This window comes from Myotis nattereri (genome assembly GCF_964212035.1).
Source record: "Myotis nattereri genome assembly, chromosome: 6".
Lineage (NCBI taxonomy): Eukaryota > Metazoa > Chordata > Mammalia > Chiroptera > Vespertilionidae > Myotis > Myotis nattereri.
Genome location: NC_138081.1, coordinates 75,384,038 through 75,448,763, shown reverse-complemented (window position 1 = coordinate 75,448,763; position 64,726 = coordinate 75,384,038). Strand labels below are relative to the sequence as shown.

The 64,726-nt window shown below is 40.8% G+C and overlaps 1 protein-coding gene across 1 annotated transcript; it reads right to left on the bottom strand.

Annotated features, from left to right (window-relative positions):
* Window positions 1–40,517: 40,517 nt before the first annotated feature.
* IL22RA2 (interleukin 22 receptor subunit alpha 2) lies at window positions 40,518–59,521 on the bottom strand. The gene is made up of 5 exons (XM_081094573.1): window positions 59,228–59,521; window positions 55,225–55,360; window positions 52,718–52,896; window positions 44,876–45,045; window positions 40,518–42,671 (listed from the first exon to the last, which is right to left on the bottom strand). The coding sequence occupies exons 1-5, from the start codon at window positions 59,286–59,288 to the stop codon at window positions 42,522–42,524; spliced, it is 696 nt and encodes a 231-aa protein (XP_080950699.1). The 5' UTR covers window positions 59,289–59,521; the 3' UTR covers window positions 40,518–42,521.
* Window positions 59,522–64,726: the final 5,205 nt, after the last annotated feature.

Below are 64,726 nucleotides of genomic sequence, written 5' to 3'. Positions count from 1 at the left end.
CAGCATGCCTGAGGTTTTCCTACGCTGAGTGTGACTTGAGCAACTGCTAGGTGTTCAGTTGGTGTTTTCCATTCATTCAATTGAAGAATGCAGTTGTGACTTCTCTTTTGTCTTTACCTGTGACCCAGAACTCACCTCAGGGACTTTCCTTTGTCCCTTTAAATTCTTACCCACCCTGTGAACTTCCTAGTATAAATCCTGCTATACCCTTCAGGGGATTCTTGAAATGACTCAGCACATTTAAATGGATGTTTTCTTCTACTCATAAAGATTATAATCCTTCAGCATGATTTACCATGCTGAGATCTTAATTTTTGGAGCCCAATATATAGATTTTAGGGCTTTCTGATCAGAAAGGCCATTCTTCAATACCTCCCACCCCCAATCACAACACTAATACCACAAACAAAAAATACAGACTTTTCCTATTCCAGTTTAACTCTAAATGGTTTCCAGGAATAATATTAATAATGCAAAATTATCCTCTTTTCTTCCTCCTCCTCCTTCTCCTCCTCCTCCATCATCATCATCGTCATCATCATCATCATCTGAAGTTACTGATTTCCTACTTTGAGCCAGTTATTTCACATTTACTGCCTTCTCAGATCCTTAAAACAGTTCTGTGAATTACATGTTACCCCGAGTTACAGAATGAGGAAACATGCTTTGACAGGTCATTCACTTAATAAGTAACAGAACTGGAACTGAATCCTGGTTAATCTAATTCCAAAGTCTGTGTTTTTAATGGCTTCCTTATATGCTTTTTGCACTAAGAGAATAAAGCAGATACTTTTGAGGGGTGAACTGTGAAATAGCACACATGTTGAGATGTATATACTGTATTTATTAATCTAAGAAAATGCAGCATTGGTATGATTTCCATATCGTAAACTCCGTTGTGAATGGTAACAGATACTCATTTCCGGGCACTCAGATATTGCAAGGACAGGTTCAGAATGTGCTAAGGTGACTGCTGCAAAAGTAAACCTGAAAGTTAGGGGGCAGGTGGCAGTTAGAGGGAAAGAGTTGGCAAGGTACAGTTCTCTGAAAAGAATTGGGCGTCGGGACAAATTTGAGAAATTTTGAGAGATAATAAGCATCCAGTACTGAGACTTCTTCAATCCTTTTAGTCTACTCTGCCCTCCCCTGTGGATATTTGAGGCCACAAGCAATTTTTTATATTATGTTGTCTGCTTAAATCCAAATAATATCTAACATTTAAAATCCTATGGAATGCTATCTCATCATATGTTTCTCAACTTTTTTCCATTTTTTGAGAAGTGGGTCATGCATTTTAAAAGATTTTGTAATTGTGAAGTATAATACACAGAGGGAAAAATGCACAAAGATAGATGTTATAGCTCAATGAGTTATCCCAAAGTGAAAGAAAGCATTGATAAGCATCACTCAAGTTAAGAATGAACAGTGCTAACCCTCCAGAGGCCCCTTTCCGACCTCTTCATTTCTTTGCCAAATCAGTGTGCATTCTCTTGTATCTGGTTTCTCTCACTCAACATTATGCTATGAGAGTCATCTATGGTGTTGCTTATAGTTGTGTGTAGTGTACTGCTGTGAAGTATGACTATGCCACAATTTATTTATTCATTCCCTCTTGGATGACTTTAGATTGTTTCTGGTTTGGAGCTAATAACAATAGTGCTGTTTTGAAATGCTCATTGTGTCTCTTGCATAAGTGCACAAGTTTCTGCCAGATACATACCAGAAGTCTTATTGCTGGATCATAGGAGAGACATAATTTTACCTTAATAATGCCAAACCTGTTTGCCAAAGTAGTAGTAACAACATACCTGCTCATCAGCTATAATGAGTGTTTGTCTTCCACATTCTTGCCAACACTTGGTATTTTCAAGCTTCATGATTTTAACCATTTTAGAGGGTATGTAGTGGTATCTCATTGTAATTTTCATTTTTCTGATGATTAATGACATTTAGAACTTTTTTGTAATTTTATTATTCATTTGTGTTGTGATCTGATCAAGTTTCTTGCCTATTTTTTTCTGTTAGATTGTCTTTTTATTTTTAATTTGTTTGAAGGAATTTGTTACACATGCTGCATATGAGGCTTTTGGCAGTTATATATGTTGCAGATACTTTTCCTCTTGTTATGGCTTGCTTTTCTACTCACTAGAGCAATAAACAAAGTTCTTAAGTGTAATTACTCTAACTTAACAATTACTTCTTTTATGATCATTATATCTATTGTCCCATTTAAAAAAAAATCTTATCTCAACCTCAAGTTATGAAGATATTCTTCTAAGTTATCTCCTAAAAGTTTTACTGTTTTATTTTTCACATTTCAAATTAGGATGTGCCTAGAATTTATTTTTATATATAATATAAAGTAGGGGTTTAAAACTTAAACCTCATTGACCTGCACTTCTTCCTGAAAAACCTTCCTTTCTCTGAAGCTCTTTAGTTCCATCTTCTTCATAAACTAAAGGTCACACATGAATGGGTCTGTTTATAGACTATACTATGTTCCATTGGCCTGTCTATTATTATTCCAATACCACCCCATCTTAATTACTTTATCTTTTTGCTAGTAGAGCAAGTGCCCTTATTTTGCTCTTATGTGAGTATCTTCTATGTTTTGTGCTTATACACTTTCTAGTTCCCACAAAACAACAGGCTTGGTTTTATTTTTAGTATTTTTGTTTTTATTAAAGCATAGTATACATAAAATAAAATGCATAAAACACACCCATCTTAAGCTTTTCATATATACACAGCCATGTTACCAACTTCAGAATATAGAATACTAGAGGCCCAGTACATGAAATTTGTGCATGGGGGGGGGGGGTGTCCCCTCAGCCCAGCCTGCACCCTCTCCAATCCAGGACCCCTTGAGGGATGTCCGAATGCCGGTTTAGGCCCGATCCCAGGGATCGGGCCTAAACCGGCATTCGGACATCCCTCTGACCATCTGGCTCCTAACTGCTCACCTGCCTGCCAACCTAATCACCCCTAACCACCTCTGCCTGCCAGCCTGGTCGCCCCCAACTGCCCCTCCCTACTTGCCTGGTCACCCCCAGCCTGGTCACCCTCAACTGCTACCCACTGCTGGCCTGGTCACCCGCAACTGCTCCCCCTGCCAGCCTGGTCGCCCCACGCAGCCTGCTGTTCAGTTGTTTGGTTGTCCCTCACTAACCCCCCTGCCAGCCTGTCGCCCCATGCAGGCTGCTGTTTGGTCATTACTGTTACTGTGACATTGTCCCAGACAATTTGCATATTCCTTTATTATTAGTACTAGAGGCCCGGTGCACAAAAATTTGTGCACTCGGGGGGAGGGGGGGTCCCTCAGTCCGGCCTGTGCCCTCTCACAGTCTGGGACCCCTCAGGAGATAATGATCTGCTGGCTTAGGCCTGCTCCCGGGTGGCAGAGGGCAGGCCCAATCCCTAGGTGCAGCCCCTGGTCGGGCTCAGAGCAGGGCCGATTGGGGAGTTGGGGCACCGCCCCCTGTCATGCACAGAGCAGGGTGGATTGGGAGGTTGTGATGCCACCCTCAGTCACGCTCAGGGTAGGGCTGATTGGGGGGTTGGGGCACCGCCCCCTGTCACACTCAAGGCAGGGTCGATGGGGAGGTTGCGGCGCCACCCCCTGTCACGCACAGAGCAGGGCCCATCAGGGGGTTGGGGAGCTCCCCCTGTCACGCACAGAGCAGGGCTGATCAGGGGGTTGGGGGGCTCCCCCCTGTCACTCACAGAGTAGGGCCGATAGGGGAATTGGGGCACCGCCCCCTGTCACACACAGAGCAGGGCAGATCAGGGGGTTGGGGTGCCGCACCCTGTCACACTCAGGGCAGGGCCGATGGGGAGGTTATGGCTCTACCCCGTCACACACAGAGCAGGGCCCGTGGGGAGGGGGGGTTGGGGCGCCGCACCCTGTCACACACAGAGCAGGGCCAATCAGGGGGTTGGAGCGCCGCACCCTTTCACACACAGAGCCGCAGGGCGATCAGGGGGTTGGGAATCCCCCCCCCCCCATCAGGCACGGAGCAGGGCTGATCAGGGGGTTGGGGCGCCTTCCCCTGTCACGAACAGAGCAGGGTGGATAGGGAGGTTGTGGCCCCACCCCCATCACACACAGAGCCACAGGGCGATCAGGGGGTTTGGGCGCTGCCCCCTGTCACACTGATCCTGGTGCCGGGAGGTATATTACCCTTTTACTATATAGGATAGAGGCCTGGTGCACGTGTGGGGGCCGGCTGGTTTGCCCTGAAGGGTGTCCTGGATCAGGGTGGGGGTCCCCACTGGGGTGCCTGGCCAGTCTGGGTGAGGGGCTGAGGGCTGTTTTCAGGCTGGTGGATGACTGAAGCTCCCAACCGCTCCTTTTTTTCTTTTTCTTTTTATTCTGGGCCAGCTTTAGCTCTGAGGCTCCAGCTCTTAGGCCTCCACTGCTGAAAGCAGGTATCTGGTTTGTTTCGGTTCTATAATGGAAACAATGTATAACTCCAGCTCTGAGATCCCGGCTCGCTGAAAGCAGGTTTCTGGGGTTTTGTTTAGCTTCTATATTTGTTACAATGTTTCAAACTGCAGGCTCAGAGTCTGGCAAGGCAGGCGGGGAACGTTGGAGTCCTCCGTCACTGAAGCAAGCAAGCCTCATGTTAGTTTCAAGCTGCCTGGCTGCCAGCCGCCATCTTGGCTGACAGTTAATTTGCATATCGCCCTGATTAGCCAATGGGAAGTGTAGCGGTCGTACGCTAATTACCATGTTTCTCTTTTATTAAATAGGATAGATTTCCAGAAGATTCCCTCACTCTCCTTCTCAGACCTCTCTAATATAGGGATCACTATTTCGACTTCCATTACCACTTGATTCATTTTGACTCTTCTTTACCCTCCAATTAATGGAACCATACAGTATGTATTCTTTTGTATCTGCCTTTTTTTGTTTAACAGAATGTCATTGAGGTTCCTTCATGTTGTTACATGTATCAGTAGTTTTTATCATTTTTTTTTTTATTGCTGGGAGTGTTCTGTGATATGTTTTCAGTACCGACATTTGTTCATTTTTATGCTGAAAGCAAACATGAGGTTTCTAGGATAGAGATCAGAGTTATACCTTTTTCATCTCATGGCACACATAAACTAATTACTAAAATCCTGTGGCACACCAAAAATTTTTTTTGCCAATCTGACAAAAAATAGGTATAATATGATTAGTCACACCAGACAACTATTGTGTTGGATGTTATTTTTTTTTTTTTTTTGTATTTCACAAATGAAGGGAAAGGAGGTGATTGACGCTGACTAAGTAGGTATTGCATGTTTTAAAAATTCTCGCAGCACACCAGTGCAGCATACCAGTTGAGAACTGCTGACATGCAGCAGTAACTATATGAGTCCTCCAGGCTCCATTCTTTTCTCTCAGTGATGTGATGAGAGCCGCATGGATGCTGTGCATGCACCACAGCCAAGGAAGCCCCTAATCAGGAATGTGGAAGTTTTTACAGGCCGCTCACTGCTTAGCTGCCACTCTCACTTTCTGAGAAAGGGAGGGAAACTGTCTCCCTAATGTCAACAAGTACTTTGGAAAATCAATGAATTCTCATCGTAGGAAGGCAAAGGGGAAAGTCCCTGCCCTGGATTGCAAACATCTGGCTTTGGGGAAGGTTAGTTTTATTATCCTTTGAGTGGGAACATATGACTCCAAGTCTAACTCCCTTGCAAATGTGAGGAGCAAGGGAGTCTGGGGAAGACTTGTTATAAAGTTACAGTAAGAAAATGTGATAGACTAAAAGATTAATGAAACAATAGATAGAGTCCGACATTTATGGACGTTGAGTAAATGACAGAGGGGGTATTTTAGATTAGTGGGCAAATAAGGGGATTTTCAGTGAACTATGGAAAATTGGGTATTTACCTTATTTCACACCACATACAAAAATAAGGTGCATTTAAGAGTTGTTATGGGTTAAACGATATCCCCTCTCTCTCAAGTTCATATGCTGAGGTCCTAACTCCCAGTTGCTCAGAAAGTGACCTTATTTGGAAATAGAGTTGTTGCAGATGTAATTAGTTAAGTTAGGATGAGGTTATACTGGAGTAGAGTGGGTCTATAATCCATATAACTCGTGTCCTTAAAAAAAGGAAAAATTTGGGTGCAAATATGCACATGGGGAGAATGCCATGTGAACAGAAAGGCAGAGATTGGGGTCATGTATCTACAAGCCCAGGAACACAAAGATTGCCAATAAGCACCAGAAGCTAGGGAGAGGCATGGAACAGAGTTCCCCTCACAGCCCTCAGAGGGAACCAGCCCTGCCAACACCCTGATTTCAGATCTCCGGTGTCCAGAACTGTGAGACAATAAATCCCTGTCAGTTAAGCCACTTTGTTATGGCAGCCCTAACACACCAATCAGGAACTAAATGTGAAGGCCAAACTGGAACAATTTTAGAAGACTATAGGTATAGAATATTCTCTCTATATTCTGGATACTAGGCAAATTTTTAAGAAAAAATTTTTAAAAAATATTTTTTTATTTATTTCAGAGAGGAAGGGAGAGGGAGAGAGAGATAGAAACATCAATGATGAGAGAGAATCATTGATCAGCTGCCTTCTGCATGCCCCACACTGGGGATTGAGCCAGCAACCCGGGAATGTGCCCTTGACCAGAATCGAACCTGGGACCCTTCAGTCTGCAGGCTGGCGCTCTATCCACTGAGCCAAACCACTAGGGCAGGGGTCCTCAAACTCTTCAAACAGGGGGCCAGTTCACTGTCCCTCAGACCGTTGGAGGGCCGGACTATAGTTTTTAAAAAAACTATGAACAAATTCCTATGCACACTGCACATATCTTATTTTGAAGTAAAAAAAAACAAACAAAAAATGGGAACAAATACAATATTTGTATTTGCATGTGGCCCGTGGGCCGTAGTTTGAGGACCCCTGCACTAGGGCAAGAGCATTTTTAAGTAAGGGATTTGTGATGTTGTTTTGATCATTTCTTTCTGTTGTGAGACTGAGAAATACTATGGAAAATGGAAACAGTACTCTTAATAAAAACAATGACTTCTGGAAGGGTTTATAAATAGCCACAGAATTTACTTCAATCAGTACTATAAAGAATAGTGGTAATAAAGAAGATGAAAATCCTTGCAAATGTTGAATGACCTTGGCATGCATGATCACCAAAATAGTTCTCAATGCAACAACTGTTGCTGTAATAATTCAGTTGGTGGTTGCACCTGCCACACATGATAATTAGCCAGAGTATGTGAAAAGAAACTAAAGAGTCCTGTTTTCTGGTAAGAAAGACAACACTACAACATTAATAATTTACTTTGGTCCAAATCTGGAGGTAGTTTGGCTTTACTTTGTTGTAGCATAGTTCCCTCTGCTGGGTAATCTAAGGAATTTAGATCTGAAGAGTATGCTACTATCCACATTCTTGATTCTTTGCTTTTACATTGAAATAAATTATTTGTAAATAGTGGCATTTTGTAATTATATGACACTATTTTTACTGTGGGTCTGAATTTCTAAAGCTTGACCGTAATTAATGTATGTACTCTCCTGTCTAAAATATGAAAGTTGAGCTTAGGCTCATAACTTCTTTTCATCTTTAGAAATAGAATTAAATTGCTTTTATATATAACTAGAGGTCCAATGCATGAGATTTGTGCAAGAGTAGGCCTTCGCAGCCCAGGCTATGTCCGGAAGGTCATCTGCATGGTCCTTCCGCTGTTCGGCCATTGGGTTGATTTGCATATTATGCTTTTATTATTATAGATAGATTATTTTTATGTAACTACATACAATCTTATTTTTAATTTCCTCTGGAATCTTGATTTCACACAATAGTTATCTTTATCACTTGCTTTTCTCTGTGTTTGGAATGTTCATCCCCTGATATATACGTGATCTGACCCCTCAATTCAGGTTTTAGTTCAAATGTCCTCAGAGAGACCTTTTAAGATCACCATTCAAAATAGCACCAATCCCTTTGTCAAATTCTATGCCCTTACCTGTTTCACTTTTCTTTTTAGCATTTACCATGACTTGGCATTAAGGGATGTCTATAGGTGTGTGTGCATACATGTTTGTATACATTACTGTTTGTCTTCTCCAATAAGAATGGAACCTCCAAGAGGGTCAGAATACCTCCTTTGCTCACTGCTGGCACCTAGTAGGTACACAATAAACCTGTATTGGATGAATGACAAACTTTATTTTTTTATTTTTTGAAATAAGAACTTGATTATTTATTTATTTATTTTTAAATTCTTTATTGTTGAAAGTATTACATATGTCTCCTTTTCCCCTCATTGACCTCTCCCAGCCCACTTCTGCCTCCCAGCACAGGCCCTCACCCCCCTATTGTCTGTGTCCACTGGTTATGCTTATATGCATGCGTACAAGTCTTTTGGTTGCTCTCTTACCAACCCCCACCCCCGCCTTCCCTCTGAACTTTATTTTTAAAACTACAATGTAATTTTGCATTTTCTCAGATGTTGAACATTAGCGTTTATTAACATTTATGATGCAACTTAAAACAGTGCAACTCTAGAGAGAGGTGATTGTCCTGAAAGTAAAAACCCAGGAGAGAATATGGACGGATATTGGTAGAGCCTGGTTAGTCTGAGTTCAGAATCTTCCTGGAGTTTCAAAGGGTTCCCGGGCTTCGAAGGACAGAAGCAGAAAGTCAGGATCCAGAGCGGTGTGAGCTCCGTTCATTCTACTCCTGTGTGCCTGGCCCCTCAGAAGTGTGCCCAGCCAGCCACTGGAGGTCACTGTGCTCATGCTTCTGAGTCTGGGTGTCCTACAGGCCTCTCCACACATGAGTCTGCAGCGTCCCAGTTTACAACCCCGACACAGGGTGCAGGCCTCCTCAGTAGGGGATCACTTACTTTTCCTCCATAAAATTGATTATCAGATCTGAGCAGCACAGAAAGGTGTAGAGGAGATGAGTGATCTGTTTCAGTCTCCGCCCTAGAACAGTGCTCAGAAGGAACACGGAGCCGGTTACCTTTCAGTCAAGAGTGACTGACTCTTCTGCCGGCCCAGACCTGTAAGCAAGGACTGGAAATCATTGGGGTTTCACAGGTAGTTTAGATTACATTCAAAGATAACACCAAAATCCTTCCCCTGGGGGGGAAAAAAAAAAGAAACCAAGAAATGAAAAACAAGGTTTAATGACCAAAACATAAAAGTTGCTGTCATTTTGAAAGAACTTCTTAACCACACAAGATTACAGTTTGACTCAGAATTATATCTTTAGCCAGTCCCTGTAAGATTTTCAACCTAAGGCATTACCTGTTCATCTCCCATACTTAAAATATAAATGTCAATGTAATGAAGCAAGCAAGTTGCCACAGCCTCCTTCCCCATTGCTTCTTCCCTGCCCCCTTGGGGCATGTGCTCACATTTACCATTCATATCAAGGTATGAATGATCCATAGGAACTCTCTATACTCCCAGTAGGAGTACTTCCTTTAAAATTCAATGATTCAGCAATTATTTACTGAGTACCGCCTTCTAATTACTGAACTCTGCGTTAGGAGCTGGGGACACAGCAGTGCCACACCACATAACGTCCCCTTTACTGTGGAGCTCGTATTCTAGTGTTTAAATAGAAATTAAGATTTTAAACTAAAGGGAAATCTCCCACATGGTTTTGGTAGCACGGTGAGTAAATAAGCCTCTAGTGAGTGCCACCGCACCCCCATGCCAGCTCCTGCAGCCGCCTTGAAGAGGCTGTTTGTTGCATGCCCATGTTGGCTTTCTCCAGTCGGTTCGCAGCTAGCCAAAGAGAATTTTTTTTAAGGCAAATTTATCTTGTAGCTTTCTTGCTACAAGAACTGTGTCTCATTACTCTTATGATAAGAACCGTGGTCTCCACCATGGCTGTGATTTGGCCCCTGCCTGTTTCTCCAGCCTCACCTGGCACCATCCTTCACCTTGTTTCTTCTTCACTCCCTAGAGATCTATTGGCCATTTCTCAGTTCCTGTCCTTGCCAGGCACTTTTCCTCATCAGAGCTTCTGCAGATGCTGCTTCCTTTGGCTGGAAGCTTCTGTAACCATCCCTTCGTCCCCTTCACATACACACTCACCCTTCATTGTCTGCTTGAACTACAGTCACTTCTGCAGTGAAGCCAGTCCCCTAGATTGATCAGGTTTCCCCTACTCCATAGCACTGATAGCAGTGATGTCCACTGTACCTCTCAGATGCCTGAGCCTGTGCATTGCCTTCATGTTATCCTACCGCACTTCACCATTGTTAAATGTTTTGACACTTGTCCCCTAGAAAATGCCAGCATATCACTTCTCCACTTAGCACCCTTTGTGGTGTCCTTATTGCAAACTGGTCAGTCTATCTCCAGAATCCCAGCTTAGAGTCTGCTTGCTAGGACCAAAGCCAATTCTCAATCAATTGTGTACAATAGGTGGATATCAGTTGATTGTTATAAATTTTTCCATTTGTCTCCCCTCCTTTCTCTTACCTAGTCATCTCTGGAAGTATCCTTTGAAAGATTAGGGAAGCAACGAATTATAATTTAACATCTCTTCCTTTTGGCAGTGCACTTTACCTTGTTTCCCATATATGTTTTATTTTATTTTCAAATTTATTTTATTTTTCACCATTTATCCCCTCTGTGCCCCCTTCCACCACCCCCTGCAATCACCACACTATTGTCCAAGTCCATGAGTTCTCTTTTTTCTTTTTTTGCTTAATCCCTCCACCCACCCCCAACTCTCCAACCCCCATATTTGTTTTAGCTCAGGAAATCTGAACCTGAAAAAGCATCACTGCTGGTTGTCTATATTTTTCTATATCAATTTTAATCCTTAGGAGGAAGAAATTGATTTGAGGATGCATCTCACAGGTCAGTTCCAAAAGGTCAGGTGGTACAAATGAGCTGAGCTGTTGATTCAGTTGAGGTAATTTTGATGAGCACATACTTGCATGTGGGTCTGTAATGTGGTTCATCTCAATAAAATCGCAAGCTTTATGGGTTTGAAAGCATTAACTCACATCTTAGGAACATCCCACATCGATTATTATAATTCTTGTTGTGCTGCCTGAACATCTGCTTACCTATAGGAATTACAATCAGATGGAATGGCCCTGCTCAAATCCAGGCTCAGAAAAGAAATATGAGAATATCTGAGTCCTTTTCTGTTTCATTGAATCAGCACTTTCTTTTTACACCTTGCCTAGCATACTAATAATAAAAAGGATGTTTGTGACTTTTCTTGCTTCAAATTGATCTTGTTGTTCTATGAGAATATATCCGTGATCTCATGCAGCATGTCTGTAAGTTAATGATATTTAAATATTTGCTGCCTTGTATCCTATCAAGTTGTCTACTGAGTTTCAGTTTGCAGACTTAGCTAAGTCACAGGAAAAAATATACAGTAGTTATACTGGGTCACCTAGTCATCTTTAAAGGCAGAAAGGGAAAGTGTGAGGCAGAATGACCAGATTCCCCTTTATTTTCCTCCTTCCCTGATAATCTAATTTTTTAATGCACCCTGGTAACTGAATGATAACTGACAGGACATGCCCATCAGGCCTCTCCCCTCTAGTTCTCCAACAGCCCACCCTAGTTACCTATCAGCATTGTTTAAAGGGGAGAGGCCTTGTGGTGCTGGGGCAAGGCATGTCAAAGTATGGAATGAGTTGGCACAAGCCTCAGGGCCCAGGGTTGGGTGTATGAGATTCTGGTACTCTAAAGTTTGGCTTTGAGGTGTATCTTTGGAATGTATTATTAGTTGTTTTTTTTTTCTCTCTCATAGTTTATTTATAGAAGTTTTCCCCCAAAAGTATTCTGTAAACGTGGGGTGTTACATGAGGGGAAAAACTCAAAACTATCCATGGTCAAATAGGTTTCTTTACTGACAATCTTCTCAGAAATTTTAAAATCCAAGGCACATGTGCATTACCACGAGTGGAATCGGACAGTGTGTATTCAAATTTACTTGATGACGAACCTCTTTTTTAATAGAACATCTTACAAGAATAGTATTGCTTGGAACAAAGTTTGGGAAACATAGGCTTAGATTAATTTGTAAATTAATTTATTTTCTTGGGGCTACCAGGGAATGGCAAGGAAGATGTTTCATATATAGAGAGTAGCAGAGAATAAAATGAGTCTGTTAGTAAAGTGTTGCTGTAGATAATTCAGAAAATGGCTAATTTATATGGACAAAATCACTGAGCATTGACAGTTGCTATTATTTAATTTCACAGTGGAATGGTAAAGATGGGCACTAGTATAGTTTTTATATATACTGTGAAATTTGGTAATATAAATCTAGTGCTACGTATTTTAGAATCAATTATGTAAGGTTAGAAGCATCTTAATTTCATTTCTTTTAATCCATCAGAGTTGATTTTTTTAGAAATTCTAGACTCATTTCACTTAAATATCACTATTTTGTGGCATTTCCATCCTTCTTTTACTGGAAGTGAATTTCCTGGTTATGACATGGCTTCATGGGAGATGAATAAATGTGAACTCTAACTGAATGCTGCATGATTTCATAACTCTGTAAAAATATACCGACCAGTTTGAATTGGTCTATGAAGATCCCTTTCTATTTATTTCAATATAAGCTTCCCTAATTATTTTAGCTCCTATGTTCAGTGGGACTTTATGGTGTCTCTCTGGATTCTAGCACATGCTATAATTCAGTGCCAAATTCCATTTCCCAGTTTTTATTGAGAGCTAAAAAGCACAGTTTTTCTCTCTGACATCTGGGGGGAAAGTTTGCTTTCTCTGAAACTGGATTCTTCAATCTATCTTTATCATCTGTTCACTCATTGTCCATATAGTAGGAAACTTCACTTAATACAAAGAAGTAGAAACATATTTCAAGTACATAGTACTATTCCTATTTGAAGTTAAAAAGGGGAGTCCCAGCTCACTCTAAAGAGTGAAGGTGGGGGGTTTCTGAGACAGTACAATTGAAATGAATGGGTTTTGATTTAGACATCAAAATTTAAAACTCTAAAACCTTGGTCATAAAGCGTTTCTTGGTTATAAAGCATCTGCAAATAATGACACATTGTCTGAACATTAAATAATAATGAGAGAGAAGGTGAGCTTAATATCACCTCTGTCCTCGGATGTTCTCATATCAACCCAGCTCATGGGACACACCTCCTTATTGTCAGATGGGATTTCACAGTCAGTTCAAAAGTGAGATTTCTCCCATTTATTTATTTATTTATTTAAAAAATAACTATCAGTGGAATATAATGATAATATTTTGACTTTGAGAATGTAAAGAAAATCAGATATTGATTTAACAAATATGGATGGTTGGATATCTTATACATGGTGTTCTCTTCATTTTTCTCTTATCACTGACCCAGGGAAACATCTCTAAACGTCCTCTTGGTGTCGGGATAGGCAGGTGGCTGACTGAGTAGATGGTTTAGAACTGTGATTTGGGAGAGCTGTGATTCACAGAAGGTGGGGGCTTAGCTATTGGATATTAATGCCAGTGGTCTTAATCCAGCATCTAGAAGGGTTCAGGAATCTGGAGAAGGCGCTGTGCACAGATTAATCAAGAGTCCAGAGATGAAACATAATTTTGAAAGGCATTTGAGGGGCCAGAGGAGCTTGGCTAAAGAAACCAAGTTCTCCCTTGTCTCAGGACCCCTTGCTTTTTATTCACATAAAATTGTCCTAAGGCAAGGTAGATATACACATCAAAGGGTAGGGTTAGGTATATAGAATCCATTGTCAGGTTGGGGAAACTGCCTACGGCTGTTCAGGTGTTTGGCCAGTAGGAGGCAATAACATGTAGACTGAGATGCCCTTAGCTGTGTGGCAGTAAGCAATTATTTTAATGCATCCTGAGATTTGGGGAAATGCCCTTAGCCATTTCCAGATGATTCATCCCTGCTGACATGCTGGAACTGGCTTCCGGCAGATATGATTATTCATTCATTCATTCATTCAGTATAAACTGAGCACCCACTACATACAATGTCAGCACCCTAACTAGTGCTAAGTCAGGCTGAGGTTGCAACTGTTATTCAATGCCAGGAGGCCTGGATGTTGTCTCAAGGGTGGCTTAGAACAACAGAGCTTTTATAATAATGATCTAACTGTTTTGGTTTTCCTTTGTTGTTGGGACTTCCATTTAAAGAGATGGTACTTTCTGCTCTGGGTACACATTCTATTAAACTGGGATTATAGTTGCCGTATTTCATGGGCAATTTAGGATAATCCTATTTCCTATGGTTGTTGAAACATTGTACTTTAAGAAGAGCTCTCAGGAATTAATTCATTTAACCCATATAATGCTATAAAGTAGAAGGCTGTGACCTGCCTTCTTTCAAAAATTACTGATGCAGTATAGAGCAGGAATATCTGACCATGTGACCATTCTCATTTCTTTCCCCTGTGTGCTTTCTCAACGCTTCAAGAAGGGATCAGCAAACTCTAACTTGTGGACCAAATCTAGTCTCTGGGTACAATCAAGCTATTTTTGACTAGCCCAAGAGCTGAGGATAATATTTGTATTTTTAAAGGATTGAAAAAACAAAGATTATGTGCCAGAAGCAGTATGTGGCCTGCAGAGCCTAAAACATGTCCTATCTTGCTGCCTCCGTCCATTTGAGCTGCCATAACAAAACGCCACAGACTTGGTGTCTTAGAAACAACAGAAATTTATTTCTCATAGGTTTGGAGGCTGAAAGTCCAAGATCAGAGGTTAACACAGTCAAGTGAGGGCTCTTCCCAGTGGCAGATGTATCCAGGTGTCCTTACATGGTGGAAGGGGTGAGCTAGATTTCACAGTTTCTTTTGTAAGGTCACTAACCACATTCATGAGGGCAGCACCACCTTCATGACTGATCATCTCCCAAAGGCCCCACTTCCTAATACCATCACCATGGGCATTAGATTTTCAGCATATAAATTTGTTTGGGGGGACATACGTATTTAGGCCACAAAGTACTGGCCCATTACAAAAATGTTTGGCAACCCTTGACTTAGTGGCTTATGTCCAGTCTTCATGCTGTCAAAAAACTAACAGTATAACTCACTCTGAAAAACATTTGAAAAAATTATTAGGAATTCAAAAACTTGTCAGATAAAACAAAATTTAAAACAAAACAAAACAAAAAGAACTTGTCAGAATTCCTATAACATATTTTTAAAATCAAAGCAGTTTAGGCTTACTCAAGAATCTGTAGAATACCAGCTTAAATATGGGTTATACATGACCCTGGACTAGTAATATGTCAGAACCAGTTTGTAAGAGTTGATTGTGCATCTATCTTCCCAGATCCAGGTTGAGTGATGTCAATCTGGTAGCTTGAAACTGGCCATAATGGAAATAGTTACACCACAGAAATTGGGAAGATCTACAAATTGGGCCTTTTCTCCCAGAAAGCTGGTTTTGAGATATTTACCAGTACACCATTGAATGTATGTCATTTCATGTCTAAAGTCATGTATTACCCAAACTGATGTACTTATTCTAGTAATAAAGATAATTAAAGTTTATAATTTCATAGAAGATAATTTTTGACATTGTATTGATAGTTTTTCTTAGAACCCAAAGCCAAGGGCATATATGGATACATATTATCTGTATAAGGGGAATAATGAAATTAACTACATTATTGGGTTGTTGTGAGAATTCAATGTTAATACTTGTAAATTGTCAGTAAATTTTCAAAGGTAAAACATTTAAAGCAGTGTCAGGACATGCTAGTTATTCTATCATTGTTAGTCTTTGTATACTCATAACCAGATTCTCGTTCTATGGAGCAGAGCACATTCAAACCTAGGTCCCATCTGGAGATAACTGGGGCCTGAAGTCAGAATAATGGACTGTCTACCCTTTCTTGCTCCGCCCTTTACCACTTTGCATCTCAGGCAAGTCAACCTCAGTGTGCCTGACCATCCCCCATTGTAGAAGAAGCTTAATGTCACCCACCTTGCCAGTTAGTGGGAGGATGAGACAAGATAATAAATGGGAAGACACTTTGCTAATGGTAGCACACCACACAAACATAAGATCTTATTATCTTACAACAAGATGATCTTGAAATATATGTGGTAAGGCTCGGGCTGACATTCTGTTGAAAAGAAGAAATGAGTCACATTTCCCTTTGCTCCTCATCCTATTCTGTCAAATGTGGTGAATCATGGCCAAAAATGTAAATGAGACTCTCATAAAGACTCATAGGGAAGTGTTTATTCCACTTGGAGGAGCGTTGATGACCCTCTATATTCAGCAAAACTAAACTATGGACTGGAAACCAAGATACTGTAGAAAACAAACATAAATCTGTTTAATATAATTCATCTATTTTTCTATTATGTAAAGTATTTTACTGTCCTTTTAAAATGCAAGTTGTCCTATGAACTTCCACAATTGTTTTATATTTATACCATTTTATTACTATTGCAAAAGTTCACAAAGAAATTTGTTGTAAGGTACGATCCTAAACATAATTCATAAGTTAATTAAAATGATTTTAAAAAACAATGAAATAACTGCAAATTAAACTTATAATGTAACATTGAATTGGGAGAAAGCAATGCTTGCCCTTGTTAATATTTGCTACTAGCTCTCTAGAGCCTTGCTACCCAAACTTTAATGTATGTATGAATCACCTCTGGGTCCTATTGAAATGCAGATTCCACTGCAGTTAGTGTGGTTGGAGCCCAATGTAGTGCACATGTCACAAGCACCCAGGTAATAGGCACGCTGCTATTCTGCAGACCATATTCTGAGCAGCGGCAGAGGCTGTGCGGTATTCAGCAAGAGGGAAAAAATTCTTTGAGCCTCTGCTGATTGCAGATTCTATTTAGGCTGCCAGTTGGTGAGGTCCTCAAAAGATAATGCCCTCTTTTTGGATAAGTTCTAAATTAGTTGGAAAAGGAAACCATCCATTAGAATGGCTACAATAGAAAAAATGGCAATGTTAGCTATTCCTGAGGAGGATATGGGACAACCAGAACTCTCTCACACTCTTGGTTGAAATGTGTAAAGTTACATCACTATGGAAAATAGTTTGGCAGTTCCTTTAAAAGTTAAACATATACTTACCATAAACTCAGACATTCTACTACTCCTAAGAGAAATGAAAACATATGTGCATACAAAGACAAATGGTCATGGCAGATTTATTTGTCATAGCTCCAAACTAGAAACAATCCAGTATCTATTAAAAGATATTTAGGAGACTAATGTATTTAGAAGAAATATTAGTTTATATATTTGGACACACAGTGTATAAAGATGTAATTTTGTGGCATCAACAATCAGAAGAGGTGGGGCTAGAACTGTAAAGGAACAGTTTTTATATGTTATTGAAGTTAAACTGGTATAAATTTAAATTAGAATGTTATAATAACTTTAAATGTTAAATGTAATTTCCATGGTAACTACAAACAAAATAGTTATAGAATACACACAAGAAGAAATGAGAAAGAAAAGTGTTTCACTGCCAAAAATAAACTAAAGACGAAATAAGACAGTTATATAAAAAATGAGGGACAAAAAAATTATAGGGTGTATAGTACACAAATAGGGAAGTGACAGAAGTAAGTTCCTCCTATCAGTAGCTACTTCAATGCAAATTAAAATCTCCAATAAACAGATTAAAATCTTCATACAGAGATTGGCAGAATGAATAAAAACACACCGTCCAACACTATGCTATCTATAAGAGACTCACTTTAAATCCAGACACAAATAAATTGAAAGTGAAAGGATGGGAAAAGATGTTCCATACAAATAGTCACAAAAGAGAGCAGGGTAGTGCCACAACCTTTTGCAGCAAGGATTCAGAATCTGGAGAAGAGGCCACGCACAAATGGATATACTAGACAAGAAATATAAATTTGGAAGGCATTGGGGGAACCAGGAGGAGGCCCTTCTCTAGTGGAATGGCTCTCTGAATCTCCGGACCCATAGCTTTTTATTTACTAGAATACACATTTGCCCTTTAGCAAAGCAAACAGACATCAATGGTAAGGTTTTGTAAACAATAAAGGATTATCAGGTTAGGGGATTTCCTTCAACCATTCAGCCAGCAGCAGGGCAATACAATGCAGATTCTCAGCCCTTGCTGAATATCAAAGTCCATCAGCCTTCTGACAGACTGCTCACATTTATATGTTAATTACTTCTTGGTCTTTGCCTCCAGCAGGGTAGCTAGGCTAATATCAGACTTTACATCAGTACAAAGAGACAAAGAAGAACATTATTTTGTCATCTAACCTAGATGAAATGAAGAAATTCCAAAAACAAACAAACAAACAAAACAAAACAAACAAACAAAAAACACCACACAAACCTATCAGGACTGAATCACAAAGAAAAAGAAAATCTGAATAGTAAGGAGATTGAATCAGTAATCAAAATTCTCAGATGAATTCCACCAAACATTTAAAGAATGAGTATCAGTCCTTCTCAAACATTTAAAAAAAAAATTGAAGAGGAGGGAATGCTTATTAATTCATTCTATGAGTCCAGCATTGCTCTGATGCCAAAGACAGACACTTTAAGAAAGAAAACCACAGACTTATATCCCTTACAAACATTGATTCAAAAATCCTTAACAAAATACTAACAAGTTGAATTTAGCAGCATAGTAAAAGGATTAAACACTGCCCAGTCAGTGCGGCTCAGTGGTTGAGCATCAACCCTTGATCCAGGAGGTCACTGTTGGATTTCCTGTCAGGGCACATACCGGGTTGTGGTTCCATCCCTAGAAGGGGGCATGCAGGAAGCAGCTGATCAATGATTCTCTCTCATCATTGATTTTCTATCTCTCCCTCTCCCTTCCTCTCAAAAATCAATAAAAATATTTTTTTTTTTAAAAAAAAGGATTGAACACCATGAACAAATGCATTTTATTTCTATAGTGCAAGGATATTTCTATCCATGTAATACAGGCATACCTTGGAGATATTGTGGGTTCAGTTCCAGACCACTGCACCATAGTGAGTATCAAAATAATAAAGTGAATTGTAATCTTTTTATTGGTGTAAGGTCTTGCCTTTAATTTGTAGAAAATGCAATATATGTAAAGTGTAATGAAGTAAAGTGCAATAAAACGAGGTATGCCTGTTCACCACATTAACAGAATAAAGAAAAAAGCCCACATGATCATCTCAATGGGTGCAGAAAAGATTTGACAAAATTCAAAACAGCCTTTAATGATAAAATCACTCAAACTAGGAATAGAAGGAAATTACCTCACCATAATAAAAGCCATTTAGGAAAAAACCCATAGCAAATATACTCAATAGTGAAAGCTTTTCCTCTAAGATCAGGAACAAAACAAGGATGCTCACTCTTGCCACTTTTATTAATCATAGAAACTAGGCAATAACAATAAAAAGCATCCAGTTGGAAAGGAAGAGTTAAAATAATCTGTTCACAGGACTGTGAGAGAGGATCTGTTTCATGACTTTCTCCTAGCTTCTTGTGGTTTTCTGTCAATCTTTGGTGTTCCTTGATAGCAATATAACGCCAGTCTTTACATGATATGCAATGTGTGTGTGTGTGTGTGTGTGTGTGTGTGTGTTCACAACGTGTTCTTTCTATAGGGACACACTCATAATGGATGAGTGGCCCGCCTTCCTGCAGTATAACCCCCATCTTAACAAATTACATCAGCAATGACCCTATTTTCAAATAAGATCACATTCTGATATATTGGTTGTTAAGACTTCAACATATGAATATTTTGGAGACACAATTCAACCCATAATGACTTTTTTAAAATATATTTTATTGATTTTTTACAGAGAGAAAGGGAGAGAGATAGTTAGAAACATCGATGAGAGAGAAACATCGATCAGCTGCCTCCTGCACATCTCTTACTGGGGATGTGCGCACAACCCAGGTACATGCCCTTGACCGGAATCGAACCCGGGACCTTTCAGTCCGCAGGCCGACGCTCTATCCACTAAGCCAAACCGGTTTCGGCAACCCATAATGACTTTTAATTAACTGCTCAGTGCCTTAGTTTCACCTGTGAAACAGGGATATGAATAATACCTACATACCTACATTGTGGGGTTGGTATAAAGATTCAACCAATAGAACATGTAAAGCATTTGAGATGTCCCATCCCCAACACTCAGTGAGCAATTGGCAACTTTCAGCCATCACTGTTGTCCTCTCCTACATGTGCAGATTCAGCCCCTGGAAGATGTTCTGTTCTGGATTTACAGACCCACACCCCTCCCATCCAGACACCACCCAAAGCTCTTACCAAACACCTAAAAGTAATACGAAGCAGAATATGCTGAGTACTAACGTTCTGAGTGGGTGTGGTTTCTGTATGCCAGGCAGTTATGAAACCTTCATGGAGATGTTAGCAGACCTTGAAGATGGGGAAGAAGATGTGAATTATTTTTTCAAAATCCCTTTTTAAGTTCTTTGAACTTCAATTATCTCATTTATAACATGGGGATAACAATTACTGCAATGATTAAATGAGACAATTTAGGTTAAACATCTGTCAGAACACCCAAATGTAATAGGTGCTCAATGAATGTAAACAAACGAAATACAGAAGTTGTGCTGTGGGTGAAGGCTTGGGCAACTCAAAAGATGTGGACTGTGGCTTTCAAGCTGAGCAAAGCTGGGCTTATTAGCTCAGCACTTCCACATTCAACTACAGTGACCGCCAGCTTCCCGAAGATGACACAGGGGCACAGGGAACATCTTGTTCAGGGACCTCTCCGGCAGTTGCTCTTTGACCCTCAAAGGAAGCTGGTGTTAAGTGAAGATGGCACCTTGGAATACAGCCACGGGAGGTCAGGAGTGCGCTGTGTGTCTACAAAGAGGCAAAAACTGAGCCCCCTTCGCTACCTTCAGTCCATAAATTCCTTATTCTAAGCCAGGAGTGCTGTATTCCTTCCATACACTCAGATAAATTGACAGGTTAGCTTGAAGAAAGTACGTCTGCAGCTTACAAAATAGAATAGGCACCACTGTGTCTGAAGAGACGCTATTTTTACTCAACATGTTTTGGTTAACTCCCTTGTGTTACCATATTTAGACCTCATATTGAGATCACAACTTTTCAAGGAAAATACGCTCAAACGTATCTATCATTAGAATGATAGTAAGCTTAATTTCATATTTCTTAGCTCTTCAGGATGGCACTTCAGTTCAGAGGAGTTAGCTGGATCCTGGGTGGCTTCTTTCTTCTAGTTTGAGAGGTTGCACCCAAGCTCAGTTTCCCATGGGACCAGTGACTTCCTCTCTCATTCCCTAACCCCCACCAGACCTCAAATGAGATTAAATGGAAATCCCTGCCCTGACTGGTTTGGCTCAGTGGATAGAGCATCGGCCTGCAGACTGAAGGGTCCCAGGTTCGATTCCGGTCAAGGGCATGTACCTTGATTGTGGGCACATCCCTAGCAGGGGGTGTGCAGGAGGCAGCTGATCAATGTTTCTCTCTCATTGATGTTTCTAACTCTCTATCCCTCTCCCTTCCACTCTGTAAAAACTCAATAAAATATATTTTTTTTAAAAAAATGGAACTCCCTCTGAAATCCTGGTAAGAGAGCAGCAGAAACATTGCATATGCTTGTACACATGTGTACATGTGCATGTGATCGTGTCTGCATGTGCAGGTAGATGTGTTTCAGTATTAATCACAGATTCCTATGTGTAAATCACGTAACAATAGCATATGGTCACTAGCCTTGTATCAGAAGGTAGTATTTTCTCTTCAGATGATATTAGAAAGATCATTTGTTTAGTTTTAAAAGTCAAATGTCATCTATATTTGAAACTTTCATTGTGATTTAAAGCCAGTAACTAAAAACCAACAAAACAGAATAAAACCCAAATCACTGCTCTTGGTGTCTTCAACTGCTCTTACTGCCTGACATCTCACTCATCAGGACAGTTTTCTTGACAGGAGAACTTCCATTTTCCCCTTCCCTCCCTTTCTCTCTTCTGTGTGGCAAGTGTATAATGTTGGGTTTAAAAGCACCCAGCACTTGGAAAGGTGAATTTTTTTCTCCTTGTATTACATGCTCCCCCTTCCCTGCCCCCCTCCCCCACACTACTTTGCCTGGGAATGAGAAGAGGTCAGAGAGAATGATCTCATACATGTTTGATGAAAATGGGTGTGCCACCCCATAATACTGGAAGACATTTGTATCATCTGTATTCTAGGTTGATGAGAAAGCCATCTTATATAAGTGGTTAATTATTTAGCAGGGGTTCAACTGTTTATTATGTTGGAAAAGTGGGGTTTTGGTGGAGGAGTGAGGTGAAGAAATTGATGTTAAGGGAAGGCTCAATTTGTAGCTTTTATTAGCAGTAAAATCTGAAGCCTTGCCAAATCTCAACAGTGCCCAATTACATAAAACCAAGTTAATGTTTTTTGGTTTTTTTGCACCATCAATATTTAAAAGCCTCTGGGTGGGCCGTGTTGGCACACCTATGTTTTGAAGAATGTGGAGAAACAGCTGTGATCACCTTTATAGTATGCCATTGAATAATGTGCTTCAAATTCAAGGTGTGCAGTTTCAAATGTGTCATGTTTACTGACATGCTGGCACACAGAGTACCTAAATAAGGTTAGTATGAGATAAAATCATGGGGAAAAGGAGGCAGCTCATTTCCCTTACTTCCTTTGCATTTTTAAAAACCAAATCTTTGAACTTAATGCCTCTGCATGGTGGTTCTTTCCTTCTAATTCTTAAATATTTCCCAAATCACTTTAAAGTATTAAATGACTGCTTTCTGTACCAAGCAGAGACACACCTTGCAGCAGCCCCATACTGACATAAGCTGCATACTAACATAAGTCTGCAGTGTGGTCAAAGGGATGATGTCTCAAAAATAAAGGAAAAGGGAGGTAACAAAATCTAATAGAGAGAATGCATTTATCATCATGGTTACTTTTTCTTGCATCACTGCTGTTTATAGGTCACTAGGTGAGCGATTTTGAGACACCCTGTTCGTAGCATGTGGAGTTAACAGCTGGGTCACATTTCTAGCATTCCACTCAATGACATGCTTCAGTGTCCAGGTTTAGAGTTTCAGGTTTGCAATTTATAGGCATGTTTGCCTCCAGCTATCAGAAGGTTTTTTTTTAGTTGGATGAAGTCATAGAGAGAAAGGCATATCATTCTACTGCAAATATTTTGGCCCTTTAAAAAAACTCTCTTTTTGCATGTATTGCTATAGCACGATAGTACTTTCTTTTGTTGCTTTATTTTGAATAGTCTGAAAATCTTAAAGGATCCCCCTTTGTACCAATCAGTGTCATACTTAATTACCATACCTACCCTGAAGTCCAAAATGCCCCCCTCCACACAACTGAAAACAACTTTTTAATGTGGAATATTGTTTAATTTCATGATGAGTCTTGGTGAATCTTTTTGTCTTGGCATCATAATGTGTTGGGAAGAACGTGGTCTGTGGAGCCTGACCCATCTGCGTTTAAACAGCAGTTCAGTTAGACACGGGGCTTGACCTCACTGAGCCTTGCTTCCTTCTTTGATGAGATGAGTAAAACAATGCCAACTTCACAGAGTTGTTTCAAGGATTAAAAGAGAATGACGATAATACATAAGAGTCATGAAGGAATTTCTATGTGCCAGAAACTATTGAGCAGGAAAAATTTTCCTCTACCCTCTAATATTCAGTGTCTGGGGCCTGTGAATTTATCTGACAAAAGACAGATTAACAGGAGTGAAGGAGTACAAATGTATTAATATTTTTACATGCACAGGAGTTCACAGAGGAGTGAAATTCCAAAGAATAGTTAGATTTGGGAGCTTACATAACATTTTAACAAAGGAAAGAGAATTTGGGCTTCAAGGCCTATAAATTGTGGGGAAGTAAATAGGAAATATATGGGAGAACTTATGGAAGAGGAAGTTTATTTGAGTAGCATTTGTTTATGCACTTGTTTTGGTGCTGACTCTTGTTTGTGGTGATAAGTGTGCCTTTCTTTATCCTGGTACAGGAGAGCAAGGAAAACTTACACCACTTTCACAAAGGCATTTTTATGCCTGCATGTAGGCAGATAAAGGGAGGGCAGATAAAGGGAGGGCAGAGAACTCTTCCTGAGTCTGTTGATTCATTTTTAAAAAAATAGATTTTTATTGATTTCAGAGAGGAAGATGAGAGGGAGAGATAGAAACATTAATGATGAGAGAGAATCATTGATTGGCTGCCTCCTCCCCACCCCACACTGAGGATTGAGCCCGCAACTCCTGGTTCATAGGTTGATGCTCAACCACTGACCCATGCCGACCAGGCTGTCTGTTAATTCTTAATTGCCGTTAGCTCAAAATTATCTTCCTGCCACAGTGGCATGGTTTGGGGTAGCATTTCCTGATCCCTTCAGTTTGATAGCATTACATAGACCAAACACTTTATGCAAATCTAGTGTATGGAAAAGGAGTCACATTAATTAGGCAAGAGAAATGTGAATTTATTCCACCTTCTTATGCATTACAAATTCTTGTAAGAATGACTTTAATGAAAATATAATAGCCTAATGAACACATCCTAATATACTTTACCATTTCTCTATAATGGAGCATTTAGATTGTTTCCACCCTTTCTTTTGCTATTACTACAGCAAATCTCATTGTGCCTGAATTTATATTTGTGTTTTGAAATTTTCACACTTAGTATAGAGACCTCAGTAAAACAATTACTGATTCAAAAGATACAAATACTTTAAAGCCAAATTGGTTGTCCTGACTTATCAACCTTATCCCATTGTTGGTACTACAATTTAATCTTTTTATAGTTGACTAGAGGCCCGGTGCACAAAATTTGTGCACAGGCAGGGTCCCTAGGCCTGGCCAGCAATCAAGGCAGATCTGTGGGGCAACCGGCGGGGCAATCGGGGCCCCCGCCTTGGCCTGGCACCGCCCGCTCACCTGCTCCACCATCCCACCATGGTCTCACTCTCATCAGGGCACACCGAAGCCAGCAGCACCTCCACTGCCGCCTGCTGCCAGCACCATGTCACTGACACCTGCCATGTTCCCTTGGTGGTCAGCGCACGTCTAACTCTCGGTCAGTCGAACTCCCACCCATGGGGACAATTTTCATATTAGCCTTTTATTATATAGGATGATATAAAATGGTACTTTGTTTTAATTTAAGATTTTAACTTTACTAATGAGTTGAACAATAAAACAATTTACTGACGATTTGTATTTCCTCTTTTGAGAACTGTTTATTTATGCCTTTTTCCTATTTATCAGTTGCTTTGGTGTTTTTTGTGTTGATCCCTAAGAGCTCTTTCATCTATTAAGGTTATTAACTCTGTTCATTACCTGTTGCAAAAAAAAAAAAATTACACCTTGCCTTTTTGGTTTTTAATTCAGTTTATGCTAAATTTGAAGATTTAAAATGTTATGGGGTAAAATCTGTCTTTTTCTATGACAACTACTTCCATTGTTTTTATCATCTAAAACTTTTTACCACCCAGAGATAAAAAAAAAAAAAAAATTGGTAAAGGATTTTCTCCTAAGTTTCTTTTTGGTTTGAGTTTTTCAATTTAATTCTTTGATTAATCAAAAATTTGTTTTGATGTGTGTGGTGAGGGGAAGATCAGAGTATCCTTTTGACTGTACCACAAAGAAGGGCCCACATGACTTGGGCCCCATAGAAAAGAAACGGATAAAGACATCTAAAGCAAAACATCCAAAGGCAAGAAATCAATGAATGGATTTTCTTCTTGGAAAAGATGCCTTTACAAAGGAAAGAAACTCAGAAAACTTGTATGCATCCTCAGGTTAAGGCCAAGATTTTTAAAACACAGGGAAATCTCTTTTCTTTTTATCTTAATTAACCAAGGCATATAAGACATTACATCTACCTTATTCTAGAGTACAGGTATCTGGTTCTCTTGGTATATAAAGACTTTGAGAATTCTATATCTATATCTTTGTGTGTGTGTGGGTGTGCGTGTGTGTGTGTGTGTGTGTGTGTGTATTCCCCATTTGGCCACTACTTACCTCCTATGCCTTGTGAAAATAAAAGGATCTTCCAGGGGAATGAGGAACTTACAGTTGCAACACAAAGGACTTGCTGGGTTTTTCTCTGCCACACTGCAAGTCGAGACCTCAGGAGGGTATTCTGATTGAGATTGAGTCGTATACATAAATAAATCCCCAGCCAATGCTTGATTTGAATAGATATATGGAAGTTGGGGACAGAATTGACCAGATGCTGGACCATATGATAAACACAGTGGGTCATGGTGTGGTATAAAAACTGGGCATTTATATGGTACAGCTGTCCATGCATAATCTCCTACTAATTTATAAGGCAGGAGCATCTGCTCTCTAGCTGCCACTCTTTCCAATTTTCTAACGGCCTTCTCCTTGAGTTTCTTGTTTAATGGAGCAAACCCCACCCCATGCTGTGGAAAAGAAGGGGCGTCACCATGAGGGACAATGACATGGCCCAGAATCCTGCCTTTCAGAGAAGAAAGAGAGAAATACCTCCAGGAAGATTATTAGTCTCATTCTGAATAAATTTCTTTTAAAATATATATATTTTATTTCAGAGAGGGAGGGAGAGAGGGAGAGAGAGATAAAAACATCAATGATGAGAGAGAATCATTGATCAGTCGCCTCCTGCATGCTCCCTACTTGAGATCGAGCCTGCAACCCGGGCATATGCGCTGCCCAGGAATTGAACTGTGACCTGCTGGTCGATGCTCAACCACTGAGTTCTGCTGGCTGAGCCTGAATAAACTTCTTTATTGGATGGTAGCATTTTGAAAATGCTCTTCTAAATGGGGCATCTTGGGATTCCATCACTGGCTGAGATCTTTCTCTATAAGGAGAGATTTCTTTTGCCCCTTAATTTATCTAAGAGGAGAATGTAAGCCAAAATTAAAGCCTCACTTTGCTTCCTTTTTTTAATTTTTATTTTTCAGTTTGCTTTCAGCCAGAATTAATATTAGTTTCTGTTTATTTTGAACAAGCTAGCACAGCTGGGGACCACACAAGTAAAACTGAGAGGTGGAATTATGATGCCCTCCTCGCCCTACAACTCCCCTCAACAAAAACCTTTGAGAGGACCCATCTCCCTACTCACTGGTCTTTCCTTCCATTACCATTTTATGGCATGCCCTTCGTTACCTACTCGACTAGGCCTAGCTTTCTACTACCCCTTTGTTTAACGCCACTAATGTATTAGTTGAAAGAGGCTTAGAATATTTTTATTTTAAGAGGGACTCATATCACTGATATTAAAAGATTAAAAGGAATGAACATCTTAATAACAAAATTTTATTTTCTGGGACATGTGGATAATATAGTTTAAAGAGAAGGACCACTTAACCTTCAAATAATACTATTTTGTAAGAAACCCATTGGGCTATGGTTTAGAAGAGGTTCCTATTCTGCCTCTAAGAGCTTTGTGATATTGGTCAGGTCACTTTGCCTCTCTGAGCCTATGTTTCCAAAACTGCACACTGGGTATAGTAACCTCTAACTTACTTTATAGAAATACCTTTTAATGTATAAGATATTAAACAAAAATAACTGTGATTATATATCCATAGACATGTGAAATATTAAAGCTGTACGTAATTTATCTATTTTACATACATAATACAATTTATCATCCAAACTAGGATACTTCTGAGAGAGAATGGGGGTGAGGACTGCATAGGAAGCTGGGATAGTAGTGAATTATCTGGAAAACCTGGACATATGGTCTCCTTGGCCATTACAAGCTCTAGAAGCCATATGCTCTAGTTACTCATCAGACCAGCTTTGTCCCTGAATGCTATACATGTAAGATAGGATGTAAAAATTAATGAAGGCCTTTCCACTAATATGTTGGTATGTGTTTGGGGAAACCAAGTGCATTCAAAACAATAAATGAATGAAATATTTGATGACCTTCTATTATTTCCCTTTGACCTTCTGCCCTCCCTCGATAGTATTGATAATGTATAAGCATGCTAAGTGATTGAGATGATTTCTGCAGTGCTTTGCACATTGTGGGCAAGGGTCAAGAAGACTAGACTGTGACCCTGATGATCCCTTCGCACCCCCTCCAGCTTTACCCATTTCTCCTGGGGCTTTCATGCTACCCATCAATGTCCATGATCTCCCCACCATGTCCTGTTTCAACCTGAGACCATATGTACTGATTGTACACTAAGTTTTGATATAATAAAGTTTTCCAAACTCCTCTGATCCCGAGAATAACCTGAAGTGCTCTCCTTTTAATTCTGAGTCAGTGGAGCCTGATCCTTGGGGTGGGGCCTGCTTATCTGTATATTTAACCAAATTCCTAGGTAATTCTTATCATCACATGAGTCTTAGTTACATGGGTTTAATAAATATGAAAACAGAAAGATGCCCTCGAGGTCTTTTAAACCAGTGGTTCTCAAAGTGTGGCTCTCCAACCAGCAGCATCAGCAGTATTTGGGGACTTATTACACATGTAAATTATTGTCCCTATATTGCACAGGAACTCAAGAGGTGGGTCCAGTGACCTGTGTTGTAACAAGCCCTCCAGATGATTCTCATATAAAGACCCAGACCACTAATATACACCAACTCTTTCTTGTCGTCCTTCATGTATAGATGAGGAATATTGGCACTCTCTTCTCTCACTTTGGAATCTTGGATTTGAAGTTAGGAAGGGACAAGTGCTACAACCCCTAGATGATTGGGAACAGGCTGGAAGACAAACGGTAGGGGGCCTTTGAGGTTGGGGCATCAGTGGGCACGGTCCGCAATTCCGTCTCCCTACTTCTACGGTGAGGGGTCTTGTCTGTGTAGATAAGGGCTCAAGTATGCTAAGGGGACTGCTGAAATACACAGGCTTCTAAAGAGCCACATCCCTGTGGTAAACCAGAGTCTGGGTGTTAATAGTGACTTCTCACCAAAGAAATCCCCTGAGAACCCAGACACCAAGAAACCCCAGTTTCCTCCAGAGAAAGAAGTTTCAGCTCTGCTTTTGGTGGTTAGACTCTGCTTATTCTCAGGGTGGTGATGAAAGACTCTTCTAGTTAGTGCTGCATAAGGATCATCTGAAATTGTAACCTACAGGGCGAGATCGCTGTGGTTGGATCACACGGCTTCCCCTCACACTGGTGGGGAAGAATGCGTGCTCAGCAGATACTTCAGATGTTCCTCGTTATACTCAAAACCAGTGTTCCCAAATTTCAGTCATTGACTACAGTTTTCCCAATGTTTTCAATATTCAACTACACCATGTACTATCACTTATTCAATATTTTTCATTTACTCAACTTAAAAAATACTCTATATATTAAAATATTTTTAAATTTACCAAACATTTTTTTGAAGATAGTACAGAGATTTCCTGTATATCCCATACCTAGTTTCACCTATTATTAACATCTTACATTAGTAGGGTATACTTGTCATAATTAATGAACCAATATTGATACATTATTATTAACTGAAGTCTATATTCAAATTTTTTTAGTTTTTACCTAATATCCTGTTTTCTGTTCTGGATCCCATCCAAGACACCACATTAAATTTAATCATCACACTATGTTTGGGTCTTAACCAGACCCATTGAACAGTGAACCACTGCAAAATGATGGTACTCTGGCTGCTGCTGTTGCTGTGAGTATTAAAGGCCTTTGTCTCTCACCTAGGAGTCTCTTGTCTTCTGCTAAGGGCTAAGAAACTTTTACAGGCTAACTTATCAGCTTCCAAGGAGGATAAAATACCAGGCTCCTTACAGCTCTTGATAATTGTTTATTGTACAGTTGAAGTGCTCAAAGAAAATAGGGAATATATTAAATTCATAAATATTTAAAATAATTCAATTAAATTATAAAAGCCCCTTTAAACATGATTGTTAAAAGTTTTCAGATTTATAAACACAGTAATGAAGCTTATGAGTTGAATTAAAAAAAAACCTCAATGAATTTGAATTTGTAGTTTTCATTAATTATCAATTGAAAAAAATGACAACATTCCCTGAATAAATTTTTTTCTGGCACAAAAGCTATTGTTAAGGATGTTGTATGTTCTTGAGCAGAACTCACAAGTTCTTGGGTTGCACAGTCCAAGACAATTCAAATCTAAGTTTTGATCATAGGCCGAGGCCTCTTCATAAAATCATTTTCACTTGTTTCATCATGGGACTCTCAGATCCCTGCCTCTTAGGCAAACTCTCAGTTTTTGACACATTCTTCAAATTTTGTAGCCTTCAAGTTTTGTGACACTAGCTGTCCATTTTGTTATATAGACATTGACTACTGGCATTTTTTAAATGTAAGTATTTACCACTCTCTTATTACTATCATTAGTAGTTTTCCCCTCCTAGAAAAGGAGAGATCGAGTTTGCCTGGGTAGCATTCCTCTGAGAACATTTGGTGAGTTTATCCTTTTGCAAGCTTCTCTCCAACTATCTTTGTAATTGATCTCCCTGGGTAACTACTGGAGCTAATGGCTGCCAGGCCCCTCACCGCCCTGACTGTTGTGAAATCAGCAGAGCTGATCAGACCTTTCTATTCTTGGTACAGTTCCTGCTTCTCTAGAACTGTTTGGCTCGCTCACATGTTTTTATTCACCCTTTCCTGCTTATGAAGATAGAAACAAATACATATGTATACTTTGAAACGTATAGTAATAAAAGAAAAACTCCATGAATGTCAACATTTGCCTACATTTAAATGTCAAGAAAAATGAAAATAACCTATTTTTTCCTTTCTTAGTATTACTGCTATCTTTTGTGTGTTTTTTTATACCATCTCCTCCCTTCAGAGCTTTGTTTTGAAGTTAATCTCAAATAGCTTGGCTGTAGGGAACCCTGCTGCCTTCCACTTCATTCTTCTAGCTCTGACCCTGATGTTTTATAACAAAAATGGGGTGTTCCAGACCCATCCTGATATTTTTTTGGGGGGGGGGGTATATCTACTTGATATCCCAAAAGAGATATCAAGTAGACACTGGCTATATTTACTCTACTCCCTGTAAAAAGAGGTCTTTCGTCAGAACAGTGTTGTGTGGTAAAATATGGTGGTGAATAAGACATTTAGTAAATCCATAGGTGCTGGACAAGACAGAAAGAAGCATGACGGGTAGGAGAGAAAACCTAAATCTAGATGTGGAGGGAGGAGGGAGATAAGGATCTCCATGGGGGACAAATCACTGCCCCCTCCAAGATGTGTGTACAGCTCTCTTGCTGCTGTTGCTCAAGGGAACTCAGACTGGCAGTAGCCAGGTCAGCCTCAGTCAGAGGAAGCTTGTACTTTCAAGCTGTGTATAATAATCGTCATTCCTACTGAATGGACAGCTGCTCATGAGCACATTCAGAAAAACTGTTGTGTCTGGGAAAGAGGCTGAGAGGTCACATGTTCTAAGAGTGGGTCATCTTCTCTGTTGATTCCAGAGGTCCTACAGTTTATTTGTGCTATAAGAAAACGTTTGGGTCCAGTCTTGGTTCTGTCCCTCTTGCCTCATGGCTTGATGGTCCAAGAGAACACCCATTTGTGATTGGAAGCTCCCAAGCCCAGAGACCCTGGCTGTGTTCTATTATTAAGGCTTGTCGCAGACTTCCTTCTTGGCCTCCTATCAAGTGTTGCCTCCTCCCATGCATTGCTCATGTGATAGTCAGAGTGATATCTCTAAAACTAAAATCTGATTATAGCTTTTGCTTTTAAAAAATCATTAGTTAGCCCTAACCAGTTTGGCTCAGTGGATAGAGCGTCAGCCTGCGGACTCAAGGGTCCCAGGTTCGATTCCGGTCAAGGGCATATACCTTGGTTGCGGGCACATCCCCAGTAGGGAGTGTGCAAGAGGCAGCTGATCGATGTTTCTCTCTCATCGATGTTTCTAACTCCCTATCCCTCTCCCTTCCTCTCTGTAAAAAATCAATAAAATATATATTTTTTAAAAATCATTAGTTCAATCGCAGTGCTTTAACTCATATACAATGAACACCAATTATGTGCCCATTCTAGGTCATGAGGAATCAGCAAAGACCAAGATAGAGGGTCCTTGCTTGTGGTACTGCTGAATCTAGTGGAGGATGAGGAGAATTGAAAATAATGTAAACAAACAAAATAGTGAAAAATGAGGAATAAATAAAGTCATGTGATACATATTAATGTAGGGGTGGGGAGACTTATTCTAGATGGAATAATGAGGGAAGGCCTTTTGAGGAGACAGCATTAAGCTGAAACCTGCAGGACAGGAAGCCGGCAAAGTGAAAAGAGAGGAAGGACATTCCAGGGAGAGGGAACACAATGGCTCCCATTCCCTCATTCTGCAGGCTGGGAGATCAAGTTAAATAGACCATGTGACACAAACACAGACTTGTTTTATAAGCTGGGGATTGTGTTCCACTATGAGGAAAAGGGACCCAACTCCAATGGCTTAAACAGATTGGAAACTGAAACTGCTATCTAGAAATTTAGGTTCCTCATGCTATAGTGCAAGCCTCTCGAATGGGCTATGGTTGCCTGAAGTAACTGATTCTAACCTTCAAGAATAAATATAATTGCTCTTTCCAATGCAATCATGGATTAATATATCTGGTACCCAAGACATTCCCTAGGGTTTCTCCCAATACTTCCATGTTCAGTGGTAAATGTTAAAGAACAGCTACTGCAAGGTCTGGTCAATCACCTGTTACTCGTCCTCAACAATTTCAGAAGATAAAAACAAAGAGAACATGGAATGGGTATTAGAGGAGGGAAATCGTGATTACCTACTACTGTCTCATCTCCAATGTCAAAAAGATAATTGTGGAGTCTTTTTCTGGGTTTTGCCTTCTGTGTCATCAAAGTTGATAAAGTTGAAAAGTTACAATTACCAACACTTTTTAACCTATAAAAAGTGATGAGGAAAGGAATAGAAAAGAAAGAAAATGTAAAAAATAAACATACGCACATGTATTTATTCTACATAAATATACATATATGTATTTTTTAAATTTCCTTTTTTCTTCTATACCTTTCCTTACTGCTTCTTGTAAGGTGCGTTGGCAATTGTTAGTTTTTAGCTTTGTCCACAAAAATGCAATGAACTGCTTATTCTGGGTCATAATAGCCAATTAGCTGAGCTGCTTGTATTATGGCCTGAATTGGCTAGAAAGCCATCTCCTGTTTTAGGCAAACTGAAACTTGGCAGCTTTTCAATTTATCTAGCAAGCTAGAGGCATGGTGCACGAAATTGTGCACAGGTGGGGGGTCCCTTGGCATAGCCAGTGATCGAGGCCTATCAGGGGGCTGGCCAGCCAGGGGGAGGGGCCACAGGAGATTGGCCGGCTGGGGGGAGGAGCCGTGGGAGGTTGGCTGTGGGAGCACACTGACCACCAGGGGGCAGCTCCTGTGTTGAGTGTCTGCCTCCTGGTGGTCAGTGTGTATCATAGCGACTGGTCGACTGGTTGTTCCACTCGTTCCAGTCGTTTGGTGTTTGGTTGTAACGGTTGCTTAGGCTTTTATATATATAGATGCTGAGGAACAATGAATTGCAAGTCTTTTCATTGTCAAGTAGGCTCATTCTTGATGAACTAATTGCTACTTATTACGATATTTTAGAACTGCAGATAGTTGTTTACTTCTAGAAAATTGAATGATGTAAATTATTCTCTCTAGAGTAAGGCAAATGATATTTTTCCTGTAGAGATAAAAATGATTTCCAATAGAAAAGATAACCCTGGAAGTTATAGTTTTATTGACCTGTAGGACATTAATTACATTTGTATCTAAATTAACATTCTTTCTTTCAATGACTCTAGATACTTCTCATGCTCTTATAATGGTAAGTTTTACCATTCTTTTGGTTCCCTCATTAATGAGTTAAATCTTAATACATGCTCACTTAAGACACACACATATACACACATGCACACACCACAATGAAATATGACTGTATAGCTACCAGTATGGCCAAAATTAAAAATTACAACAATACCAAATAGTTATAAGGGTGTAGAACAACTTGAATTCTCTTACATTACTGATAGAAATGTAAATTGAGACAGTTATTTTAAAAATGGATTTCTTAATATCTACTAAAGCTAAACATATCTACTCCTGCGTATATAGCCAACAGAAATCCTGAGTATTTCTACCAAAAACATACATAAAAAAGTTTATAGAAACTTTATTTGTGATAGCCCCAAACTGGAAGCAACCCAATGCCCATAAATGGAATAGATCAATTATAATATAAATATACAATAGAAATCTACACACTAATTTTTAAAAACGAACAACTGATACATGCCACCACATAGACCTAACATTAAAGGAAAGAAGCCAGGTACAGAAAACTATACAATGTACGATTTCATTTATATGAAGTTCAAAAGCAGGAAACACTTGTCTCTGGGATAGAGATCGGGATTGTAGTTACCCTTGGGCAATGCTAAAAGGGAGGACTCACAAAGAAGCGTTCAGCGTGTTGGAACTCTTCTGTAGCTTGATCTGGAATACATACAGAATGCACATGTTAAAAAAGTATTGACCTCTATATGTAAGACTTGTGTACTTTTCTGTATCTTATAACAATTTTAAAAGAAAAAATAAATGAATTTTGGATAACTCACAGGCTCTCCAGGGGGTTGGGGGTGGGGCGGGAAAGAGAACCAGATTTGAGGCTGTAAAGCCAGGAACAGTGTCCCAGTTGAGTCACAGACTGGTCCATTAAAGACTCTTGTGCTACCACTGGGTACAGCCACTATAGCTTACGTATCTTAGAGCTAGACATTGAATACTGCCAGCAAAACCACAGCCACCCCCGCCTCTATACCGCCTGGCCAGCACCCTGGCCAGAATGGATTAGGCAAGACTGCCCATTTATGACCAAGCTTACAGTTCAAAGTCGGGGGCGGGTATCAGACTGGCAGAGCCTCAGTACTTACCCCTTAGCTGCAAGGGAGGTTAGAGAGAGGATACCTGCTACTATTTCATAAACTGGGAGAGTCCTCAGATATAAGATGGGGATTCCGATATGAAACATCCTGAAGCATAACACGTGCCTGTCATGACACATGTGGAGCATAACACATGTCTGCACAAGGTAGGTAATTCAATTTGTCCACAAATACTTGCAGTGTGTCCATGTGTAGAAGCCGTTGTGATCCTGAAGGAAATCCTTGGGTTGTCTTTCTATTAGATGGTTGTTTTTCTCACTTAATTGCAGGAAGGGAAGGAATTTGTGCTCATTCAGGGTGAAGCTGCTGAGAGACTAGGTTCAGGTCTTAAATAGTACACCAGTTTTTTTTCTTTTCAGACCAACATGAGTTCACTCTTCTTTTTGTAGGTTTATGAAAGGCAAGAGTAATGACCTTAACTACCTATTTCCTATAAGAAAATGATTTGTTACTTTTACTAATGAACGTGAACCATCAGAATACTTAATAATGGCAGCAGGTTTCAGCTTATGGAGATCTTGGCAGACCATCAGTGTCTTGCCTCCACAGCTCCATTCTTGCTACATGGCCCAAGTTCTATGCCCTGGGGTATAGCTCAACAACAAAAACAAGAACAAAATGAACTTGGAGGCTGTTGTGCTGAGGAGGAGTTGACAAGCCGTTGGTTCTGGAAACATTCCTCTTTGATAAAGTTAGTTTGAGAAAACAAAAAAAAGACAGATTAATTTTAAACAATGCAAAATATTGTTTTTCATGCAAAGATGGAAGATAGCGGTGAAGTCAGGTACTGGTTGGAATTTAGCCAGAATTACAAAGCACCTTTTCAAAACACTGGAGATGACATGCTAGGAGCCTATAATAATGGCAGAGAGCGGGGAGGTGGCGGGGGGCGGGGGTTGAGGGGTGGGGGGACAGGCACTGTAAGCATTTGAAACAAGTTCTGAAGGCATTGTAGATGTGGTTTATGGAATAGAGCCACTAGCACTGCCCTGGGTATGTATTAAGATGTCAGCAAGTACTTATGCCTGAACTTAGAGCATTCTAAAAGGACTTTCCTACCTTGAATATTATATTAATAGAACAAGAAGAAGATATTGGCTCTTTGGTTATAGTATTCATACAGCTTTATGATTTCTGCAGAATATTGAATGGGACCTGGATTTGTTGTAAAACTGAGTACTCATAAAATTCCATATGTATTTAGAACCAGTGTAGCTGTGAATTGAACCAAGGGATATAGCCAAGATGAGAATTCTCTGAATGCACAAGGCCTTGGCTAACAACATCTCCGATAAAGCCCTGACCAGAATCACAGGCACATTTCTGTAGGGCTTTTCTGAGCTCAAACTGCATTAATTGTATCATCTGTAGATATAGAGACTTTCTAGCAATGTTCTTCTCAATATTTAGAGGTTATAGTAGGCACAAAAAGTTTACTTTTGTTAATACTGCACACAATTCATGCCACACACTTTTTTTTTATTCTGTTAGTCAAGGATCTTTTGGTTGAAAGTGATAGAGAGTCCAGTCAAAGTAAAATAAGGAGGAAGGCAAATAATTTGCTTACTTAAAGTGGAAGTTGAGAAGCTAGGCTAGTTTTCAGCACAGCTGAATTTACCAGAAAACATCTGTCTTTTTCCATCTCTGCTCTCCTTTCCTTTATGTTCCTCCTCTAATGGGTTTTCTCTAGCTGGTGGGAATATTGGCTGGTTTAGCTCCAAATTTAGTTGGTCCTTATAACGCATAATCCCAGAAAGAGCAGAGAGAGCAGAGAGAACAGACTTCTTTCTTCTACTCTCAGTATCAATATTTGAAAAGAACTCTGACTGACCTAGCTGAGTCAAATCTCATCAGGTGATTGTGCTGTGCATGTGGGTTGGGGAGGTGCGGATCCCTTCGATAAAGTGACAAAAGGGAAAAAGAAGGGAGACAGTGAGCAGAGCTCTGGGGGGCTGTCATATGGGAATCCCAGGCTTGGTGAGTGAAATGAGGGGTTAGTGTGAGGAAAGAATAAATGGTGCAGAGGCCACATTAGCTGCCATTACTGCCTCTTCTCCCGCCTTCCTAGACTCCCTAGATGAAACACACACATCTCCCAGATCATTGGCCTTAGACACAGTATGATTTGGGGGCAGGGTAAAAGGCCTTTCTGTTTAAAATATATGTTTCCAGTTGCAGTGTGTGTGGAGTGAGTTTCACTCATGGCAAAGCAATTCAGTCTAGGTTAATCTGTTATAAGTTTTTTTAAAAAAGCCCCAAATGCAAATAGCCTAATTCGTGGGAATATCAGTCAAGCATAACTGACTGCTTTCTGTAACCTTCTGGAGGTCAGAAAGGAGGAAGGCCCAGGGCTCCCGAGAGGGGGAAGGAATACCCAGTGGACTAGCCCCTGCCCACACTGGGCCGAGGAGCTATGGGTAAAGAGAGACTAGCTGTTGCTGAAGAAATGCTGAAAGGAATTGAGGTCTTAGCTTAAAAGAAAAAAGTCCACTTAGGGGCACTGGGGTCAAGGTCCTTCCTTGTCATTGGACTTCCCCTATTCTGTAGAGATCAATTTCAGTGGTTCAGTCTGGGCAACATCGAACACTTGGCTGTGTAGTGAGTTTTTTCATTATTTAGACTCAAAGGCCTACTTTCCTTTCCAGGGAACATGGTCTCAATTTGCAGGATAAAATAAACAAAAGAAAATTCATTGTTCTAGTCTCCAAGTTCACTTAGGTCTCCGGGTAATTGGCACAGAAGTAAAGGGAACCCTATAGTGTGATGGAAGAATTTAAAAATGCTTATAATTTTAAAAAGGTTGTCTAGAGCTCATCCTAAATCAGATATCAACTTATCAGGTTTTTGTTTTGTTTTGTTTTGTTTTTTGCTGATGCTGTGTTGTTGTTGTTGTTCACCTTGAAAACATTGGGGGTTCAGTTACAAAATACATTTCTGAATTTTTGCTTGAAAATCACGATACCATAGAAATGATTGACACTAGCTTTCAGAGCAACTTGGAGGTAGAACTTATCAGTTAATGAATGTTTGCCAATAAATGCATGGAGTTAAGGGATCTTTCAGTGACTAGGGACCTCCCATCCATGCAGGACAAATACATATTGTTGGACCCTGCTCCTATTTGTCCCTGAAAGCAGTAGCCACCTACCATCTGCCTAGCTGTCCTGTCAGATTTGCCTGCCCTTATGCTGTCTTGTTTCGAAGGTCAACACTTGCCTTTCAATATCTTGAGTGACATTAAAGAGGAAAAGAAGTCCCGAAACTCAGCATGGCAAATCTAATATTTATGAAAGGAATTTTACTAAGGGACTGAAGGGACAGCCATATGTACAAAAACCCAGAGGAATTTCTGGAGGGTCTGATAATGTGCTTAAGCTACAACATTAGACTGATGTGGTTTCTGACCTTGACAAGTCACAACCTCTCTGAGGCTAATCTAATAGAATAGGTGACTACCTTTCATGATAATCATAACTCCTTTGTGGGCAAGTCTGAGGGTTAAAAAAATAATGTCTGTGCAAGTGTAGACCTCAGACAGGCTGAAGCCTGGACTTGCTGAGGGATGTGCCTGAAGAAATAACCATCTCTTTGCCCAATCTCATGGCCAGTTCTCAAGATTGGACTGAGCTAATTTGTCACTATTTGCTTGTTCCTTGTGATCAGGCTGAATTCTAGCCTGGCTTCTCAAAATATAGATGAAAGGGGAACCTGGGAGGGTGTCAAATCCCTGTGAGAATGGCAAAGAAGGCCTCTCGCCTAGGAGAGTCTTGTTCTGAGCAGTTGGCAGTAGCTACGATCTGTGTCAGTGTGGGGAAATGTAAGACTCTGGGGAGTTAATGCCATTCTGGTAGCCCTGTGTTACCCTTCAGTGTTTAACCACTTCCCAGATTTCCTTATCATTTGCCATTGAAGAAGCTTTCAACCTTGTGTGTCCATTGGAATGTTTCCTCTTTTCTCATCACTATCATATGGACACCCTCAATGTATAAATGCTTGGCAAATCCAGAAGCACAATGGAAGTTTGTTTCTTTCTGTAGCCCACACTGTCAGACACTTACCCAAGCCTAGTGAAGTGGGTTCACCTGCAGAAAGGGCATCCTAGTTTCTCATGGCTTCTTTCACTTACCTCAACCCTGTCTTGGGAACACTCTCTAAAATCCCTTCTCATCAATGTGGATGTATCCTTTTCACATTCCCAATTTCAGTCCCTCTCTCCTTTTATTTTTTTTTAATTTTTTTTTAATATATTGATTTTTTACAGAGAGGAAGGGAGAGAGAGATAGAGAGTTAGAAACATCGATGGGAGAGAAACATCGATCAGCCGCCTCCTGCACATCTCCTACTGGGGATGTGCCCACAACCCAGGTACATGCCCTTGACCGGAATCAAACCTGGGACCTTTCAGTCCGCTGGCCGACGCGCTATCCACTGAGCCAAACCGGTTTCGGCGCTCTCTCCTTTTAAAGAAAATCTGAGACAAGACTTCTGGGCTTGACCAGCAGCAAGGAAAACAAATGATGCCTAGGAAGCGAGACTCAGTTGGAGGAAGAAACAGCTATTCTGGAGTAGCTAGCTCTCTGCTTTGGTGTCAGAATTGTCCGAGACCTGGTCTCCACTTAACTCCATCTCTGCATCTCTATACTCACCTGCCGAGGAAGATGCAGCAGCAGGTTGTGCAAAATAATAGGAAAAACCTCCCATCCAGTCCTCCTCACTCATCCCTCCCATGTCCTCTTGATTCACCAATTTATACAATAAATGTTGAGTGTCTGCTATGTACTGGTACTGTTCTAGATAATGTGGAGGGAAAAGGGGACAGAGCTGCCTTTACATGCTAGTGGAAGAGGGGAGGATAAATGATAAACAAGATAAACAAGTAACTGTAGTGTGTCAGGTGGTTTCAGTGCTATGGAGAAAAATGAGGAGTAGAGAGAGTTGCAGGGGATGGTCTGCAATTTTAAATCAAATTTAAAATGAGCCTATGGATATCTAGGGGCACAACTTTCTGGAAAGCAGCCAGTACAAAGGCCCAGAGGCCAGAGCATTTGTATGTGAGAGCCAAGCAAAGGGGCCAATGTGCTGAAGTAAAGTGAGCAGACCAGAATGAGGGAATGAGGTCTGAGAGATCAGGAGCAAAGGGATGAGATTATGCAGTGCCTTGGAGGCCACAATAAAGATTTGGGTTTTTAATCCATATGAGCTGGAAAGCTAGGAGCACAGGAGTGTCATGATCTGACTTGTGTTCAAAGGGTTTTCGCCCTGGCTACCCTGCTGAGACTAGATTAGAGGGAGGCAAGGGCAGGGCCGGGAGACCTGTAAGGTTGCCATAACCATTATCCAGATGAGAAATGATGTTGGCTGGGAATAAGGTAGCTGTGAGAAATGTCATATTTTAAAACTCGATCCGGTAGGATTTATTGATGGATTAAATATATGATGTGAGGAAAAAGATGGATATGGAGATGGCCCCAAAGCTTTTGACCTGAGAAACTATAACAGTGGAATTGCCATTCGATCATAGAACAAGATCACTGAATGCTTGGAGTCCTGCTAAACACTGCTCCTTCTGACTGGGATGTATGGTGGGTCTAAAAAGTCTAATTTCATCTCAGAGACTTACCAATTTTATCCTCCTCTTAAATAAACCAAATAACAAATATGTCAAATTGCAAAGCAAAAGATTTATTGAAATAGGATGACCGCATATGCCTAACACAATGAAGAATGTGACAATTCTTATTTTTTACAAAGTATTTCATTCTTGCCTAAGCGTGAAAGCAAAACAAATAAACCCAAAACTTGGTGCTACCTATTAACTTTCATGAGGCAACCATAGCTGTTTTTAAATCGAGCTTCAGAACTCCTGAATTGCACAAACTTAAATGCTCTTGGCCACATGCAATCCCTATTCCTCACAAAAGGCAAAAAAGATAATAAGGAGGAAAAAGCATAATTCAAAAATATAGGGTAAAGGATTTTTTTGTCTCTAGGTCTATGCTCAAATTCATCTTTTTCTGACCATAGGGCAAAGCGATGGAACCAGTTCTCTAGCTCTTGTTGTGTCTCTTGCTTTCTCCCTCCATACATTTTAAAATAATTTTTAATCCATTTATCATTGTGTATAACTGTATGTGACCAGAAGCATTGAATATATTTTTATCACATTTTGGAGAAATTTTCATGAGGAATTGTGCAAATGTTCTCCAAAATATACCTCCTCACAAGAAAGACAACCTTAAACAGATATGTAAGATAAAGCCAAAAGTGAAGAAAGCAGCTTTCTGTTGATTACACTGAGCCTTAGGCTACATACCTTTACTGGGGGGCAGTGGAGCTGCTAGGAACTTGTTGGGGGGCTTTAGCTGGCCCTATGATCTCTGCCAACACCAGGCCCTCTCCCGAGTAAACCTGTCACCCACTGAGTGCTTTCAGCTTCAAGCCAACATCTCCACCTGGTTCTCAGCCATCCCACATGTCTCCAGTCAAACTGTAATTCCTAAGATCCTTGTACATAGGAGTTCCTAATGTGCAACTGGCAAGAGACCCTTCATCGGGTAGGTAGAGTAGTGAGGGTGGTATAAATTGGAGTTAAGGTTTCTTTTTTATTTTGTTGTGAAATATATTATACTGATTTTGAGAATAAGGTTGAATTCTTCTAAGGTAACATTAAGAAACAAAATAAAAACAGAAAAGAAGACCTTAATATGAGTATGTGCTAAATGAGAAAAATTGTATTGAGTAGACATCCTTCAGTATTTAGATGTTATTGTGGATAATCTTAATCTAGATATTCCTCCAGAGACTTGAGGTTCTTTGCAAGTACTATTGTTATTTACATAGGTTAAAAGATTGGTTCACTAAGTGGAAATGATTCATATAGAAAATAAATGTATGCAAAAATATCCTATATAATAAAAGGGTGATATGCAAATAAACTGACAGAATCACCACCAATGGGAAGACGCTCAATGCAGGAGCTGCCCCCTGGTGGTAAATGTGCTCTCACAGGGGGACCACTGCTCAGCCAGAAGCCAGGGAGCCTCTCCCGCCTCTGCTGCAGCGCTAAGGATGTCCGACTGCTGGACACCCCCGAGGGCTCCCAGACTATGAAAAGGCACAGGCCAGACTGAGGGACCACCTTCCCCCACCCGCTAGTGCATGAATGTCGTGCACCAGGCCTCTAGTATTTATATAAAATAGAAATATATGGGAATATATTCATTCATATAAAATGTTCATTCATATAAAAGTTGGTACATCTATCTCAAATTGTGTCAATAGAGAGTGAAAAAGGTTGCTTGTCTATAATGCTATTTGTCAAAATTAATTCAACAACAGTTTGTTAAATGCCTACTATTCCTTGGTTTTTACATTTTTCAGGACAGTGGAGATTGTTGTTAGGGATGTTACATTCAGAAGTAAAGCTCTATATTTCATAGAGCCCTTATTCTCTGCCTCTTTAAATTCTAATGTGTTGGAAGTGGATATGTTGCTTAAATTCAGTTTACAAATGAAATATAAAGGAAGAAATAATGGATAAACAAAGAAGTCGCAAAAGTGTGACATTGCTTTAAGAAGAATAAAAACAATTTTCAATGAGATACTTCAAGCATGAGCCATCCCATTCCCAGAGAGCTTTTGATTTCCATGTTGCAGAGCACACCACAGCACTTCAAGGACATTTCACACATCTCTCTTCACTTCTCTGACTTCTTCTGTCTAGCATGGGCTGATATATTTCAGCCACTACACAGTAACCAGTGTGAGGTGTTACAGCTTCAATTTCAACCACTCTGTGAGTTCCTTCATATACCTTTCGTTCCTATATACAAGGGAAAAGAGAAGAGATGATAAATGGTTTTCAGTAAGTCACTGGTTTCCTCTATTTTTGATACAATTAATAAGTTGTTCCTGGTCACAGTAGTAGATGGGCTGTAGGGTTTCTTCCTAGACACAGCCTCTTTCTCCAGAGTCCTGGAACACAGCCTAATACAGAGGCAGGTCAAGTGACTGTGTAGGTACTACATGAGGGCTGCTGATTGACCCAGTGGTCAGTCTCTTTGTCAAGAATTTAAACTGTGCAGTGAGGAGAATTGAGTAGATTTGGAGACAGCTGTAGACATGCAACATGTGACCACAGAGAGGCAGAATAGGGTTCTTGAAGACTTGCTTCTCCATTTCTCCTTCCCAGCCATTACAAAGCTGAGCAGCACTTTACTCTTGCTTCTGGCTGTCCATAAGATTGCTTGTTATTTCCTAACTAGAGGCCTGGTGCACAAAAATTTGTGCACTCGGGGATAGGGGATCCCTCAACCTGGCCTGTGCCCTCTCTCAGTCTGGGACCCCTCGGGAGTGACCACTTGCTGGCTTAGGCCTGCTCCCCGGGGGATTGGGCCTAAGATGGCAATCAGACATCCCTCTGGCAGCCCGGCAGCCCTCGGGGGATGTCCATTTGCCAGCGGGGAGCAGACCTAAGCTGCAGTCAGACATCATTAGCGCTGCTGAGGAGGCAGGAGAGGCTCCCACCACCACTGCTGTACTGACAGCCATCAGCCTGGCTTGTGGCTGAGCAGAGCTCCCCGCTGTGAGAGTGCACTGACCACCAGGGGGCAGCTCCTGCATTGAGCATCTGCCCCCTGGTGGTCAGTGTGTGTCATAGTGACCAGTCATTCCCAGTCTTTCTGCTGTTAGGGTCAGTTTGCATATTACCCTTTTACTATATAGGATAGAGGCCTGGTGCACGGGTGGGGGCCGACTGGTTTGCCCTGAAGGGTCTCCAAGATCAGGGTGGGAGTCCTGCTTGGGTGCCTGGCCAGCCTGGATGATGGGCTGATGGCTGTTTGCAGCTGGTCACACCCCCTTCAGGGTGGGGGTCCCCACTAGGGTGCCTGGCCAGCCTGGATGAGTGGCTGAGGGCCGTTTTCAGGCTGGCGGGCGACTGAAGCTCCCAGCCTCTTTTTTTTCTTTTTATTCTGGGATTTATTTACCTTCTATAGCTGTCACTGGAGCTGAGAGCCTGCTCCAGCTCTGAGGCCTGGCTCCAGCTCTGAGGCCGTAGCTGGCTGAAAGCAGGTATCTGGGGTTTGTTTAGCTTCTATAATTGAAACATTGTTGCTGTCCTGCGCACTCCAGCTCGGAGGCCACGGCTGGCTGAAAGCAGGTATCTGGGTTTGTTTAGCTTCTATAATTGAAACTCTGTTGCCATCACTGGCACTCTAAGCTCTGAGGCCCCGGCTGGCTGAAAGCAGGTATCTGGGGTTTGTTTAGCTTCTATAATTGAAACATTGTTGCTTCCGGAGCTCAGAGCTGGGCTGTAGCAGGTGGGGAACCTTGGCTTCCTCCATCACTGGAGCAAGCAAGCCTCATCATGTTCGCTTCAGCTGCGTGGCTGCCGGCCGCCATCTTTGTTGGCAGTTAATTTGCATATCCTGCTGATTAGCCAATGGGAAGCGTAGCGGAGGTATGGTTAATTACCATATTTGTCTATTATTAGATATGATTAAACTCCTCCCCTCCACTAACCAGTTTGAATGGGGTTCTGTTCCTTAGAACTTAAGGAACCCTGTCTTAGAAGGCCACACAAAAGAAGGAACATTCAATTAACCACCAAATCAAAATAAAGGCACTGACAATGAATTAAAATATCATAGCAAAATGACACAAATATATAATGCTCTGACTCAAAAGCCACTTAAAAACAAGATCTGCAAAGTCCATAAAAATGAATATTTGTGGCAGTCAAATGGAATTAAATATTGTTGATACCAATCTTTAGATGTGCAGGGAAGATCAAGTGGAGACAAGCTGAGTGACTGAAAAGATACAAACACACATGCACAGATTCTTAATTTAATGCCAAGCACTAATTCCTCATCAATAAGGGTGAAGGTGAGAAGGAGCTAAAAAAGAAATCTCAGGAAAAATGAAAAGGAATAGAATAAAAGAGAGAAGACATATTTTATGACTGAAATGTGAGTCAAATGAACAACAACAAAAAAACAGACTTATCTATTCATCTGAACTTACCTTTTCTAGTGAGTTGCTAATTATAAAGACTTGGTATACTAGCTCATAGTAATTTTCCATTGATACATTTTTTCCTTTTTGGTTTCTATATGGTATATTTGGAGGATGGAGAATCACCAACAAGGATCCATTGACTTGGGTTATATTCATGCCTGGAGGACCTATTTTTGCTGGAGAAAGAATAGGAAATTTTGATGCCATTTAAAAAATGTCATATCCCACATGGATACATTATGCATAATAAATAATTATTAAATTTAGAGATCTGGCAAAAATCATTATGAAGAGATACTGTTGATACCTAAAATATAAATATCTGAGAAATATCTTTGAAGATAATTTTTTATTTTCAAAGACTCATAGATTCTATTTCAGCTATAAGAGTACATTTATCAATCATTTCCATATGCAGTGATTGTTTAGGAAAATGAAGTCTAAAGTTTTGTTTATTGGTTATGTTTTTATTCCCTTTGTTATATCATTTAACTTATTTTAGCTGCTTTCAATATTACAATACTTGAAGTGCTGAATGGGTCAATGTTTGTTGCTTCCAAAGTTGCTTCTGTCCATCTGCTTCCTTGTGCTTTTATTGTGAGCACACGTTTAAAAGTTAATACGTTCTTTTTGTTGATTTGGTTTGAATTTTGTAATTTTAAATAAACTTTTTATTGACCTATAAAATAGATCTAGACCAGGGGTGGGCAAACTTTTTGACTAGAGGACCACAATGGGTTCTTAAACTGGACCGGAGGGCCGGAACAAAAGCATGGATGGAGTGTTTGTGTGAACTAATGTAAATTCAAAGTAAACATCATTACATAAAAGGGTACGGTCTTTTTTTTTTTAGTTTTATTCATTTCAAACGGGTCGGATCCAGCCCGCGGGCCGTAGTTTGCCCACGGCTGATCTAGACAAAAAATAAATCACAAGGCTACAGCTCAACAAATTGTCTAGGTACCACTCAGATCAAGAAACAGGACATTACTAGCACTTAGAAACCGCCTCCATGTTCCTTCTAAGTAATTAACCCCAGAAGATAACCACTATTGTCCTGACTTCTATTTACATATACATTAATTTTTAGAATCATATCATATATACTTTTTTGTGTGCCTGGCTTCTTTTACTATATACATATATAAAATTATGGGCTGAATTATGTTACCCGCAAATTCATGCATTGAAGTCCTAACCCCTAGTACCTCAGAATATGACTGTAGGGATGACATGACTTTAAAGAGGAAATTAAGGTAAAATGAAATCACATGGATGGTATGGATAGGCCCTAATCCAAAATGACTGGTGACCTTATAAGAAGATGTGGACATGTGCAAGCACAGAGGGATGACTATGTGAGAACACAGCAAGAAGATAGCCAGCTATAAGCCAAGGAGAAGTATCAGAAGAAACCAACCCTCTGACACCTTGATCTTCAGAACTGTGGGAAAATAAATGTCTGTTGTTTAAGCCACCAAGTCTGTGGTATTTTGCTATGGCAGCCCTAGCAAATATAATTATAATATAATATAATATAAAATAATAATATAATATAATATATTATAATGTAATATAATAATATAATATCTACACTAATAAAAGACAAACATGCAAATTGACCGTACATTCGCTATGCTTTAAGCCATGCCCACCAGCCAATCAGAGCAACTATATGCAAATTAACCCAACCAAGATGGTGGTCGGCAGCCACGGTGCTGGAGCAAGCAGGAGGCTTGGTTGCCCCAATGATGGAGGAAGCCAAGCTTCCCGCCTGCTGCGGCGGCTCTGAGGTCTACTCAAAGCAACAAAGTTTCAATTATAGAAGATAAATAAACCCCAGATACCTGCTTTCAGTCGGCCGTGGCCATGGAGCTGGAGCAAGCAGGAGGCTTGGGTTGCCCTGGCAATGGAGGAAGCCAAGCTTCCCTACCGCCCACCCTGGCCGGCTCTGAGCTCCTCTCAAGGCTACAAAGTTTCAATTATAGAAGGTAAATAAATCCCAGAATAAAAAAAAGAAAGAAAAAAGGAGAGGCTGGGAGCTTCCATCCATCTCCCGGAGGGGCTTGGCCAGCCTGAAAATGGCCCTCAGCCCCTCACCCAGACTAGCCAGGCACCCCAGTGGGGACCCCGCACCCTAAAGGGGGTGTGGCCAGCCTGAAAACAGCCATCAGCCCCTCACCCAGGCTGGCCAGGCACCCCAGTGGGGACCCCCACCCTGAAGGGGGTGTGACCAACCTGCAAACAGCCATCAGCCCCTCACCCAGGCTGGCCAGGCACCCCAGTGGGGACCCCCACCCTGAAGGGGGTGTGACCAGCCTGCAAACAGCCATCAGCCCCTCACCCAGGCTGGCCAGGCACCCCATTGGGACCCCCACCCTGATCCGGGACACCCTTCAGGGCAAACCAGCTGGCCCCCACCTGTGCACCAGGCCTCTATCCTAGATAATAAAAGGGTAATATGCAAATTGACCCTAACAGCAGAAAGACTGGGAATGACTGGTCACTATGACACACACTGACCACCAGGGGGCAGATGCTCAATGCAGGAGTTGTCCCCTGGTGGTCAGTGCGCTCCCACAGGGGGAGCTCTGCTCAGCCACAAGCCAGGCTGAGGGCTGCCAGCACAGTGGTGGTGGCGGGAGCCTCTCCCGCCTCCTCAGCAGCACTAAGGATGTCCGACTGCAGCTTAGGCCTGCTCCCTGCTGGCAAGTGGACATCCCCCTGAGGGCCCCCAGGCTGCCAGAGGGATGTCTTACTGCCAGCTTGGGCCCGATCCCCCAGGGAGCAGACCAAAGCCAGCAGGTGGACATCCTCTGAGGGGTCCCAGACTGCAAGAGGGCATAGGCCAGATTGAGGGACCCTCCCGAGTGCACAAATTTTTGTGCACCCGGCCTCTAGTAATATAATATATATGTAGTTCTTTTGGTTGCTGTGTTGTATTTAATTGTATGAGTATCACAGTTTATTGTGTTATTCACTAGGTTGTTTCTAGTTTTTTAATATTATGAGTAAAGTTGCAATGAGCATTCTTGTACATGTCATTGGGGAAATATGCATTTTGTTGGGAATATAACTAAGAATAGACTTTCTGGGTGATAGATGTTGCCAGTTTTCACAGTGGATACACCAATTTATATTCTCTTTAGTATATGAAAGTTCCAGTTCTTTACATTCTCTCTAACACTTAACTTTATTATCTTAACATTTTTTAATTTTAGCCATTCTGGTAAGTGTGTGCACTTATTCTTTGTGTTTTTAAATTACATTTCCTGATGACTAATGGAATTTAATGTTCATTGCATATTTGGATATTTTTGTGAAGAGTCTGATCAAACTTCTTGCCCATTTTTAATCTGTTGTCTTTTTATTATTAATTTGTACGAGTTCTTTTTACATTCTAGACATAGTCCTTTGTCAAATATGTGCATTGTTTATATCTTCTGTCTGTAGGTTGCCTTTTCATCACTTCAATGGTATATTTTTAAAAATAGAAGTTTGTAATTTTAGTGTAATCCTATTTATTAGTTATTTCTTTCATCACTAGTACTTTTGAACTCGGGTTTAAGTATTTGGCTCTGTAACCTGGTACAACCTCAAGTTGATGTTCACTGAAACATGAAAGTTGAATATATTTGAATCTCAGACCTTTTTGAACTTGGAAAATTCTTGATTCCTAACTGAGTCAAAACTGAAACATACACCTTCCATTGTTGTTTCTCTTCTTTGATGGCAAGGCTTTCCCGAGTTGGCTCTTTTATAGAGAACTGTTGGTGCAGTGGATTGGGCTTGAATTTCAAGTTATTCCAAAATATATGTGCTGGATACCATGGATTGGTTTGCTTAGTTCTCATTCTGCTCCGCTAGTTGAAGAATTAGAAAACTAAACATCTAGCATTTTGGCCATGATCCAATTAGTTTGGCTCTAATGGGACATAGCACCAGCTATCATTAGGCAAGTGAGGTAATAATGCTGCAAGTTGTAAGATACATCTTTTATACTTCCCTGAGGGTAACTGCAAACTGGAGAAAGATAAGCACAGTACAGACCATTTGGCCAATAATGGACCCTGATTCTGAGCTGATAGTAATCCTTGGGGACTCAGAATGCACTGTGGGTTCTTGTAGCTGTCAGGTAATAAAAGCAGATTCAATGAGATATACATACCAACTGACAGGATCAATGCCCATTTTGGCTTTCTGAGTTGTGGCATGAAAGTTATTATGGGATGAAAGGCCAAATGGAAGCCAGTGGAATTCCTCCTCTGAACAAAATTGAAAATCAAAAGTACTATTGTATCCCAGGGGAAACAGCAGAGATTTGTGCATCAAAAGAACATCTTGGCTTTAGCTGGTTTGGCTCAGTGGATAGAGCTTTGGTTTGCGGATTGAAGGGTCCCAGGTTTGATTCCGGTCAAGGGCACATGCCCAGGTTGCGGGCTTGATCCCCAGTAGGGGGCGTGTAGGAGGCAGCCAATCAATGATTCTCTCTCATAGATGCTTCTATCTCTCTCTCCCTCTCCCTTCCTCTCTGAAATCAATAAAAATATATTTTAAAAAACACCTTGAATGATGTGGAGGTAGTAAGATGTATTACTTCCCCCATTTAACTCATTTATTTGAATTATATCCTCTTTTTCCCCCCCCACTTCCCCCCAAAAAAGATGGAATAATAAAAGGGATAATTGTAAATGCACTCAGGTAGTGACCATGGTGTGACTCATTATAGTAACTGTTCTGGAGCCAATCAACACAGCCTTTAATATACAGTTACTGCTTTAGAGAATGACTCTTTTCCTTCCTTTGTCCAATAGTTAGGTATCAGAAAAGTTCTCTTTCACTTGGCTTCCTTTCATTTTACTAAAATGTTTTATTTTTATTTTTATTGATTTCAGAGAGGAAGGGAGAGGGAGAGAGAGATCGAAACATTAATGATGAGAATCATTGATAGGCTGTCTCCAGTATGCCCCCTACTGGGGATCAAGCCCACAACCTGGGCATGTGCCCTGACCAATAAGTCATACCGGCCAGGCTCACTTGACTTTCATTGTCATCCTGGCTGTCTGTCACAAATAATCTACAGTCATTGATCTTTTCACAGGATATCCTGTTGGTCCACCAAATTGATCATGTGATACTGATTACATTTGGTGTGCCTAAAGTACTAGGCACTCTAGATGCTTTAGTAAGATACATAAAAGCAGAACATTGTCATTAAATTTCCTCTGCGGTTTGCTGGAGACATTTCCTCTCAAGTGAAAGACAAGTTGCTTTACTTTTCACCCCCTATTACTAAGAAACATTCGCTGGGCTTGCTAGATGAATGAAACACATACCACATTTACTTGTGCTATGCATTTTCAAAATATCCCATGAAATTTTGAACTTTTGAGCTTTGATTTCTCCACATTCTCCACATGTTTTGTAATTAAAAAAAAAAAGTCAGGTAAGTGTTTCTGAGAATGTGGATAAATCAGAACCTCATGCAGTGCTGAGGGAACTGTAAAATGGTACAGTTGCTTGGGAAAACAGTCTGGCAGATCCTCAAATGATTAAACATAGAGTTACTATGTGACCCAGCAATTCCATTCCTAAGGTATGTGCCACAAAGAAATAAAAATATATGTCTACACAAAAACTGGTACATGAATTCCTATAGGAGCACTATTCATAATGGCCAACAGGGGAAAACAACTCAAATGTTCGTCTGCTGAGAAATGGATAAACAAAGTGTGGTCTATGCATATACTAGAATCTGATTCTGTCACAAAAAGACAGGAAGTACTAAAATATGATGCAATAAGAAGAACCTTGAAAACATTATACTAAGTGAAAGAGGCCAGTCATCAGAGACCACATATTATATGAAATGCCACGCACAGGGTACTTTGGAGAGACAGAAGTAGATTAGTGGTTGCGTAGGGCTGAAAGGCTGGAGAAGTAGAGGAATAGGATGGTGATAGCCAATGTGTATGGAATTTCTTTTTGAGATGATGAAAATGTTCTAAAATTGAGTGTGGATGATGGTTATACATATTTGTGAATATACAAAAAAATTGAATTGTACACGTTATAAGGGGTGTGAATTATATCTCAATAAAGCTGCTTAAAAATCTAGGTGCAGGCAGTGAAGGCCCACTTCCCTAGTGTCCCATTCTTGCTTGATAGGCTCATGAATAAAATGGTTGTGTGAAATGGATGGAGGCTATAGACTCAACCATATGGACTTCCTCTTGCCAAGGCTGGACTGACACTGCTGAGTGTCCAGTTTCCCAGTAAGATGAACCAACCCTAGTACATAGTTCATTTTATATAGTAGATATTTTTATCTCTTTCCATGGGGGGGGGGGGCAAGTGGCATTGGAATAGAAGCTGTAGTTATTAGCAGTCCCCCTGGCCACCCTCACCATGGATGTAATCATGAATGTCTCATGCATGAGCATGGTACCCCACGCTACATTGCTTATGACAGAAGAACTAAGTTAATGTGGAAGAAGTGAAGCCTTACCATATATTCTATCTCAGCGATGGGGCTTTATATGAAGTAAAGTGGATAACTGAAAACTCAGTTTGGGAGACGACGCCTTGGGAACTTGTCTAGGAATTCGTATTTGCTCTAATCTTGTGACCAATATATGGCACTATACCTTCCTTCCATAGACAGAATTCACTGGTTTAAGATACAAGACATGGTGGTAGGAAAAGCAGTTCTCATAGCAACTGACTCATGAAATTGTTGTTTCCCATACACTTGATCCTTAATCATTCTGGATAATAACAACAATAGTTTCCAATACTTAAAAGTTAAGGCTGCCTCCTAACTGTTTGAAGCTCTTGGTGCCATTTAACCAACAAAGCGAAAATAAGGTCCATGTGTTGTCTGGGACGATTGATTCTGATTATCAAGAGGAAATAGAATTGTTATAGATACACCGGGGTCAGGGAGAAGTATGCCTGATATCCCTTGAGGTGCCTCCTAGAACTCGCTATCCTGTGATAAAAAATGAATGTAAGATTATGTCCAGCTTATACAAGAAAGACCAAAAGAACTCAAACTCCTCATGACTGAAGAGCTGAGTTGCTGGCTGGAAAGAAAGTGAACATTGAATTAATAGTGAGAGAAGAAATTAAAAATATTAACTACAGCTTCATGACTAGTTGCAATTATGAGGACGATAATATGTAACATTTTCTTTCTTGTTTTGTTATGCATATCTTTGTATATATGCATTAAACACTCTTTTTTCTTTCCCCTTTGTCTACTCTTTTATATAAGGTCTGTTGGTAATGATTTATTTCATAATTTACATATTTGATTATAATATTATTCTTAGATTATGATTACCTTAGAAAAAGAATATACATCATGGAGATATGAATAAGAGAGCGAACTTTTTGTCTCCCCTTTGGGGAAGTAGCAAAAGTCTTAATTTCCTCAACAGGGAATTCTTCTAATGAGTATTTTCAGGAATTTAACCCCCATTATTAGGAGGGGTTTAGGGTGGTACAACTCTTTTCTACTATCTAAAACTCTTTTTTAAATTATTATTACCTAGGAGGTAACAATCTGGCAGAGCGACAGAGTGTCGACTCTGCAGTCAGATGCAGCAGAATTTGAATCGTGATCTGGTTATACAGGCTGAGCAACTGCTGAAGCCTCCGTGCCTTGATTTCCTGGGCTGTAAAGTAAGGGTAGTGACCACCATCTTCTGGCGTTGTTCTGAGTATTTGAGCAAGTGAGATGATGGTGTGGAACTCTGCAAAGCACAGGGCCTTGCAACTAGGCATACTCTAGGAAGGCTACTCAAGGGCAGGAAAAGCAAATGCAAAGAAACTCCATGGACTCACTTTCCCACCAGGGTGTGAATCGCCGTGTCATGGTCCAGGCTGAGTGGGTCCCAGCCACAGCCGTCTTCACCCTTCCGTAATAAGCCTCCTGAACATCTGAGGTTTCATTGGTAAGGTCACAAAATAGTTCCGGAATACCCCAACAGTCCTCTTTATTTTTCCATTGTCTCTGTCCGTAGCTATAAAAGGGAAAAGACAAATTTGAGTGTCTTCTTTCTGTTGAAGGAGTGCGCAGTTTTCTCTGTTAATATTTTAAACTGGTTGAAAATTGTTCTCCAATATCAGTACTACTATAAAGGCTTATGGCTACTCTTAAGAATCCTTACGAAGATTTCTTCTTGTCAACCAAAGTATTCTCTTGATAAAACATAAACTCAAGCCTGACACCTTCTGTATCACTAACCTAGAGCTTGTTTTATTAAAAATACTTTGTGGTTGTTCTTCTGGTCTATGGACCAATTTTTATTTTTGAGAACTGGCTCTCCACATCCTTAATGCTTCTGAGGATTCAACTCTGTGGTTTTCCTCACTTCTCATCAGCTTGCTGTTGATGTGGCTGATTCTGAGAAGTTGCTACTACTTTTTATCTCAGGTGATGCTTACCCAACACATAGAACCAATTTCTTTATTGGAAATAGAGTGGGGGTTGTAGTGAGTGCTATGTGAGGAGCTGGAAAAGAGAGAGGGGTACCCATAAAATTGTTCAAAAGGTAGCAGGGCAGAGACAGATAGGCTGATTCATCCTGAGACTAGGGGATGGTGTAACAGCAAAGGGGAAGATCAGTGCGTACTTCCTTACCAGTCATAAATCAGAGAAAATGCAGTAAGATAACAGTGGGAGCAGAGCACGAATTAGAGGCCAGGAGAAAGGCTTCAACGTATTTGTTGAAGGACTTGAAATTTGTGACTTTCTAGCCATAGGAATATTGCTGATATCTTTACTTTGTAAACTATATGACAGCAGTTTCACTATATCAGAAGATACCATAAAAAAAAATAAAAGAACCAACATCATAGATTAAGCACGATTTAATGTTTTTTAATTGTTATTTATTGATGAGAAATTGTCTTTGCTCACTGAGATTAGCTGTAATGACTGGCCTCTCTATTAATGTGATACCTTATTTTTTGTCCTACCTACCCCAAATGGGACAGACATCAATTATAGACCCATATGAACTGGATAGAACCAAAAGGAATGATTTCAAAAATATAAATCTGCATTGTGCTGTTGAAAATACCACAGAGCTAAGAAGGGATTCAGGTAGTCTGAATTTTATACATGTTTGGGAGCCTTCGTTAAGAAAAAGAATTACAAATATAAAATGCTTCTATGTTGCCTTTAAGTTTAACCTTCATTAGTGTCATGATAAAACAACTCCTAATCCACTTTTTATATTGGACCACAAATAGGCCCACTTTGGACCTGTTTATATTGCCTAAGGAAGAAGGGCAAGAACACTCCTCCCAACTCCCTACATGCTGGAAGCATCTCCAGCTATGCACGCATCTGTTTTTGAAATGGAGGAATCTTTATAGTAAAGCTTTGTAAATTTTACCCAAATGTAAGAAAAGCTGCGGTAGTTACAGACTGATAAAATTCCAGAAATATTTCTTCTGAAGATAGTGAGAGGTTAATGAATGGAAACATCGGACCTTGGACCTACTCCATGCTGGAGAGACATGAATTTATGGAATAAAAATTGTTATTTTGGTCCAGAGCTACACCTGGTTCCCAAATTTATGATGAAAAACCTTCAAAATAAAGGGTCGTATTTCCTGTCTCACGCTCAGTCAGCACCGCAAACTATGTAAGAGAGGAAAGAGCCTCAAAAATACCCCAGGAAATGCTTGAGTGGGAAAACCTGTCATTTGCAAATCAGGAACCTCTGTTCCAGGCCTCGGTCCAGGAAAGGAGTTGATCTTATCTGAGGTTTGGCAACGATCCCGCAGAACTAGCTTGAAGCTCACACAAGAGGAACATGCAGCAGCGCGTTCCAATTCATGTTCATGCTTACAGGAGTCATTAATTTTTGAAATGCATTTTCTAAATAGTAAACACACTCTAAAAAATGACTTTTACATTAAAAATATATTTTACACACTGACCTCCATGTGACCCACAACTTCTTTTTCAGTATGAATAGGGTCAACTTAGTGAAGTGACTGCTGTATGCTTAGCAAGCTGTTTCCAACACTCGCTTGACAAATAGTAATTTGAGTGCCCACTATGTGCCAGACTGCTGTGACGCTGAAGGCTGAGCCTGCAAGGTCTTGGTGCTGGTTTTTACGGGATGACAGATGCCCCCAGCATTTTGCACCACATCATGCAGTTTGTGTCACCAGGTGGCCTTCAGGGAAGACAAGACAATCCTGTCCCTTACCTCTGCTTTTTCTCAGTCTTTCTGACACTGAAATAATGCTCATATTCTTACATTCCATTGCATTCTAGAAAATGTTCTCCCCGTGGCCATGTCTATCAGTTGGAGGAAGCTCAAATTACTTACATTTTATATTGGACAAAGTAGATACTGCTGCTGCTGGCAGAAGCCCTCCCAGGCTGCCAGTGCAAAACATTGTGAAAGTTCCGGGACTGAAAATGTACTCTCTGAGGCTTCAGAGACTCATGGGCTGGATGAGTTTCTAAAATAATAGAGAAGGGAAAACACTGAACATTATTAATATGCGCACCATTGTTATTTTTAAAATATATTTAATTGATTTTTTACAGAGAGGAAAGGAGAGGGATAGAGAGTTAGAAACATCGATGAGAGGGAAACATCGACCAGCTGCCTTCTGCACAACTACTTGGGGATGTGCCCGCAACCAAGGTACATGCCCTTGACCAGAATCGAACCTGGGACCCTTCAGTCCGCAGGCCGACGCTCTATCCACTGAGCCAAACCGGTTAGGGCACGCACCATTGTTATTAATGTAGTTTTCAATGTAATACCTGAGGTGGGATTCCCTAAAGAAGTTGCTGTCAATGCAGATAATGGAAGTGGAGCCCAGAAATCATCATTTTGAATCTTCAATGTGATGATTTTTATGCATGCTGAAGTTTCAGGACCATTGTGTTTCAGACTATCAACACCTAAGTGATATCCTCTCATCCCATTCCCAAACCGTAGAGGAAATAAAGAGCAGTGGGAAAATACTGTCCTTAGTCCCTTCCCTGAGGGTCATGGAATGTAAGGACTGAGATGAAAGACCCATGCCAAGGCCACTCTCCCACCTTCTTAGGGGCCCTGTACGACGGCTCCTCTGATAGAACATTTTGCCTTGGATCAATTTTGGCTCTAGGACCTCAGCGCAGCACTCAGTTCTTCCTTTCTCAGGTTCTTGCTCAATCTCTGGGTCCTGCCTCAGTGTCCTCCACCTCTCCCAGAGGACCCACCTGTATTCCAGGTAGGCCGGCTTTGCTGTCCCACTCCTGAAGGTCTGCACTGATTGGCCTGCGTCCTGGCTTCAAGTGTAAGTGCTCAGCTAAACTGGCCCATGCTATGGAGGAGGACCGCCCAAGACCCTGCCGTGGGCCCAGTGTCCCTGAGAAGGCTCTCAGCAGCAATCATGGCAGGAAAGCATAACTTTGCCCTGACATGGCTTGTACTTTCCACCTCAGGTCATGTGACGTGGGTGGTGCGGTCTCACCTGTTCTTAGTCCCATGGAGGCAAGAGACCTTTGACAATATTTTATTCTAGAGTCTGAAGAAAGCTAGAATGTGTCACCCCAAAATCTGCCTCTTTTGACATAAAAAAACTTATTTTGAGCTGAAGGCAAGTAAGCAATGCAGGCAGGAAAAGCCCCACCCCTCGCCCCCTTCCTGCTTTTTCTGACTAAAGGCAGTATATAAATTCTTCTTTTACCGAGACTGACTCTTACCCGCCCAGAGATGGCACCAGAAGAATCTGCCAACAAATCACACTCCATTAGTTTCCTCTCATATATTTACTTTTCTGTAGTTTCCCACCCTTGCAAGCCTAAAATTGCTTTCATTTGCCCTGTCATGTCTCTACAAATGTATTTTTTTTTATTTTTTTGATGAAGATGCTACATAAGCTAGAATTCTAACCCACCATTTTGAGTTACTCTGTTTAGGTTTCTCATTTGTGATGTGCTCTGTACGCATTAATAAGCTGTTTTTCTCTTGTTAATCTTTCTTTCTGTTAAAGCATCCTAGCTGTGAACCTAAGATGGGCAGAGGTAGAGCTTCACCTCCTGGGCAGGTTCAATGTTTCTGAAAAGGGCTAGGACAGTGGTCGGCAAACTGCAGCTCGCGAGCCACATGCGGCTCTTTGGCCCCTTGAGTGTGGCTCTTCCACAAAATACCACGTGCGGACGCGCACGTACAGTGTGATTGAAACTTCATGGCCCATGCGCAGAAGTCGGTTTTCAGAAAGGAGACAGACGAAACAAGTATACAAGACGAGTGTGGATGCGAGAGTTGGAAGGGGTCGACCTCAGCGAACGTACCTCAATCAGATTGAGGACATTTTTAGCAAAGGCCAGCTTAGGAGTACCCTAATGAAGTTAAAACAATGTACCTACCTATATAGTTTAAGTTTAAAAAATTTGGCTCTCAAAAGAAATTTCAGTCGTTGTACTGTTGATATTCGGCTCTGTTGACTAATGAGTTTGCCAACCTGGGCTAGGAAGTTGGGCAGCAGGAGGAGTCAGGAAGCATAGGCCCTGTTTTCCCTGACCTCATTTTCTTTCTCCTGCTCCACCTGTGGGTGTGGTCCCCACGGAAGGTCCTTCCCTTTTCCTGAATGCTCCTCCCTGGATTTCCACATACATCAAGTCTTTGCTCAAATATCACTGAGGTGGAAGCAAGTAATCCTAAACCCAAAATCTCAGCTCTGAACATTCAAGATGTGTTATTTTCTAATGTTTGTTTATTTTTACCACCCAAATAGTGTTGCTACTCTTATTAAGGGGGAAGGGCGTTTTTCTTTTTTGACCTCCTTCAGTGCATCACATGGTGGTGTGCACTTGGAAAGAGTCTATTGCCACCGTTAATTTTGCTCACTAAAATGCTGCGTAATCACTCATATTTAGTACATAAAACTCCCCTGAGTTTTTGGGAGATGACAGGCACAGAGTCCTGAAGCCCTTGCCTGGAGTTGATTTGCTGCCCTGAAGATAGATGATTCAGGGTCCCTTATCGGTCTACGGATTTCTTCTCTAATTTTTGTAAGACAGTCATCAAAATAATAACAAATCACTCTGTACCAGACACTGAGGGGCTTTTATCTGCATTAACTCATTTAATCTGGCCCGCTTTTCTATGAAAAATGGACTATTGTCATCTTCCTCTCACAGACTTAAAAACTAAGCCTTGTTGAGCAGAAGAAACTTGTGTAACAGCAAACTCCAGAGCCTGCCTGTCACCACGGAAAACCAAGTACAAAGCCTCGGGAGAGAAGAGCTAATGGAGAAAACCAAACAACGACAGGCTGGAGATATTCCTCCTCCTCCTCCTCCCCTTCCTCTTCCAGCTGACATTCATTGAACATGAATGTCTATGAATATTAAACATGTATCAGGCACAGTGCTCAAAGCTTTACATCTTATTTCATTCCCAAATCACTAAATAAAGCAGGTATTTTTATTACTATATTTATAATAGGGAAGCTGAGACTTAAAGAAGTTGCCTATCTTGCCCAAGGTTACAGACCCGGTAAGATGCAGAGCCAGGATCATTTGGGTAGCACTGAATTCCTGCCATATTTTGCTAAGTTAGTCCTTGGTGTTACAAGGACCAAAGGCATAGTCTACACAATTGCACACATTTCTGGGAGATGGAGGCTTGAACTGTTTTTATATAATCAGTCACTGGGCAACTGTGTAGTTTTGGGAAACTTACTTGAGTCACTCACATTGAGAGGTACCCATCTGTTAACTGGGGGTCCTAATGGCCTTGCTCAGAGGTATGTTGGGGTGATGATGGTCTCTGCTCTGGAAGAGTTCTCTCTGAATACCGAGAGCAAATTCGCACATGTTCTTTACTGTCTCTATTCTGTGCCAGGCATTGCTCCAAGCACTTGGCATATATTAATTCATTTAATCCTCACAATACGTACAATTCCCATTCTACAGATGAAGACATTGAGGCACGGGAGCATTAAGTCATTTGCCCAAGTCTTCCTAAAGAGTAAATGGCAGAGCTGAAATCCAGACTCAGACAGTCTGGCGTAGAAGACTTTTTCTACCCAGTAAGCTGTCATGTCCCCTCAAGGCAAAAGAAATGCTAAGGAGACAGAGGTGGATGTGTGTTGGTCCTGTATGAATTTTGCACCCACTAGAGTAGCTACTCACTAAGTCCACGTGGAGTTAGTTATTCAGGTTGTAGATAAAAACTGACCCCACATCTGTTGTGATTATTTCAAGACAGAAGAAAGCTGGAATTTTTACAAAGCCCGGAAAAGCAGCATTGCCATTTCTAATAATCCCTCAAGCACACTCAGATGACAAAACCGTGAGCAATTAGAAAGAAATGAAGCACTTACCTGCAGCACCAGTCAGGAAGAGAGTGATGAGGAAGCCTAGAAGGCAATGTTTAGGCGTCATGGTTGCGCGTGTGACTGGTCAGGCAACCAGTGATCCCCTGAATGAGAGCACAGCTCTGATCAGAAGAGGAAATTGGAATCCTCATGCACAGCACCCTCTTCTGAGTTTAACAGTGGTTCCGTGAATGCATTTTATTAGGGAAATTATGCAAGTGAAGAATTGCTTCAAAACGTATTTGCTGTAAGTCACTTTGATGTGGAAGCTCAATTTTGTAGGGATTGAGGCTTCATTAACTGTGGAAAGGGAAAAAAATTCACTGAGGATTGGCAGACTGGAGGGCAGGGTAGGGCAGGAATTGTGCAAGGTGCTCTCAGGTGAGTGAATGGAGCAACTCATGAAATCTTAAAGGAACTTGGGCCCTGGAGGCAAAGAAGCTTATAGTGGGAGTGATTTTGAGTGATGTGCTTGGCAGTTATAGCTATCAGAGCCCCTGGCAGTGGTTCAAAGCAGGTGGGGTCTCTGATTGTTTTTCTTTTTCCTCCCATATTGGAAGCTCTCTGAGTAAACTTCTTGGTACATCTCGTACCCTCCACACCCTCTGGCTCCCTGCAGCGCTCCCTGCCATACTCGTTGGTCTGATCCCCACTCAAGTAATGCCTGTTCCTTTCTATTCCCAACCTCAGTTCTTATGAATCTGATATTTTGAATGATTTCTGAGTAAGTCAAACCGAATGAGTCTTTAAAAGTGAATCTGGAGAAATCATTTTGAGCTACGTTAGATCTTTTTCATATCTTTTTGGAAATTTGATTGAACTAGGTTATCGGTTCCTTGTCCATGGTTTATTATGTCATCTTTCTTGCCCAAACAGTTTTTATCACATGTTTTTAGAGACACTAAAACTGTACATTAAAGCACAAAAAAGTCACAGGTTTTTTTTTTAAGAGGCTTAAAAGAGGAAATATATTCTGGCTTCCTTTTCCTTTTATGTAGTCTCAAGCTCTTGGTGGAATGGTCTGTTTAGTAAGTAATAGTGATGGTTGCTGAGCAGTACTCATTCATTCGTTTGTTCTTTCATTCATTCAATAATGTAACGTGTATTTACTGCACTGTCATGTGCTAAGCATTGTTCTCAGAAGCAAGGCTGCAGCCCCTACCTTCCCAAAGCCAACTTCTAAAAGAGAAAGCAGACACTGCAGTATCTATATATATAAAAGCCAAGTGACCCGAACGGCCGGTCGCTATGACACACACTGCCGTGGCCAACTGGCCCGATCGGCCCCCCCAACCACCTGCAGCCCCTCCCCATGGCCGGCCCCAATCGGCCCCCTCCACCCTGATCAGGGGCAGGGCCAACTGACCTCCCATGCCACCCCCTCTCCCGCGGCCGGGCCGGCCCCAATCAGCCCCCCTTACCCCAATCAGGGATGGGGCCAGCTGTCCAACCTCCTGTGTTCCCTCCCCCCACACTGGCCCAGCCTGATGGCCCCCATCGGGCTGGGCCAGCCGGACCCCACCTATGCACGAATTTGTGCACTGGGCCTCTAGTGTGAGGATAACACTGTTACCGATTGGGGTAACACCAGTTTTTCCAGTGCTTCCAAACTGTCACACTTCTGAGTCTACACTCCTGGTCTCCTTCTCCAAGTTAAATTTCTGTTGCTTATAAGCTACCTTAGCTCTCCAAAAGGGGAACTTGCATCACGTAATAGATTCTTTCCCTTTGCACCTTCTTGGTGCGCATTGTCTTCTAGCCTTCTCACCATCATCCTTCACTCACTTGCTGACATTATCCTCTGAACTCTAGACTTTGCAAAAATGTTGGTATTTAAAGTGGGGATGATTATGTGAGTTTGCACTATTTTTTAAAAAAAATGTTTTTATTGATTTTTTAGAGAGAGAAAGGTAGAGATAGAAACATCAATGTGAGAAACATCCTACACACCCCCTACTGGGGATAGAGCCTGAAACCTGGGCATGTGCCCTGACCTGGAATTGAACTGGTGACCTCTTGGTTCATGGGATGATGCTCAATCCACTGAGCCACACTGTCAGAGCTGGATTTATACTATTGATGTTCAATAATTTCAACACCAATATCTCTTGTTTTGAAGCAATCAAATTGCTCCAAATTCCAGTTAAGAAAAAAAGAAAAATATTTGAATTCAAAGTTTAAAAAGCAGAGCAGCAGAGAATAAAATTGGGGTTTCTGCTGGGTTACTGACTTGGTAGAACAAATAAAGGGAAATTAGGAGGGAAAGGGAAGAAAGCATAGACTATATTAAAACCTGAATTCTCTCAAATGTGTGAACTTTTATGCTATGTTAAATTTCAGAAACCTAACCAGTTCTGTGAGCATTCAGTGAGCTCTCTAACTGTGTGATATCATACCTGCATTAAAAGCCAACACTGACAGCAATGCCACAAAGTAGATGAAAAGATAAAATTAAATTCTAAAATTCTACCAATTTGGAAGCAGAAGAATTTTACAGAATTGTTTCTGCCCGAGTCCATTCATTGTCTTCACTAGCTGAGTTTAGACAGAGACCCCCAAAAGCTAGTAACCTTTGAAGTCCTAGCAAAGGTCAGGACTGCGCACCACCCAGTTAATCTAGGAACCACCCAGTTAATTTAGGTAATAATAGTTGAAGCATTATCCCCACTTAGTTCACTTAATTCCTTAGATACTTATGTGGATCCTTGTTGATTATTGTTGATCAGATACTCTGCCTATTCCTGGAAATCATCTACTGATGAGCTAATCAGATACTTTGTCTATTCCTGGAAATTGTCTGCTGATCTGTGTGTCATTGAAACCTCCTTACCTAAGGCTACTCCAAGCTCAATAAAAGATTGGAGCAGCCTGAGCATGGGTGGAAGTCCTTCGGGACTTGCCCGCCTGGTCCTCCAATATTGCAAAATTATCTCGTGTCATTTCTCTCTCATTTGTTGTGCGGTTCCTCTTTCAGATACCGAACCCTACTCCACGCAGAACGTGGAGGGAGTGTTACTCGACATGTTTCAAGTGAAATGACATTTGCTTTGGGAAGTAAAAACATTAAAGAAAATGGGGGACCCCTGCTCTTCTTTGGTCCAGCCATGAAATGCTGGCTTCACACTCATTCCCTAGCTGTCCCGCTCTGTCCCTCCCCCTCCCCAACCCCCCTTCCCCTCTCCCCTCCCCAACCCCTCCTCCCCTCTCCCCTCCCCACCCTCAGTAGGAAGAGTCCACCTTGACAGTGGGAGTGGATTCCTCCATTGTGTTGGTTTGGAGAGAACTTGCCTAAACTTTGGCCTTGGACAGTCTTTATTCTCTTCCTCTTTTCTCCTTGTGGCTTCCAGCGGGCCAATAATTCATCTAATTAATGGTTTATTATTGATTATTTTTAAGTGTGATATGGGATTTGGGTTATAACTTTTTGTTGCTGTTTTTAGAGATGCATATTGAGGTATTACAGATAATATGAATGATGTTTGGGATTTGCTTCAAAACTAAGAGGTTGGAGAAGTGGGCTGTGAGCTGATAATTGTTGAAACTGGGTATTGAGTACATGGAAGTTCATTATGCTTTCTATTTGTGTGTATATATATATATATATATATATACATATATATAAATAATATTTGGAAATTTTCATAACAAAAGAAAAATACAAGTTTATAAAGATGCCATCTTTATAAAACTCCTTTTGATGATTTTAAATGCCATTTTAGTGTCAATAGTAAGTTAATAAAATTATGGAACACTGGGTTAATTTCTTTCCATGCATTATCAATAATAATAAAAGCATAATATGCTAATTAGATAGCCAAATGACCTTCCAGATGTCATTTTGGACGTCATTCCAGACCAAGCCCCGGCAGTGGGGGCCAAGGCATAGGTGGTTAGGGGCGATCAAGCAGGCAGGTGAGCAGTTAGGGGTGATCAGGCAGGCAGGCAGAGTGGTTAGGGGCAATCAGGCAGTCAGGCAGGCAAGCAGTTAGGAGCCAGTGGTCCCAGATTGCGAGAGGGATGTCCAACTGCCAGTTTAGGCAGTTTAGGCCAGATCCTGCAGGGATCCTGGATTGTGAGAGTGCAGGCCAGGCTGAGGAACCCCCTCCCCCCGCCCTCCTGTGCATGAATTTCGTGCACTGGGCCTCTAGTCTTAGATAATCGTCACAACAAGCCCAGGAGGTTGTTATTATTACCCTGATATTACTGATAAATAAACTGAGATATAGAGAGGCTAAGAGAAACTGACCAGGCTCTATAGCCCATGTGATGACAGAGTGAGGGGTGAATTCAGGTCTGGCTGACCTCAGGGCCTGATACCTATTATAAAATCACTATGCATTGTTCTTCATTTGTAATATTCATTCCATAAAATGATAGAATGATGTCAAAGAAGATTCGGCCATGTATTCCTTTAGTTGATGTTTACTGAGGATGTGCTGTATGCCAGGCATTGTGCCAGGCATACAGCAATGAGAAAGATAGCAAAGCCAGTCCTCATGGAGCCAACATCATTTTCATCAGCCAGGTCTTGGTAGTAAAAGGCCACATGTTTCTTATTCACCTTCAGAAAAGTGTTGAAAAAACTGGTCTTCTGGACTACTTCATCAGGGTTTTATTCAGTGGTCAGTGGACTAGGTTTCTGCTCCAGGCCCTTTCCCTTGTTCTGCGATTTGATTAGTAGATAGCTTTTTAAAATTCTATAATGAATCATAACTTAAACACCACCCTTCTCTCACTCTGACCAATAGACAACCATATGCCTATAGCACCAATAACTGGGAAACTATTTCCTCTTTCTTTTCTGCTGGACACTCAGTAACTCTTTGGAGTAATACTTATGACCTTTAAGCAGTTCTGCATTCTGGAAATAATTGTCATGCATTTCAAAACAGTTTATGAACTTGAATTAAAAAAAGGAACTTCATTGTCAAAACAGGAAATAAGCACAATGACCAATCCGATCAAGTTTAATTTTAATTGATTTCTGGACTATGAACAGTAATATATTATTTTAAATCTCCATTCATAGGACTTAGGCCTTCATTAAGATAACTTTCTCTACTCTTCATTCATATTGTTATGGATAAACGATGCTCTTAATATTGTTTTGATTGTCCTTGACCAGGATCTTTCACTGATCTTGTAAACCCTATTAGATGATTAATCATTGTGCCTCTACCCTAGCATATGCCTATATATTGTTTTGACTTTAGAAAGATTTTTATGGCATAATCTGGTTCCAACCAGTTGCCAGCCCCTCCACTGCAACCACTTGGGTCATCACTACCATCATCTCTTTTCTGATTTGTGGTTACAGCCTCCTTTCCATTTTCCCTGCCTCTGTTCACTGCTTTAGTTAGGATGGTGCTGGGCACATAATAAACGCTTAATGCATATCTGGTGAATTGATGAAAAGGAATGATATTAGCAGTGGGTATGAATTTACAAGACTTAAGCTAAAAGAACAGGAAGATGCTTCTCTGCTTTTTTTTTTTTTTTTATGGT

Coding starts and splice junctions, on each gene's coding strand:
- IL22RA2 (XM_081094573.1), bottom strand. CDS start 59,288: ATGACGCCTAAACATTGCCTTCTAGGCTTCCTCATCACTCTCTTCCTG. Junction 55,361..59,227: donor CTTCCTGACTGGTGCTGCAG/GTAAGTGCTTCA, acceptor CTATTATTTTAG/AAACTCATCCAGCCCATGAG. Junction 45,046..52,717: donor ATTCACACCCTGGTGGGAAA/GTGAGTCCATGG, acceptor TTCTTTCTCCAG/CAAAAATAGGTCCTCCAGGC.